General features: G+C 34.5%; 3 protein-coding genes and 1 long non-coding RNA gene across 4 annotated transcripts; 3 read left to right on the top strand and 1 right to left on the bottom strand.

Moving 5' to 3' along the window:
* Positions 1 to 4,287: 4,287 nt before the first annotated feature.
* LOC120087638 (Thioredoxin superfamily protein) lies at positions 4,288 to 7,144 on the top strand. The gene is made up of 8 exons (XM_039044482.2): positions 4,288 to 4,417; positions 4,843 to 5,013; positions 5,689 to 5,808; positions 5,900 to 5,943; positions 6,015 to 6,140; positions 6,243 to 6,327; positions 6,734 to 6,790; positions 6,887 to 7,144. The coding sequence occupies exons 1-8, from the start codon at positions 4,349 to 4,351 to the stop codon at positions 6,962 to 6,964; spliced, it is 750 nt and encodes a 249-aa protein (XP_038900410.1). The 5' UTR covers positions 4,288 to 4,348; the 3' UTR covers positions 6,965 to 7,144.
* Positions 7,145 to 28,186: 21,042 nt separating this feature from the next.
* On the top strand, positions 28,187 to 42,523 carry AUG5 (HAUS augmin-like complex subunit). The gene is made up of 10 exons (XM_039040069.2): positions 28,187 to 29,277; positions 34,651 to 35,193; positions 36,992 to 37,133; positions 37,340 to 37,516; positions 37,755 to 37,964; positions 38,106 to 38,291; positions 38,408 to 38,567; positions 39,690 to 39,885; positions 40,840 to 40,972; positions 41,824 to 42,523. Exons 1-10 carry the CDS (start codon positions 28,754 to 28,756, stop codon positions 41,950 to 41,952), a joined length of 2,400 nt encoding a protein of 799 aa, XP_038895997.2. The 5' UTR covers positions 28,187 to 28,753; the 3' UTR covers positions 41,953 to 42,523.
* A 1,476-nt stretch (positions 42,524 to 43,999) lies between these two features.
* On the bottom strand, positions 44,000 to 45,295 carry LOC150038559 (uncharacterized). Its single transcript, XR_016525384.1, has 2 exons — positions 44,716 to 45,295; positions 44,000 to 44,515 (listed from the first exon to the last, which is right to left on the bottom strand). It is a non-coding gene; the product is annotated as an uncharacterized LOC150038559 (long non-coding RNA).
* Positions 45,296 to 66,816: 21,521 nt separating this feature from the next.
* LOC120078457 (Pollen Ole e 1 allergen and extensin family protein) lies at positions 66,817 to 68,106 on the top strand. Its single transcript, XM_039032759.2, has 2 exons — positions 66,817 to 67,094; positions 67,178 to 68,106. Exons 1-2 carry the CDS (start codon positions 66,929 to 66,931, stop codon positions 67,897 to 67,899), a joined length of 888 nt encoding a protein of 295 aa, XP_038888687.1. The 5' UTR covers positions 66,817 to 66,928; the 3' UTR covers positions 67,900 to 68,106.
* Positions 68,107 to 72,089: the final 3,983 nt, after the last annotated feature.

Here is a 72,089-nt window from a genome sequence, read left to right as displayed (position 1 = left end):
ATTTCTTGCTACCAGGTGTTTACACTGTTTCTACTCGTGCTCTAAAGATATTCTTACTCTCGCAAGAGTTGGTCCGCTCCCTGCTCTTACACCCCAAGGTTCTCTCTCGAGCTGCCCTGGGCGATCGGCGGCGTTACCACTCTTCTCTTGCTCTGCCGTAAAATGGAAAAGAAAACTATGAACAGAGCACTGATGAATTCGTTAACTGATCATCCCCTTTTCTGAAGATTGAACTTGGTATTTATAGGGCATCAAAGGTAAAAGGCGGCTTCTCTCTCCTGGTTGTACAGATGGGACAACTTTAATTCCTGATTGACGCGTCGGATGATTGTTACCGATAAAGCTGAATGTACTTTGTGACCGTTATCAGCTGTCAACTTAATTTAGATCCAACTGTCATCAGCTTTCTATCCCATCGCTCTTAATTATCCTATCACCCGGATGTGCCCACCATATTGCGCTAACCAAGTTGCGGTGATTCTTCTTGGACGAATGTTTGCGAGCACGATCAACGTAAAGTCTTACGGTGAAGTTGTGCTCGACCACTGTATTCTTATAATCGCAATCTTTGCATTGCGTTAATGTATATTCTGTACAAAAATGTAAACATCAACTGCTCTAATGTGTTGAACGCATGCGACCGCAATATTATAGAATTTATGTTTAAGAAATTAACACTATGATAACGTGCTTTTCTGCCCGTTATCAGCGACTGAACTTAAATTTCTCTAAGTTGACTATGTACCCTTTATAATGACAGGGATCAAGTCATAACGTAGTTCGTACAAAATTTTTTTTTTTTTTTTTTTTGGGGGGGGGGGGGGGCGTTCACATTTTAAGCTTATGTGGACCAGGAGCATCATGCAGTTTAGGCTCTTGCGATGAGAAGCTTCTTCATTTAAACTTTAGAAGCTCTTATTTCATCATGGTTTTGATCATCCTCTTCATTTATAGGATTCGTCAATATGATGAGTTTTAGCTTCACTATCAAGGAACCTTCTGTACTTATGTCAACAGAAAATTTCCTCTTCATGTGTGAAGGGACACGACTGTGAATCTTTTCGTCGTTGTTTTCTTCATGGAATGAGGTCGCCTTCAAGACTTTCATCCTTCCTTTATGTTGATCGCTTGTTGTCTTGAGACAATCAAAAGGGTCGATCTTTCTTTGATGTGGATATACTTAGCCTTTTGAAGGCCGAAGTTCGAGTAAAAGTAGTTTTGGACATTGGTCTTCTCCTACCGTGGCCATACTTAATCCTTGAAAGACTGAAGATCGAGCACTTGAAGGCTTAATACGATCGAAGACAGAAGTTCTTTGCTTCATTTCAGGCTTATTATGATTAAAGACAGAAGTTCTTTGCTTCATTTCTTCTGAGTCGTTGACTTCTTCGATAGTTATATGATTGTTGTCGACTTCCACTATGCCGACAATATGACATGCAGTAACTTCTGATACTTTCTTTAGATGATTATTGAGAAAGCTTCTTGGGAGAAATTTTGTCAAAGTTATCGGCTGTCGGAATTAAGGGAAGTCCTTGTCTTCTTTCTTAGCAGGCTTAGGCTTCCATGTCATCTTTTTGCCTTTCTTTTTATGAGTCTTGTTCCTTCTTCTATAGCTTCGATAAGAACGCGACTCTTTTTGGATGGAGTTTGGTTGTCTTCTTTTTCGATGAGTCACAACTATCCACCCTTCATTGTTATCTTCAATGATCTCATCTTTCTTTTTGGAATTTGTTGTTTGAATCAAACAACTATAGGCTCGAAGGCTCCGAATATGATCAGGCTTTGTCTTTGAGAATGGGACACAGATAGTGTTGGAACACTTGAAGTCATCGCTACTGTAGCGTGATTTTTCTGAGCTACTTCATCCAAATCTAGCTCAATCTTCTTTTCACGAGCCAACTTCAGAATTCATTCCTTCAGTACGAAGCACCTTTCAACTGGGTGACTAACGACTTGATGATACTTGCAGTAATTAGAATCATCTACTTTTCCTGCTTGTTCCGGCCGCTTGCATTCCGGCAGCTGAATAAGTTTCTTCTCTAGCAGTTGCTCCAACATATTTGCCACATCAGAGTCAGGGAATGGATAAATTTTCTCTTGTCTTTCTCTAAGAATTGGACGGCGCTTCTTGTCCTCATTTTGCCTTCTTTCAAACTTTGTTTGTTTTCCTTTGGAGGAAAATTTCAGTAAGGTCACATGAACGACCATAGATTCTTTTGTGGTATTATCCACGATCTTTTCAGTGCCCTTGGCTTCATTCTTGTATTTTCTCCCTTCAGGGACTAGGAAAACTTTAGTTCTCTTGTTGACGATGCTCAACTCTATATCATGAGTGCATGTTGTCAGCTCCTCAAATGTACGAGGTTTTATCCCTTGTAGGATGTAGATAAGCTCCCAGTGCATGCCTTGAGTGCACATCTCCACTGCAGATAATTCAGTGAGTCTATCTTTGCAATCCAGACTTAAAGCTTTCCATCGGTTGATGTAATCGATGACTGTCTCTCCCTTCCACTGTTTGGTATTCGTCAGCTCCATCATGCTAACAGTGCATCTTGTACTGTAAAAGCGATTCAGGAACTCCCTTTCTAGTTGTTCCCAACTATCAATCACTTCTGGCTCCAAATTAGTATACCAACCAAAAGAATTTCCTTTCAAGGTACGGACCAATTGCTTGACAAGCTGGTCTCCTCTGGTTCCTGCATTTTCGATGGTTTCAATAAAGTGTACAACATGTTGTTTTGGATTGTCCTTTCCATCGAACTGTTGGAACTTTGGAGGTTGATACCCAGCTGACATTCTCAGGTTGTCGATTCTCTTGGTGTATGGCTTAGAGTACATAAAGGATTGCAACGGTCCTCCGTACTGAGCTCTTATGGAGTTTGTGATCATATCCTTGAGCTGTTGAACTGACAAGGAGGCAACAGATGGATTGTGGTGGCTGACTTTCCTGCAAGACAGTCTTTCCTTTGTCATTGGCTTTTGTAGGTGGAGATTGACTTGACTCAGCAGTATCTTGAGCCTGTATCTAAACTCTTAAAGCAACGATTTCATGATCTCGCTCCTCTACAGCCTTCATTGGGAGATTTATCTTTACCTCTATCTCTGCCATGGTCGACTCATTGTTACATCAGTCATCATGACAGACACTACATCAAAATGTGATTCTTTCTCAGATAGATCAGTAGCAGAAGCATAATTTTCAAACAAGGGATTTTCTCTGATGACGATTCCGCCTTTAGGAAATTCCATCAGTTGGTCCCAGATTTCCCCCGTGATGATAGAGCTATGTAAGTGTTGCTTTCGACAGTAGCTTTAGATGCAACTTTCTTTGGTTCCATTTGTAGGTTTATTGACTTGGATGACAAGAGAGAGATGAGAGGTAGAGATGTCCCATTGGGCGTGCCAATTTGTTCGCACGAGATTTCAAGAGAAATTTATTTCGTGGAACTTGAAACTTTGTATTTGTATTAATTTTGTGGAAAGTGAGTACAATCTCTAATACATAATATTTTGATGTTTTCAAAATAAATTATAATCTTTAAGCTGGTTGATCTTCTTGGATGATCGGCCTTTGGGCTTGTTGATCTTCTTGGACGATCGACTTTTGGGCTTGTTGATCTTCTTGGACAATTGGCCTTTGGGCTCGTTGATCTTCTTGAAAATTGGCCTTTGGCCTTGTTGATTTTCTGGACGATCGACTTTGGGCCCAAATTTGGTCAAATTCAACCTATTTTTGGGCTTAGTTGGACTTTGACCCAAATAATAATATTACATTGGGCCAAATTAATCTTATCTGATTCAACGACGTGGCGTCATCGAAATTCGTTGAATCATGGCGTCATCGAAATTTGTCTTCAACTTCAATTTAGGACATATGTTAACTCCTAACTAGGCCAAACTTAATGATTTGGAATTTCGTAAATGACATGGTAACTTGTGATTGATCTAAAATTTCTCATTTAACAGACATAGAAAACAAAACAAACGTAGAAGAAGGAAAGAGATATAAAACTAAAAAATATTAAAAAGAACAAAAAAAATGGTTTCCTATCTTTGGTAACTCTTTAAATTTGATTCAATTTTTAGATATATTTCTTAAATTTCAAAATAAAAAAATAGAAATAATTCTTAAACGAGTTAATTTTTTATAAATTAAAATACCGAAAACAAGAAACGGAAACATTATGCGATGGAGCTTAACTACTACTTTTTTTTTCCTTCTATTTTTTTCATTTTTTAATTTTTTATTATTATTATTATTATTATTTGGTATTTTTGGCAGATGTAAAAGAGAAGTCATAGGTGTTAGGTAGACGTTGAAAATGGAGAAGCTAAAAATATCGCCATGCCGCCCCGTATTCAACTGCCACTGCGGTTGGTTTCTCTCCCAATTCCATCCTCTCAATTTTTCCAGGTAAATTCCTTTTTCTTTCTCCCCAAACCCCCAAATTTATTTTTAATTCTTTAATACTTTCCTCTTCCTTTGATTCATCATACCAATTCATTTTCCATATTCCAACGATTAACCCTCCTCAAACAACTTACTGAAATTTTGAGGCGCTATTAGTTTGATTTTGACTCGTCTAATGTAGGAAAACCCTTCAATGTCGTGTAATTTCAATTGGGTTGAATTTAAAACAACGTGAATCTAAGATTTTCATTACAAATTTTGTCTCATTTACCATTTCTGTTTGACCTTTTGATGATAGGTTTAACATTATTATGTTAAAGGTGATAATTTGTAGAGGGGTTTCAATCTTCAATATACATAATGCTTGAGAAGGGATAAAATAAGTGTTTTCCTTGCGTTTGAACCCAATTGACTGGTTTTGTTTTCAGGGAGAGTGCAAATATATTAGGATCATGGCTGAGTCAGTTGGGAGTAGGAACATGGATAAAAAGCTTATACAAATCGATATAAGCTCCGATACGGTTTGCCCGTGGTGCTTTGTTGGCAAAAAAAACCTTGACAAGGCAATATCTGCTTCTCAGGATCAATATGAGTTTGAGGTCGATTCTTACTCTGTCTAGTATTTGGTGCCCTCTTATCTAGTCTATTGTCATCATATGTATCACATTTTTGTATATTTGAAGAACATTCATAGGAGCAACCAATTGAAAAAAAGTGTACTAAGATATGAGTGATGGATTGCATCAATTAAAAGTCCTCTAATCTACTTGTTTCTTTATGGTATAGAGAAAAATGTGTATTCTTATATATATAAGGAGTGAGAACTGCCCTATTTCTTAGTTGTATTTTGTTTGGAAATATCTTGAAAATGTTAAATTTCCTTTTGTGCATTTTATCAAGTTTGGACTATTAGTGTGAAAAGGAGTGACATAATGTTGCAGTGATCTGAACTCAAAGTTGTACTATTACGTTATTATGTTGAATATCACTGAATGTAAAAGCTTTGAGCTAATGAGCTAAGGTAATTTAATATTTTCAATATATATCTCACTATAAATGTAGAAACTTATATTGCCCTCCTACTACAATGAGTAAAATTCATGAAAGATGCAATGACTGTAATCCTGATGTGCATTGATTACTCTAACTTTCAACGTATATTGGTTCATAGAGTAAGAACAAGAACCAATCCTCATCCACCATATGATGAGAACTCTAATTCTCTCACAGTTTAAAGGTTGTATTCATATTAACTGTTTAACATAAATTTGCAGTTGAAGTGGCATCCCTTCCAGCTCAACCCTTCTGCTCCCAAAGAAGGCATTGTTAAGAGGGAATATTACAGGAGTAAGTTTGGAATTCAGTCTCAACAGATGGAAGCTCGGATGGCAGAGGTTTTCCTAGCATTCTTGTTGTTGGTGCTCTTTTCAAATCAGTTTGTCACCCTTGAATACTAAGTTTCTATGAAATTTGGGAATCTTTCAGGTGTTTAGGGGTCTTGGATTGGATTATGACATGTCTGGACTGACGTAAGTGTGAAGTATCTAAGATTAGACTTGAGAAAGTATGATTTTGGCCAACACTTACGTTGTATTTGCAGGGGAAATACTCTAGACAGCCACAAGCTTATATATTTGGCAGGTCAACAAGGTTTAGGCAAACAACATGATCTTGTGGAGGAGTTGTGCCTTGGATACTTCACTCAGGGAAAATACATTGGTGACCGGTATGTGGTGGGAATTTTGTCGACATATGTAGGTTGTTGGCCTGAAATTCCTTATAGTATTAAAGGCGTAACAGAGCTGATCACATTATCTAATTGCTGTAGGAACTTTCTTTTGGAATGTGCTAGAAAGGCGGGGGTTGAAGGAGCAGCAGAGTTTCTCGAGTCACCTGATAATGGAGTTAAGGAGGTATTGATACTAAACTTTATTCAGTTTCCCCACTTTCACCTAAGCCAAAGCGAAGACTTCTTCACTGCAAAATGAGGTTCTGTAGTGATTTTTTTGGGCAATGACCAAGGAGTGACAATCCTGTGATGATTATTGTTTTACCTAGTTCTTCTCTTATTTTCTGGAATTTAGTGGCAATTAAGTCTTAGTGGGAAGATGAAGAAGATACTAGGGAGTATAGTAGATGGGGAATACAAAATAAACTATTTTGATTATGTAATGAGCAATATTTCAAGCCAAGTTGAGTTTTCTAACTAAAAGCTTGTTCGATGAACTTGTCTTAAGTCCATTTAACCGCAAGAGCCAGGTCTCGAGTTTTCTGACATTCTTGTGTTAACACCAATACTACTACTATGGTTCACTGTAGATCAAGGAGGAGCTTCAGAAGTACTCGGGAAAAATTTCAGGAGTTCCCTTTTATGTTGTAAGTGAAATGAAATCAACTTTATCCAACTGGTGTAAAGCCAGACCAATTCTTTTCAGTTCTCATTTTTATTTTCTCAACACAATCTTATGGCAGATCAATGGGAAGCACAAATTGAGTGGTGCTCAACCCCCTGAGGTTTTTCTAAGAGCTTTTCAAGTGGCAGGGAAGTGATTGAAACTGAAATACAGCTTTTGAATTTGACCACCAATAATAATGTAACTTGCTTGCTAAAATCAGAATATATACTCTTATTCTTGTATTTACTACCATAATGGGATGCATTTCATGTCAAACTGCTAACTACAGTTAGAAATTTGTTTGCCAAGTAATAAAATGCTTGGTTGTACTCTATTAGTATTAGCACATATTTGGGATTAAATAGTTTGATGACTCATTGGCAATTCTAATATGGTTTTCAATTTTTGGTCCAAGCTAAAATAGATTTGACTGCTGAAATCTCCTTTTAACTGCAATTTATCTATCTGAAAAGTAGGACCGAACTTTGAATGTTACCAAAAAAATTACAAAACAATGATACTATTGGTTCAGATCATCTTGTGAGTTTGCCAAAGGGTTGGCCGTTTCTGAGTTCTTGGCCAAGAGATTAAGATTTTTCAAATGTTTTCTTTTTCCTCCAAATGCAAGCATTTAAGTATGTAATTTTTGCCATTACCAATTAATTTGTCTTACCATTGATTTTATAGGCTATGGGAAAAATATTGTGTATCTATTTCTAAGGAAATAAGTTTGCCTCATACCATACCTTTTTTTACCTCACATGAAATAAGTTTGCCAAATCAATATATTCTCTTCTTCTTTGTTATCCTGTAGTCTTTAACGGGCTCTTCAGCTTAACATCAATTATTGTATCTATTTTCACGTTAGATACCATGTGTAAATGGTATTGTTATTCTTCTTGGAATTTAACCTTCCAATCATGCAATCTTGCCATTTTTTTGGGGTTAGATGCCATGTGTAAATGGTATTGTATTATCTCTCTCTCTCTATATATATATATTTGGTTCAATAATGGTCAAAAGTGGGATCAAACCATCAACCATCAATGAAAATTTATTGACAAGTAATTTTTGTCATTGTGTTTATTAGGAAAAATAGTTGAATAATAACGAGGAAAATTACAACATATGGCAATTTGAATATGTTACATATGGCAATTTGAATATGTTATTTTATAGGTGTATGATTCAAATTTGATATTTTGCATATATGACAAAAACTTCAAATCTTGGTTTATAATTATTTTTTATTTCATATTTGCCCTAAAAATCAATTGATAGAGAGAGAATTGTGGTAACTAGTGACCGAACATGCGGTGGTCGATGGAGGTAAGCCGTAGAGAGGTGGAGCAGTGGGCGATAATAAATGGCGTGAAGTAGTGTTGTTGGTGAAAGAGAAATGTTGGGGGAAAGAAAAATAGAGAGAGAAATGACAACTAGGCGTGTGGCGGTCAACGGAGGTAAGCAGTAGGGAGGTAGGGCAGTGAGCGGCGTCAGATGGTGTGAAGGAGTGTTGGTTGGTGAAAGAGAAATGTGAAGGGGGTCTGTCGGTGCGAAGAAGAAAAAGTTCAATTTTTTTCTTTGTTCTTAAATCTAAGTGTATCATTACAAAGTATATCAATCTAGTCAAGTGATCATTATCAAGTTTATTAACTGTATATCAATAAAATGTATCAGCTGTTGAGATTTATGTCCTACAATCTCATAGTTAATTAGTTACATATATAATAATTGACTATTTTAAATATGCAATAATTAGTTATATATTATGGGAAAATCCAAGCTTATTTCATGAGACTTGAACTGTATGTGGTAGACTGTGTTCTAAAGGGTCTATAATGTAGGATCATAAACAAATTGTTCATTAGGGAAATCAATGGTACTTAAGAAGTAAGAGGTAATTACAGGGTAAAACGGTAATTTGATCAATGGTTAAATTTATGGACGCAACATGTTCTACAGTGCAAAAAGTGCAGTTGTGCGTCTTTAGTGGAGTAATCCATAGTTAATGAATGTTGGTTAATTTAATTAAGAATTTAATTAATTAACCTCGAAGTATTGGAACTTCTAATCTATAGGCCCATTAGATCCCTTGCTAGCTCATAACTAGTGAACAAGGACAATTAATTTTGAAAGAATTTGAAATCTTCAAATTTATTAAGGGAATATTCATTAATTGTATAGATACCAATAATATAATGTATATAGATACATTATAATATAAAGTTAACTTTGAATAAGGTTCAAAATTAAACTATACAAGAAAAGGAGATTTATTATATTTGAATAAGATTCAAATAATAATTAATATGAATTAGATTCATATCAAAATAATATGAATTTGATACATATTAAAACTATAGGTTAAAATTAATATGATGAGATTCATATTGAAAACTATAGATTATGAGAGAGATATATATTTGAATGAGATTTAAATATTTAAATTAAATATTAGATATTTATTTTATAAATTAATTAATTTAATTTTATAAACTATTCTAATTAATAATTAATTAAAACACAATAAATTAGTTTAATTTAATTAATATGGAGAAAATGTGAAATGGGTAGTTTTCTTGTTATGAATAAAGGTAGGGAATTTTTTTTTTTTTTTTCGGTGTTGGTTGTTGTAGAGAAAATTCCTCCCATCTCCTTCTCCTCTCTCAATGATGTTTACAGACAAATGAGTTCTTTATGAAATCTCTCCAGAATCAATTTCCTTCTCTCCTTCAAAAGGAGATTCCCACAAACTAGAATAGCAAGAAAGACCCTATAGAGGCATCTTGATGTTGTACATAGAGATCGGTTCGTTGAAGAAGGAGAAGTTTTTGGAATTTTTAAAATGGTCTTCAAAGGTAAGTTTCCACTTTTTCTCTATAACTTAATTTACATGCCTAGCTTGTTGACTATATAATATGATTATTGTATTTTTTTTTCGTTATGTGTTCTAAATTTCTAAAACAAAATTGAAAGCAAAACGATTACTTACTTTCACTAGGGATTCAACCCCTTCATCAGCAATATATCAGTCAAGTGTATCAGTATTATAAAAGAGTGCATCATTATCAAGTTTATCGATAGTATATCAATCAAATATATATTTGTTAAGTACATTAGTCAAGTGTATCAATTTATCAACAATATAAACGAGTGAATGATTGACAAATTTATCAACAGTTTATTAGTCAAGTTTATCAAGTATATCAAGTTTATCAAGTTTATCAACAGTATAAACGAGTGCATGATTTATAAGTATATCAAGTATATTAATTAAGCGCATCATTATCAAGTGTATCAGGTGTATCAAGTGTATCAGGTGTATATCAATAGTGAGAACAACGACAATTTAATCTTTTATATGTGGGTCGGACTTCGCTTTTGTCATTTTTGTAAACAACAAACATTTGAGCTATGGGCTTAAATAATATATTTTGTTTTGTCCTTTTTGCAAGTGCCCCTAATAAGAACATAGTTCTACCGAAATTTTGATTGCAATATGTATGATTTCAAGTTTTAAACGGCTTATTCCACTCCAAAAGAAGATCACAAGTTACAAACTTACAACTCACATAGCAAAATTTCGGTAGGGCTATTATCTCGATAAGATGGAAAATGTTGCAAAAACTTAGGCTTTGTTTGGTAACCATTTTGATTTTGATTTTTGGTTTTGAAAAATTAAGCCTATGGACACTACTTCCACCTCCAATTTCTTTCTTTATTATCTACATTTTACTCATGGTTTAAAAAACCAAGGAAAATTTTGAGAACTAAAAAATGTAGTTTTCAAAATGTTGTTTTTGTTTTTGGAGTTTGGTCAAGAATTTAACCATTGTACTTAATAAAAATGCAAATTATTGTAAGAAATGTTGATGGAATAGGCTTAATTTTCAAAAAAAAATAAAAATAAAACCTCAATTATCTTTATTAGTACTTGCTAGCTAAGAAAGATTAAAGATGGAAGACAATAATATATATTAAAAAAAACACTCTTTTTTGGACTAACTAAATTGTTTAGGTTATGAGTTTCTTCAACCCAAACAACTCTTATGAAGTAATGAACCCATTGAATTGGTTGGTTCGAGTTACTTAGTCACTTATTTAAATATTTTTTAAAAAAAGAAGTAACATGTTAACATCTGGAAAAAATATATATTATTTGATCATTTCTAGATAATGAATTAAGATTAACAGCTCAGTTTTCAATTTATATTTTAAATCTTTTCTTTCTAAAGTGTTAGATTTTATTTTTAAGAGTTTTCGGAAAATAAATAATCCAAGAAATCATACAATAAAGTAAAACTAAAATCAATACATGTATATGAAGGTATTGAATCCCGTGTGTAAGCAATTGATTGCCTATGCTTTCAATTATTGTTTTGAAAAATACAGAAAATATAGAGAAAATTAAACATCTAAACTAAGCATGCTTTTACTGTGAAGAACTTCAAGGGGAAAAAATAACACCTTTGAGGATAACTCTTCAATCTTCTCCAATTCTTCATTGTGTTCACGTCCTCTTCAATCACAAACTTAGACACCACCATTAAGTCTTCCCCGCTACTTTTCAGTAAGGACTTGGTTTGTGGGAACCTATTTTGGAATACAAAGGGAAGAAGTAAAAACTACATAGAGAAACTCTTTATATGTTTTTTTTTTTTTTTTTTTTTTTTTGTGAAAGTGATGAGAGATTGAGAGAGAATTGATAGAGTGATTGTGTGAATGAGAATTCTACCAATTCCAAGAAAAATGTCGAAGTTAGTCTCTGCACAATGAGTGATAGGAGTTAATTCCCGTCAACCTACTCCCTGCAACTCCCCTGTGGAGTTATTATTTAATTTATTAAATTAAATGAAATTTAATTTAATTTAATAATTATAATTAATCCAATTAATAATTTTAATTACATATCATATATTTAATTATATATTATATTTGAATCATATTTAAATATATTTTTCTCACATAACTATAGATTTAATGTGTATCCCATTCACATTAAATTTAACCTATAGCTTTAATATGAATTTCATTCATATCATTTAATATTTAAATCTTATACAAATACAGTTTAATTTGGAATCTCACTCATAATTTTATAATATAATGTATCTATATACATTATATTAATTGTAGCACATACAATTAAAATATGTTTTCCTATAATTTGAACAATTCAAATTCTTCCAAAACTAAATAATCCTTGTGTTTATCCTTAGTGAGCTAGTAATGGGCCTAATGAAACTACAGATTAGAAGCTTCAATGATTCAAAATTAATTAATTGAACTCTTTAATTAAATTAATCAACATTTATTAACTATGGGTCAATAGTTGCACTCTTCGCACTGTAGAATATTTTCGTGTCCATGGATATAACCATTATAGTAAATCAATCATTCACAAGTAGTTCATAACTATATTTACGTCAAATTGTCGTTTTACTCCTATAATTACCTTTTTCTCCTTAAGCCTTATAGACCCTATAATGAACAACTTGTTTATAGTCTAATTATAAACAAAATCCCTCTCGGGTAAATGAGAGGTAGGGGCCCCATTATTTAAGACCGAGAGTCGACACTTACGAAAACAACTCATCTACTTACCCTAAAGTTGGGAATAAATGAATTTACATTTTTGTGTAACTATGCTTTCAGCTACACACTCGGTTTTATCCCCAAAGTGGTAGGCTTATTGAGTAGGTAACTCGGGTCACTCCCACCCATACCAATCAAAGGACAAGCCTCAAAGGTAGGAATTCATAACTCACTCAAGATTGAGATCGAGTTACATATGGTCATCCTATGAAATAATAATCTCTTCAATCAATGATGTTACAAATAGAGATTAATTATTTCGCAGTTTGATCTTATACAAATTCTTTATATAGAATACCTCTACTCGCATGTCTATACATGAATGAATTGGATGAAATCGTTTGTAATACTTATAAAGTGGGTCGTATTCATAGTGTTACAAGGATAAGGCACCTAATCTTATCCCTATACTTTAAACCTTTTAGGTTATTACTTGAACATGATTCACCTATATGTCAACCACATACTATACAAGTTACATTAAATTACCTTGGATCTTAGTTTACTAAATTGAGTACACAAGTCTAAATATAAAATAAAATAATTCCTTATTTTTATTAAATAAATGAATTTTATTTATACATTACAAGTCATGAGATTTAGGGCATAAACCCCAACAATATATGTATTTAACAAACCCAAATTTTTAACCTAAATCTAGGGTTGTTATATTCAACTTTTAAAATCTTGAATTTATTAATAAAGAAAATATGGCCACATGGAAACTCGATTTAAATTAAATAAAACATAATCTTTTATTGATAAGTAGTCTTTAAAAGAAATACTAACTATAATTATATATAAGCCTTTTAAAACAAGTGTCAAGAATCTAAGATAAAATAAAATAGCAATTCCAGTTTAAAATCTCCCAGCTACCAATGGTTCTTCTCAAGCATTCCCCTTGACATTATCACGATTCACTTTCTCATCAATGGTACCTACACAATCTGTGCGGTGATTAATACACTGATGGTACTAGTGAATAGCTCATACCTAATGAGCTATCAAACAATAATACACATCATGCTTTGAAGTTAAACAACAAAAAAGCATAACATTTGATCACATGGAAACATATTTATCATGCAAAACAATAAAAGTTATAATCTTAAAGAAAACTATAACAAACAATCATACAACGATATGCAAATAACAAGCCCACGGAGCCCTAGAGTCAATATCAATTGACCAACGACCACAAATTGCGTCAACAGGGACAAGCATCAACCAAATCCCAACACTAGAGCTTATCATCATTTACTAAGGTGGTATCAACTCTCATTCACATATCATCTCATGCATGCAACAAACAATACACACATGACCTTACACAGAAATTAAAAGAATTGATATCCATTGACCAACGACCACAAATCACAACCTAGTTACTCCAACAGCTTCGATAATACCCAACCATACTCAAACAAGAATTCTTAAGCCGCTGTTGGGGTTAATGCTCTAAATCTCGTAGGGTCCTATAATTTGTAAACCTTTTATGAAAAAACTTATATGTGATTAATAATATTTGATATTTTATTCACTTTGTCTATGAAATATGTGATATTTTAGTTGCATTAACCACAAACCAATAAACTAACATACAAGGTTATCGATGTAACTTAAACATGTTTGTGGTGGAGACATACAGGTGGATCATGTTTAAGTGATAACCTAAATGGTCTATAGTATATGGATAAGGCTGGGTACCTTATCCTGGTGACACTACAAGTATGGCTCGCTTTGTAGATGTTACAAATGTTGTAAAGTGCTATAAAGGAACTGATCTTGATCATTCATGTATTAGACATGTGAGCGGGGATATTCTATATAAAGGAGTTTGTATAAGACCGAACCACGAATGCTTAGTCTCATTATATAAGGTCGTTCATAATAGAGACTTTCATTTCACTAGGATGACCATAGGTAACATGACCCTAATCCTGAGTGAGTCATGGATTTCTACCTATGAGGGTGGTCCTTTTATTTGTATGGGTGAGAGTGGGTAGATCGTCGACTCAACAAGCCTACCATTTTGGGGATTCATCTGATTGGGGAGTTGGGAACCTACACAAGATAGAATTCACTCCTTCTCCAAAGCAGGGGTAAGTAGATAAATTGCTCCCGAGACTTGATTTCGAGTCTTGAACAATGTGGCGCTACCTCTCTCTTGGCCCGAGAGGGGTTTAGTCATAATGGGACTATGATCTATTGTTCCTTAGAGGAATCAATGGTACTTAAGGAGTTAGATGTAACTACAGATGCAAAATGGTAATTTGGTCCGTTCTACTTACGAGAAATTTTGAAGGGTCATTGTACTGTTGATTGGTTATATCTAATGGACACATAAATATATATGTAGTGGGAAGAGTGCAGCTGTCAAGCTTTAGTGGAGTGCCCGACAGTTAATGGATGGTGAATAATGTAATTAAAGAGTTTAATTAATTATTCACGTACTATTAGAGCTTCAAGCTACAGGTCTATAAGGCCCCCTTGTAGCTCAAAAGAATTTTTGTTGAGAATCAGTTTTTAGGTTAATTTGAATTGTTCAAATTAATAAGAGGAAATTCAATTATATATGATATAATTGACATAATGCATTTGATACATTATAGTTTAATTGGAGGAACAAATATCTGAATGTGATTCAAATATATTTTCTATGAATGAGATTCATAGTTGTTAAATTTAATATAAATGTGATTTATATTAAATGCCATAAAATAGAGAAAAATAGCTGTAGTTTATATTGTATGTGATGCAATATTAAAACTATAGGTAATAAATATAATATGATAAGTTGGTTATCATATTTATATATATTTATTATTTTGAATAATAATCCTATTTTCTATCCAACCATTTTAGTGGGTAGTTAGTTGGTTTTTTTATGGCAAAATGGAATAAAAAAATTTATGATTCTTTTCTTCCCTAACGAGACTACACGACATACAGAGACACTAAATGATTGAAGTAGAAACTATACGATAGTGCTTCTTCCTCAATCGTCTTCATCCTCCAAACTCTCAAACTCCTTTCTAACCAAAATAGTCAAAGCCCACCACTCCTGGGTTCTCATCCTGAGAATACCGAGGATTCCAAGTGGTAGTGTCTTCAACCTTTTGGTTCATGACATTCTTGAAGAGGGTCTTCAAGTTCTTGTTACTGTTTGAAGAGTTCATGACCGTTCGAGGGTTGTACAAGAAGAAGTGTTCTTCAAAGGTATAATCACTTGATCTCTGTATCTTGTTTAAAAAGTATGTTGTAATTTACTTAGAATGTATAATCTATTTGTTTTACTATAAATTCGTGTTTTCAATCTAAATGGAATTTGGACGATCCACTTCTGCTCATGGATATCCTTTTAAACAGAGTTCTTCAATTGGTATCAGACCTAGGTTGTAGTTCTGATTCCAAATTCCATTTTTGTATTGAAGTCATTTATAGTTTTTGTGGGCTTTTGTTTTTGCATTGCGTTTAATTGTTAAATGTATGTGGATAGTTGTTGATAGATGTTTCGAGGTAGTAATCTCTGTTTATGGTTTTATGTTTACTATTACAAAGTTAATTTGTAATGGCCCTTGCGGTTTTGGGCATTAGAACTTGTGATCAAGTCTGTATTCTTTTTAGATTTGAGTCGTTCGTGAAGCTTTAAAAGAAAGTTTGAAGTGCGTTTCGATGGAGAAAACGAAATGGTGGTCGCATCGTGTAGCTAGAGGTAAACGTTTGTTTAGATTTTGCTATGCATTCGTGTAGAGTTTTCTGCACGATCATGTAGCATCTGCTAAATGATCACATAGCTAATGCTACACGATTGTGTAGAGCTTGCTACACGATCGTGTTGTGTTGGTTACATGATCGCGTAAGCGCTCGATAGGTAGATGATCACGCAGTATATGATACTCGACACAAGGCATGCGTGCTAAATGATCGTGTAGACTATCATGCTCATCACATAGTCAGTAGCTATATGATCACATAGTATACGATACTCGACATTCGCTACACGACCGTGTGGACTATCATGCTCATCGCATAGTCAGTAGCTACACGATCGCATGTTATGCGATACTTGATGCACGTTGTACGATCGCGTGGACTTTCATGCTCATTGCATAGTCAAAAGATATACGATCACTTTTATACGATTGTGTATACTCGACGCACGTTACTCGATGATCAGAAGTTTGCTACACGATCAAGCTACAAGGGTTCTTGGTGGAGCAGTCCAAGGCAAGCGGTTCAAGACCCGGTTCACTTGTTTCGAACTGGTGGAATCAACTTTTGTAATAGTTTAGCCTTTTAATTTTCGATTTTGAGATTAACTATCTTGGTCCATCAACTTTAATTAAATATGCATGTGATGTATGTTTATTTTATATGTCATAATGTATGTCATATAGTTTTAAAACCCACTATAGGTTATGCATTTATTTTCATGCATCATCTTATATTATAAGTGTTATAATATAATAATATGCATGATTAAATTACATAAAGTATGCTCATGCATCATATAATATAAGAGTTATAATATATGTATACATGCATTATAGCATATCCATACATTATTTATATTATAAATGTTATAATATAAGGTTGAATGTTTGTACGGAATATATGCTATAGCTTAATTCATTACTTGTTTATATAAAAGTTATATATTAGTAATGAATGAACATTGCATGAAGCATGACGCTACCTTAGGTTAATTTATAAATGTTATAAATAACTTATGTATAGCTTGCAATGTTAGTTGGTTTTAATTGTTTCTTTTCTTATAAGTGTTATAATTAATGAATTTAGAATTAAAATCAATAATAAAGAGTTGCATGCAAACCTTAGGCTTTAATCTTTTTTAAAAGTGTTTCAAAACTTGATTGAGATAGGCCTAAGATCACGTTTCTAATAAGATTAGAAATCTAAGTTTAATATTTTAAATTGAATTAATAGGATTAAATTGATTCCTAATAAAAGATTAAATATGTAACAAATGTATCTATAAGGGATCTTTTGTCTAAGGCTGATTCTGGCTAGGCTAGGGTACTTAAGTTGATGGAAACATCACACCTCTACCTGGGAACCTACCTGGAAAGGTGAATTAGATAGATTTATTGCATGCATGCAAATTTGATGAAAGTCTGTTAAAGAGTTTAATAAGATTTGAATCAAAGTTGTTTAATCATCAAAAGCAAATGTTGTTTTTGAGCAAATTAAACACATCACTTAGATAAAATCAGTAGCCGGATTTTCTAAGTTAATGAACCCTAGGTAGAACATTCAGTGGGAGAAAAATGGAGTATATGATACTTCACTTTAACCTTTACACGTTTCTCCCTAAAAGTTCACACCGTGAGATCTATCCTCAGCCTCGAGGCATCATAGGTGTCTCTCTACGGGTGGAATTTGGGTAGGTAAATACTAAGGTGAATGGAGAGAGTGTTCATAGTAAGTGGGAGCAGGACGTGTAACAACATATCCCTCGATCTCTCTCATTAGGTTGGGTAAAGTTTTATGCATCGCCTCGTGGCATCGTGGATGTCCCCCTAAAGGATGGCAGTTTTGCATAACTCTTTATTTGATCTTCAGAAATGGATAGGGTTGCTTTAGTCTCTTGTCTAAATGGGCTTTTTCCTAAGGTTGGCTCATTAGGGCGGGACTCTAGGACCTAAAATGAGGGGTTACACTTATACAGAATTATTAAGGATGTTAACAAATTCTGGACTGAACAATGGTGACTATTAGATTCAGTTACAAGGAGTTGTTTCTGTCTAATGGTTGAGAATGTATTATTTCAGTGAAGGGGCACTTGATCACCCTATGGGACTTTTGCCTTGCCTCACTGAAACATCATTGCAAAATAGATGTAACTTAGGGTACACTAGACTATTTTGCTAAAACGTGATTGGTTTTATAAAACTGGTTATGCAAGTAGACTTAATTAAGTTTGTTCTTTTTTTAACAATTTAATTATGGCCATTGTAACCTTAAGTTTGCTTGTCGTCGATAAACTAATTGACGAGAACTACTCTAGTTGGAAAAATACAATAAACACGATTTTAATCATTAATGATTTTAGATTCATCTTCATGGAGGAATGTTCTCCTATTCCAACTCCTAGTGCTCCTCGAAATGTTCGAGAGGCATACGAGTGATGGACAAGGGCAAATGAGAAGGCCCGAGCGTACATCTTGGTCAGCCTTAACGAAGTTTTGGCCAATAAACATGAACCCATGGTCATTGCACACGAGATCATGGAGTCCCTGTGGGGAATGTTCAGATAACCGTCCACACAGCTCAGGCACGACTTTCTGAAGTACATCTTCAACTCACGAATGCAAGAGGGGTCATCTGTTTGGGAACATGTTCTCAATATGATGATCCACTTCAACGTGGCTGAGATGAACGGGTCGAACATTGATGAGGCTAGCTAGGTTAGCATAATTCTGGAATTCTTGCTAGATAGCTTCCTTCACTTTCGTAGCAATACTGTTCTGAACAAAATTGACTACAACCTTATAGCTCTACTCATTGAGTTACAAACTTTCTAGTCCTTGTTGAAAAGCAAGGAGAAGAAGGATGAAGTAAATGTTGCTTCATCATCTAAAAAGTTCCACAAAGGTTCAACCTTTGGAACTAAGTCTGCACCTTCTTCCTCTGGCACCAGAAAGTGGAAGAAAAAGAAGGGTGGTAAGGGAAAGGCACCTGCTAACCCACAAACTGCTGCTCCACGGGGTAGACAACCAGTGAGGGTTGAGAAGGGAAAATGTTTCTATTGCAACTATGGGCATTAGAAGAGGAACTGGCCCAGATATTTGGTAGAGAAGAAGAAGACCAAACACGATAAATGTGATTTGCTTATTTTGGAGACTTGTTTAGTAGAGAATAATGATTTTGCTTGGATTATTGACTCTGGGGCCACTAACCATGTTTGTTCTTCATTATAGGGAATTAGTTCCTGACGGCAGCTTGGTGCTAGTGAGATGAAGATGCAAGTTGGAACCGGGCACATCGTCTCAACTGTGGTAGTGGGAGGTCTCTGGTTAACTTTACAGAACAAATTTCTCATTTTGAATGATGTATTTGTAGTTCCTGGTTTAAAGAGGTACTTAATGTCTATAAAATATTTGTTAGAATGTAAATATCAACTTCATTTTTCTTATAATAAAGTGTTTATTACTAAGAATGGTGTTGATATATGTTCTTCTCAACTGAAAAATAATTTGTATGTGCTAAGGCTGTTAGTAACAAATGCCCTCCATAACATAAAGACATTTAAAACTGCAGTAACTCAAAATAAGCGACTTAGAATTTCTCTCAAGGAAAATGCCCAACTTTGGCACCTAAGAGTAAGACATATTAATCTCAATAGGATTGAGAGATTGGTGAAGAATGGACTTCTAAGCGAGTTAGAAGAAAATTCTTTACATGTATGTGAGTCATGCCTTGAAGGCAAAATGACTAAAAGGCCTTTTACTGGAAAAGGTCATAGGGCCAAAGAACCTTTAGAGCTAGTGCATTCAAACTTTTGTGGTCCGATGAATGTAAGAGCCAGGGGAGGTTATGAATTCATCACTTTCACTGATGATTATTCTAGATATGGGTACATTTATTTAATGTAACATAAGTCTGAATCCTTTGAAAATAGCAAAGAATTCAAGGCTGAAGTTGAAAATGTATTAAATAGAACGATTAAAACACTTTGATCTGGTCGAGGTGGAGAGTTTTTGGATTCATCTTTCCAGAATTATTTGATAGAATATGGAATAGTTTCCCAACTATCAACACCTGGTACACCTCAACAGAATGGTGTATTAGAGAGGAGAAATAGAACTCTGTTGGACATGGTTCGGTTTATGATGAGTTACACATCCTTACCTGACTCGTTTTGGGGTTATGCAGTGGAGACTACAGCTTATATCCTGAACTATGTTTCCTCCAAGAGTGTTGCCAGAACACCTTTGGAGTTATGGAATGGTTGTAAAGCTAGTTTACGTCATTTCATAATCTGGGGTTGCCCAGCACATGTGCTTGAGGCTAATCCTAAGAAATTAGAACCGTGTTCAAGGTTATGCCTATTTATAGGCTACCCCAAGGAAATGAGAGGTGGTTATTTCTATGATCCTCAAGAAAACAAAGTATTTGTATCTTCAAATGCTACTTTTCTTGAGGGGGATCATATAAGGAAACACAGACCTAGAAGCAAAATCGTGTTGACTAAACTTTCCAAAGAAACTACTGAATCTTCAACAACAATGGTTGAAAAGTCTACTACTCAACAATAGTTGTTCAAGTAGGTTCATCTAGTAGGTCAAATCCACCTCAAGTTTTGAGGGAACCTCGACATAGTGGGAGGGTTGCGAACTCACCTATTCGCTATATAGGTTTAACTAAAATCCTAGCCATAGTAGCTGATGGCGAGGTTGAGGATCCATTGTCTTACAATAACACAATGAAAGATGTTGACAGAGATGAATGGATCAAAGCCATGGATCTCGAAATGGAGTCTATATACTTCCATTCAGTTTGGGATCTTGAAGATCAATCTGTTGGGGTTAAACCTATAGGTTCTAAATGGATCTACAAGAAAAGGGGTGCTGATGGGAAGGTGCAAACCTTCAGGGCTAGATTGGTGGCAAAAGGTTATACCTAGGTAAAGGAAGTCGACTATGAGGAAACTTTCTCGCTTGTTGCCATGGTGAAGTCTATCTGAATCCTCATATCCATTGTCTCATATTATGACTATGAGATATGTCAAATGGATATCAAGACTGCTTTTCTGAATGGCAATCTTGAGGAGACCATTTATATGGTGCAACCCGAGGGATTCATAGTCCAAGGTCAAGAGAAAAAGGTTTGCAAGCTTAATCGGTTCATTTATGGATTGAAAGAGGCATCTCGATCTTGGAATATAAAGTTTGATACTACGATCAAATGTTATGGCTTTGATCAGAACGTTGATGAGACTTGTGTCTAAAAAAAGATCATCAATAGTTCAGTAGTTTTCCTAGTGTTGTATGTAGATGATATCCTACTCATTGGGAATGATGTATGTTTACTGACTACCGTTAAGAACTGGCTAGCGACCCAATTCCAAATGAAAGATTTGAGAGAGGCTCAGTTTGTTCTTGGTATTCAGATCTTTCGAGATCGTATGAACAAAATGCTAGTACTGTCTTAGGCATCATATATTGACAAGATATTGATCAAGTATTCGATGCAGAACTCTAAGAGGGGCTTGTTTCCTTTCAAGCACGTAGTTACTTTGTCTAAGGATCAGTGTCCTAACACACCTCAAGAGGTTAAGGATATGAGACAGGTCCCCTATGCATCTGCTATGGGTAGTTTGATATATGTGATGTTATGTACCAGACCTGACATCTGCTATGTAGTGGAGATGGTTAGTAGATATCAATTTAATCTAGGATATGATCACTGGACAACCGTTAAAAACATCCTCAAGTATCCATGGAGAACGAGGGACTACATGCTTGTATATGGTTCTAAGGATTTGATCCTTACTGAATACACGGACTCTGATTTTCAGATTGATAGGGATTCTGGGAAATCCACATCAAGATCAATGTTCACTCTTAGTGGAGGGGCTATAGTATGGCGAAGCACCAAGCAGGGGTGCATCGCGGACTCCACCATGGAGGCTGAGTATGCAGCAACTTATGAAGCTGCTAAGGAGGCCGTTCGGCTCAGAAAATTTCTGACTGATCTGAAAATTATTCCAGACATGTCAAATTCCATCATATTGAAGGAACTCTTATTCAAAAGATCCAGTGAGCGGAAGCAAGATCTTTCCAAGCCCATTGTAAAAGAATTAAATGCATTCACAAACATATAGAATAATTATGCATCTTTAACAAAATTATAGCATGCTTAAGTAATTAAATACAAAAGGAATGAGAGACATACCATTTAAGAACACTACTTCTATACTTCTCTCGCTCTCGTGAAGAATTGGATAGCAACCTCTCACTATCATTCAGATGGCCTACCCAATCGTCCAGTAATCACGAATAGTCTTCTCCTTGAACAACCACCCTCCGACACAACCAATCGGCAACCTTGATATTCTTAGAGTGAGAATCAAGAGTTGTGGGCTCTATGTGAATTTGGTAGAGGGATAGAGGAAGGAAACGATCAAACTACACGATCAAACAAGTGGGAGAAGGTTCTATCTCCTTTATTTAATATAAACCTATAATTTTAATATCATATCATATGTAATATTTAAACCATAGTTCTTTTCTCCTTTATTTAATATAAATCATATTTATATCAAATTCCTCCAATTAATGTATCTCATACATCATATCAACTATATCATATATAATTGACCCAATATCATATATAATCAAATTTCTTCTTGTTAATTTGAAAACTTCAAACTAACCTAAAAACTGATTCTCAACTTGAATCTATTAAGCTATCAAGGGGACCTTATAGACCTGTAGCTTGAAGCTCTAACATGAATAACTGACTAAACTCTTTAATCACAAAATCCATCATCTGTTAACTACCGGGCACTCTACTAAAGACTGACAGCTGCACTCTTCTCACTACAGATATATTTCTGTGTCCATTGGATATAACCAATCAATAGTATGATAACCCTTCACAGATCGCTCGTAACTACAGATGGGCCAATTTATCATTTTGCCCCTGTAGTTACATCTAACTCCTTAAGTACCACTGATTCCTCTAATGAACATTACATCATAGTCCTACTATGAGTGAACACCTCTCGGGCCATGAGAAAGTGTGTAGCACCACATCGTTCAAATCCCGGAATCAGCCCTTAAGGGAGTAATCTATCTACTTACCCCTGCTTCGGGGAAAGAGTGAATTCCATCTTGTGTAGCTAAGTTTCTAGCTCTCTAATCAGACGAATCCCCAAAGTGGTAGGTTTAAGTCAGTAATCTGGCCACTCACACCCATGTAAATCAAAGAACCGCACTTATAGGCAGGAGTTCCCAACTCACTCAGGATTAAGGTCATGTTACCTATGGTCATCTTAGTGAAATGAAAGTCTCTGTCATGAATGACGTTATATAACAAGACTAAAAATTTCGTGGTTCGGTCATATACAAACTTCTTTGTATAGGACACCCGCACTCGCATGTCTCCACATGAATGATCAGGATTAGACCATCTGTAGCACTTTCCAACACTTGTAACATCTACAAAACGAGTCGTATCCGTAGTGTCACCAGGATAAGGTTTTCCTCTTTTATCCATATACTACAGACCATTTAGGTTATCACTTAAGGCATGATCCACTTGTATGTCTCCACATACATGTTTATGTTACAACGATAACCAAGGATCTTAGTTTATTTGTTTGTGGTTAATGCAACTAAATTATCTCATATTTCATAGACAACAGTGATGAAAATATCTCATATTATTACATCACAAGCGTTTATTCATACAGGTGTTTACAAACTATAGGACCCTACGAGATTTAGGACATCAACCCCAACAATCTCCCACTTGTCCTAAAGCGACTGGGTGCACAAGATAAAAACAAGCACAAAACAATAAACTAGGGCACTAACGCCCAGTACAAAATCTCCCACTTGTCCTAGTCCAGCCGCGGACGGTCCCGTAGACCCATGCTTTGTAGGTGACCTTAAAAAACTATAGTTGTGAGAGCCTTCGTAAACAGGTTAGCAACGTTGTGCTTCGAAGCGATTTTCGTGACTATCACGTCCATTCGATGCACAATCTCGTGTATAAGATTATACTTTCGCTCTATATGTTTGTCGCGTTTGTGACTCCTAGGCTCCCTGGAGTTCACCACAACACCACTATTATCGCACTAAAGGGTGATGAGCCTAGACATGTCTGGAACAACTTCCAGATCAATCAGAAACTTCCTGAGTCAAACGACATCTTTAATAGCTTCACAAGCCGCTAATACTTGGCCTTCATCGTAGAGTCAGCGATGCACCCCTACTTGGTGCTTTGCGATACTACAAAACCTCCATTAAGAGTGAACATTGAGCATGAAGTGGATTTTTAAGAATCCTTATTAGTCTTAAAGTCGGAGTCCATTTATCCAGTAAGAATCAAATCCTTAGATCCATACACGAGCATGTAGTCCCTCATTCTCTGAAGATACTTAAGGATGTTCTTGACGGCGGTCCAGTGACCCTGTCTTGGATTAGACTGATATCTACTGACTATTCCTACAGCGTAGCAAATGTCAGGTCTAATACATAACATCACATATATTAAACTACAATAAAAGATGCATAGGGGACCCGTCTCATTTCCTCAACCTCTTGAGGTGTCTTAGGACACTATTCTTTAGACAATGTAACTCCATGCCGAAAAGGCAGTAGGTATATTTACTACATAGTAAATATGAAACCTTTAACGTTTTTAAAACAAATAACGTAGAAGTTGAAAATCCACTTGAGAAGAAAATAAAGGTGCTTTGATCAAATAGAGATGGTGAATATAAATCATCATCGCTTTATGAATTTTGTGAATTTAATGGTATAATCCATCAAATTACAGCATCTTATACACCAAACAAAATGATATAGCTGAAAGAAAGAATCAGACTTTAAAGGATATGGTTAATTGCATGTTAAATAATTCAGGTTTACCTCATAATTTATGGAGAGAAGCTTTGTTGTCAGCAAATTTTATTCTAAATAGAATTCTACATAAGAGGACTAATAAGTTGTCTTATGAAGTGTGAAATGGAAAGTTACCTTCTTATAATGGAATCTATTGAAGCTAAATTCTTTAAGGTTATTTTTCATGAAGGACACAAAGTTATTAGTGCGAAAAAAATTAATGAGACTAGCTCTTTGAAAGGTCAAGACGATCAAAATTCTATATTTGAACCTAGAAGAAGCAAAAGAGCTAAGAAAGCTATTTCTTTGGACCTGATTTCATAACTTATATGATAGAAAGTGAGCCTTCGACTTTTTAAGAAGCTATGTTATCTCTTGATGCACCTTATTGGAAAGAAGCTATCAATAGTGAGTTAGAATTCACTTTACAGAAAAATACTCGAGTATTGGTTGATTTACCTCTTGGAAGTAAACCAATTAGGAGCAAATGGATTTTTAAGATAAAGCTAAAGGCTGACGACACTGTTAATAAGTATAAAGTACGTTTGGTAGTTAAAGGCTTTTGCCAAAAAGAAGAGCTAGATTTCTTTTATACATATTCTCTAGTGATGAGGATTACATCTATAAGGATGTTAATTGCAATAACAACTTTACAAAATTAGGAAATACACCATATGGATGTAAAAATTGCATTTTTAAATGTATATTTAGATGAATAAATTTATATAGAACAACCTGACGAGTTTTTTTATTAAAGGACTTGAAGACAAAGTTTGTAAACTTGTCAAGTCTTTTTATGGGTTGAAACAAGCACTTAAACAATGACATGAAAAGTTTGATCACACTATGTTATCAAATGGTTTAAGATAAATGAGTGTGATAAATGTATCTATGTTAAATCCATAGATCAAAAGTCTGACATTATTTACTTATATGTGGATGATATGTTAATAATAGACACAAATATAAGTGTTATTGATTCTACTAAAGGGATGCTAAAATCAAACTTTGATATGAAAGACCTTGGTTTTGTTGATGTTATCCTTGGAATTCAAATAACAAGAAATCTCTCAATCTCATTATATAGAGAATGTGCTGAGAAACTTTGATCATTTTGAGAGAAAGTCAGTTGTTACTCCATTTGATCCAAATTGTAAGTTGAATATTTTAGAGCTATTGGTAGCTTAATGTACATAATGAATTGTACAAGACATGATATTGGCTATTCAGTATGAATGTTAGCAAGATACATTAGCAATCTTGGGCATGATCACTGGAATGCATTAGTTAGAGTTCTAAGACACTTGAAGTACACTCTAGACTATGGATTGCATTATATGAGGTATTCATATGTACTGGACGTATTTAGTGATGTTGATTGTATTTTTGGTATAAAGACTAAATCAACCAATAGGTATATTTTTACCTTAGGTGGAGTAACTCTATCATGGAAATCTTCAAAATAGACGTATATAGCACGTTCTACTATAAAATCAAAGTTTATAGTTCTTGATAAAGCAAGAGAAGAAGCTGAATGGCTTTCAAAGTTTTCTTGAAGATATTCCATTGTGGCCAAAGCCTATAAGTGCTATATGTATTTATTGTGACAATTTAGCGGCTTCTATGAGAGCCAAGAACAATGTCTATAATGGCAAGTCATAACATATTAGATGCATGCATAATTCAATAAGGCAATTGCTCTCTAATGGAATAATTTTCATTGATTATGAGAAATCAAAAGAAAATATTGCAAATTCTTTGACGAAAGGATTTTCAAGAGAGCAAGTCACATATACTTTGAGGGAAATGGGCTAAAGCCTACGAAGTGAGTTATCTGGTGGTAGTCTGATCTAGTTGACTAGAGATCCCAAGATCTAAATTCAATAGGCAAACTAGCTGGATAATTCATAGTGGACACACTAAGAAACTTATAGTTTCTTCCCATTTCTGTGATGTTCTAAAGTGTGTGATTTGTTGATGTTCAGGTTATGTTGATATCTTGTTTTACAAGAAGAGTAATGACAGAATACTCTTAATCAATATTACCTATATGAGAGTAGAAGTAGGATCGCTTCTATGAGAACTTTTCAAAATGGCTTATGTTCTCTAAAAATCTCTTGAATTCGGGATTTGTCTAAGACAAAAAATGGATACAAACATATAGAATTCAAAGATACAAGATCAATTGTGTGTGATTTCTATTTTTTCAATTCACCAATGAGAAAGACAGTTCTGGAGCCCGATCTCACTATTTCTTTAGTAAATTCGATGATATTCACTAATGAAGGTTCAAGTTTAGAAGACACCTCTCCTGATGCATAACTTGTTTGTTTGCTCTCAACGAATTTTCTTGATTTTTCTCACTTTCTTTCATGTAGAGGATTGTTGGAATTCTATAGTGAAAGAAAGTGCAACATTTGAATATTGAAACATAAACAAATGAATTTAATTATGTAGATTAAATTCAAAGTTAGAAACTTTCAAATTTGATTGAAAATCAAATTAAGATGAAGTTTCATGTACAAAATTAATATGTATGAAAGTTAAATTTGTAGTTTCTTCAATTTGAATGAGTTATGTTTGATTATTGTCAAGTAACAACACAATTGAGTTAAATTTGACAAATATTTTGATTTTTGTATTTATTTCATTTATCTTGTATTTTGGAGAGTAACTTGAGTTGTTAGCCTATAAATAACAACTTGTTTCTTCATCTATAGCATCCCATTCCAAATTGAAGAGTTCTATCATTCTTTATTTCTTTCTCTTGTTCTTGAGTTGAGTTGAGAACAAGTGTCCAAGAGTTCTACCAAATCTGAGTAGTTCGAGGATGTCCGAGTAGTTCGAGGTTGTAGTTCTACCGGAATTAGTCGTTGTATCCCGCTGAGACAACTGCTATAGTATGCTTGTAGCTCGTGCAGAGCCAATAATTGTCTTTAGGACAATGCTTACCAGAAACGTGACTCGACTACATTTTGAGGTTCTTTCAAGTTTTTGATTATTTCCATATTTCTTGTTACATCATCTAGCATAAGTTTACGTTTGATTACTATACATTGAATATACTGTTTTTAGTTAAGTTATAATCAATTTACTAGTATATTCAGTCCTATACTCAATTTTTCCAACCCTCTTTTCTTTAAGAATTTAAAACTATATATATTTATATTTCATTACATTGCTTCTATCTATCTTCCATAACCAATTTCATGTATGATGTGAGCGGGACCTTTGCTTTGAACCCTTCAACCGAAAAACTGAGGCATTATTTTCTTCAAAAAGGAAGGTTAAAATTCGGCTTCACCAGACTCCCCCAGTTCGCACTATATTTGAAATTTGTTCTGTTTTTTCTTTATTTGTTAATTTCATTGGTAATTGCTTGAAAAACCACTATCAGTTTTTGAGACTGAGTTTCACTGGAAAGGGAATTCGTGGGGATTTTCCGCCATTGGATGTACCTTCTTCTCAGAATTGTCGAGTTGTTGGTTCAGACTAAAGGGTCGATCTGGTTTAGATATTTCTCCTTAATCCCCCAAAAGAGCTTGGGAAATCAATGTGCTTTACAAGGCTCAGTTTCTGTTACTTGTTTCTCATATAGTCTGTTCCGGTTGAATGCTAGGGGGTTTGCCTTACAGAATTAATCATTCTCCATTTCTGCATATGGGGTCAGCACAATTAGAATTCTGAAGGCCGAGTGAATGGGGATTTAGTTTGCATAATCGATTTGGAACCCTAGAAAGTTCCGTAATATGCAGGGTTCATCTAGCTCAATGGCCCAGCCGGAGGTCATTCTTGACTGGCTTCAGAAGGAAATGGGGTATCGGCCATTAGGTTCATATAGCGCATCAAGTAAATCGCAGTTGCCATCGGTCGATGCCTTTCGCAAGGTTTGTCGAGGAAATATGATACCCATTTGGAATTTTTTGATAACTCGTGTTAAATCGGAGAAGACGGTGGAGAACATTAGGAGGAACATAATGGTGCATGGTGGTGGTGGTGGAGCAGGCGAGAGCAGTAGTGGAGGGTCGGCTACTTCGGGGAAAGAAGAGGGCAGGGTGAAAGGTAGGAGGAAGGATAAAGTGGTTACAGAGAGCCCAAGTGTGGTTGAGACTCGAGAAGTGGCATTGCAGGAGAGGGAATTGGCGGCCAAGGAGGTGGAGAGACTGAGGAATGCTGTTAAAAGGCAAAGGAAGGATCTAAAGGCCAGAATGTTGGAAGTATCTAGAGAGGAGGCTGAGCGCAAAAGGATGCTTGATGAGCGAGCAAATTACAGGTTTGGTTACTGCTTTTCTTTCTCTCTGCTTAAGGAACTATGGGGCATTTCTTTGTTCTCCTTTGTTGACATGCATGTTTTAATTTCAAGAGCTAACAGATGGCCTTGGTCTCATATCTCTGAGGGTGGGCATGGAGACTTCCTTTGTCCGTTTCTTAGTATTTGGTCATGTCCACTTTGAATTCAGTGTAGTTCTACTCAAAGCAACTGATATTTCCTACCTTTATTATCTATTCGATGCAGACTGTGGTACTTACTTTAGTTAATGTATGATTTACTACTGCATGAATTTGGATGAATGGAATCCTTCTCTTCATCTCAAGTTATCGTTATTACGTGTGGTTTGGTGGCCACAGTATAGTTTTTGGTCGTCTTTTATTGGTAAATTGAACAAACGTGCAACTCTTTAAGCTGTCTATTTGGATTGGCTTCGTCATGTTATGGCTTGTTGAATCATTAGAAATTTATGTCTGGATTGGTCAATGGGGATCTCTTGGAAGTCTAAGTTATGGAAGTTCTGGTCCATCTTTTGCTTCGGCTTCATGAAGGGTTTGTTGAGATACTCATCCTTGTGACTGAAAATGTGTTGGTCATGTACAACTGTCGCTCACCTTTTCGCTCCTGGACTTTGTATCTCAAACTCTTTGGCCAAATGATGGCACATTATTAGAATATGCTCATAGTTTTAGTAAATCAAGTATGATAGATTTCTAAACAGTGTTTGGATCGGAACTTTATGGATAAGGTCCTCGAGATGGAAAGCTTTGTATACAAATGGAGGTTGTGGATTCGAAGTTGCATAGGAATGGTCAAGTATTCTGTACACATCAATGGAAGACCTAGGGAAAGGATGTAAGTTACGAGAGGCCTTAGGTAGGGTGATTCTCTTTCTCCTTTTCTCTTCTTGCTAGTGTTAGATATTCTTAGCAAGAATTTCTCCAGAATCATCATAGCAATGAAATGTTCCTAATTAAAAAAAATATATATATATATATATAATAATAATAAAAATAAATAAATAAATAAATAAAAAAAGAAAGGAAGAAAGAAGAATGTCTTGAGAAGGGTGGAGGGCAGTATTATTGAGGGCTTTGAAGTGGGGAAGGATAGAGTGTCTCTCTCATCTTCAATTTGCTGATGATACTACTTTCTTTTGCTTTGGCAAGGAGAAGTCCTTCCTTATTTAAGCCATATCTTAGGCTTTTTCAAGACCATGTCGGGGATTAAGATCAATAATGAAAAGTGCCAAATTTTGGATTTAAATTGTGATTTCGGTAAGGTGGGTAGATGGCACGATGAGATCGAGTCTTTCTTTTCATCCTATCTTGGTCTCTCTCTTAGCCATAATTCGAAAACTCTTCCTTTTTGAGTTCTTGTTGTGGAGAAGTTGTATAAGAGACTTGCTACCTGGAAGAGGGTTTTTTTCCCCTCCTCTTCAGGGGTGGTAAAATGATTCTCATTTGTTGAGCGGTTATCTCTATTTATTTCTTCTCCCTCTTTATAGCCCCTTCTTTTGTTTATGAAATCTTAGAGAAGCTTATGAAGGACTTTTGGTGGGAAAGGGTTGAAGAGGGGAGGAACGTGCATCTAGTGAGTTGGGAGATGGTGGGAAGACGACGAACCTTGGGGGCTTGAATTAGCGGATGTAAGGACTCACAACAAAGTTCAGCTGAATTGCTTTAACAATTCCCTCTTGAGTCTAATGCCCTTTGACATAGGATTACAGTGAGTAAATAAAGTCAATCCATTTGAATCGATGTCGGGTAAGGTCAAAGACACTTATAGAAATCCTTGGAGTGACATTTCCAATGAGCTTTCTTCCTTTTTTGATATGGTCTTGTGTTTTGTGGCGATGGGAAGGAACTATTCTTTTGGGAGGATAAGTGAATGAGGGATGGACCTTGCTTGCTGCTCTACCTTTCCCTGTTTATATTATTTATCCTCTATGAAAAATTGTTCGATGGCTAAATTTATAAACCCCTCTTGGAATTCTTCCTCTTTTTGGCCTAGATTTTGTCATGGGTTATCTGATAGGGAAACGATAGACGTCTTGACTCTCTTATCTTTGAATGAGGAGTTTGAGCCAAGACTAAAAAGAGATGGAATATTCGTTATTGGAGTCCTAACCCCATTAAGGGTTTTCCTTGTGATTCGTTCTTTCAGCGTTTGTTGTATCCCTCTTCAACTGGTGAGTTTTTTTAGCCCCCCTCTCTCTGGTAGGTTAAATTTCAAATAATGTTCAATTCTTCATTTGGTAGGTCATACATGGAATAACACTTTAAACCAATCTCTAGAAAAATCTGTTAGATACTTTAGCACCTTGGAGAATGACACCCCAAAAGCTAGCAATTGGGGTGAGAGAGCCAAGCCACTTAAGTATCATATTGGTCATCCCATTCTAACCAATGTGGGATGAAGGCATCCCATACTACCTTGGTTCCTAACAAAATCTCAACTTTGATTGGGTCATTTTGTAGCATTCTCCGTCGAAAGGCTGAATAAGATCTTAATAATAATTTTTGGAGCTGTAACTTTGCTCGGATTGTTTGGAGTCTCTTTTTTGACGTGTTAGGCTTTTATAGTTTGCTAGACACAGAAGCTATAAAGAGACGATCGAGGAGTTCCTTCTCCAGGAGGTTTATGTGACAAGTGGGAATTTGTGCTGTGTTGTGGAGTTTATGAAGTGGGAGGAATAATAGGACCTCTAGAGGGATGAAGATGGATCTTAGTGATGTTTGGTTCCTTATTAGATTCTGTGTTTCTTTTGAGCGTTGACAAAGTTTTTTTTTTGTAATCATTATTTAGGTCTTATTTTTTTCTTGATTGGAGCCGCTTTCTTCGGTTGGCTTTTCTTTTATAGGCTTGGTTTTTTGGATGCTTATATATTCTTTCATTTTTTTTTCCAATGAAAGTTCTGTTTATTATAAAAGGAAAAACAATGTATTCATTGTTTCCTTAAATGAATTTCACCCCCTTATATTCCCCTCTTGTTTATGCTAGGACATTTTGCAGAACTAGTACCCTATCTCGATAGGGATAAAGAAAGGTTAAAGGCTTCCTCACACTAGTGGAGACTAGAAGATAGTTTTTAGCTTTGGAAACATTAATGTCTGGGATCCTGACAGTTTCACATTGGCGTTGTTTCAAGAAAATTGGGACTTGACGAAGGGTGGTTTACATAATGTGTTTCAATGATTCTATGAGGCATTATTCATCCAATCATATGAACAAGACTGCTATTTTTCTTATCATGAGAAGGAGAGCACTGAGAGAATGTAGGCCTTCAGACCTGTTAGCCTTGTTGTTGTCCTAAATAATATCATTTCTAAGGGTCTAGCAAAAAGATTTAGGAAATTCTTCCATAGCACTATGTCAGAGTACTAGGTACCCTTCTTGAGTGAGACAAATTCTATATGATGTTTCTATTGCAAATGAGGCAATCAGAGATTATAAACTTTGCAAGTTGGAGGGTTTTGTATTTAAGATTAATTTTGAATTTTTGAGCAAGCTTATGAACATATCGATCAGGGGGTTCATGGATAAAGTTGTGGAATGAAAGGTGCAAGGCAGGGAAATCCCTCATCCCTTCTCTTCCTTGTGGTTGTTGATGTCTTTTGTTGGCTGGTGGCATTCGGGGTGGATAAGGATTTGATTGAGGGTTTTCATGTTGGTTGCTAGGTAGCTTTTTGTCTCCCAAAATGTCTGATGATACAACATTCTTTTGTTTGGACAAGAAAGATTCTTTTGGTAATCTAACTTCGACTATGACAGTGATGGAGATCATCTCAGGGGTTAACATTAATGGGGACAGGATTCTCTTTGTGATATTAATTGAGTTCTCTAAGCTTGAGAGTTGAGCTTTCCTAGGAGGTGCTGAGATTGGTTCTTTTCGTTTGAATTATTTGGGTCTTTCTTTGAGAAACTGTCCTAGCTATTTGTCATTTCAGAACCTAGTAAAAGAGAAGGTTAAAAATATCTTTCATTGAGGAAGAATACTTTCTTTCCAAATGGTGGGAGTTTAACACTTATCTAGTCAATTTTGAATGGATACGAGTTCCAACTTGTTTCATGTCTTTATCTATAATTTCTTCCTCCATGTGTTCTTGGAGAAAAAATGATAAAGGCTTTCTGATGTGGTAGGACTAGAGTAAATTAAGATATCTTGGTTAAATCCTTAATTGGTTAAGATTAAGATTAGTTTTCTTGATTGATTAGGATTATGATTAGTTTCCTTAATTTATTAGGATTAGGATTTGGTTTCTCTCCTTTTATCTTTTAGGCTACATCACTTTCTTATGGGGAGGCATCGAGGAGGGTGGAAGACTTGACTTGGTCAATTGAGAGACTATCCCAATCGTTTATTCGGAGAGTTGAACATAGGTAATTTGAAACTTCAGAATGACACCTTTCCTGCAAAATGGTCCTCTTGCTAATGAGTGAGTCTATAAGTCATAGGATCAGAGGCACTTTCTAGATACTTTGAAATTTTCTAGCTTTGTGAGGTTCATTTTTGGGGATGCTTTGATGATTTGATTACAGGAGGATTGTTAGCTGGGGAATAATCTCCTTGACTTTGTTCCATCGCCTTTACCATTTGTCCTCTTGCTCTAGGTTTGCTTTGGTGGCTTTTTCCTTATGCTTTTAGAGGCTTTCCCCTCGTGTAATTTTGGTATGGGGTGCCTTTTATCCGGTTGAACCTTCAAATGTTTTTCTTTTTCTTTTTTTTTTTGGTGCACTCTTAGCTGGTTGATTGTACCTTGCCTAGGGATCACGGATATTCGTTTTGGGTCCCTTTATTTGTCTGAAGCTTTCCTATCACATGTTTTTCCCTTTTTCTATATAAGTCGTACCGTTTACTCCTTTGCTAGTCTCATCACTTTTGAAAGGTGTTTTTAACTGCATATGGCTGTTTACAAGTTGTGTTGGGTTGTGATGGAAGAGGTGTTATTTCATTCCTATTTTGTGATAGGGGGTTGCTCTTTGGCATGCAACTTTCCTTTCAATCGTATGAAATATTTGGCTTGACATACATATTGGCATTTTAAGAGGTGGGGAGAGGTCTTGGCCAGGCCTTGGCTAGGTTCAACTTCTTCCTTTGGGTCTCTACCACCAAGGATTTTAGTAATTATCCTTTACCGTTTATTCTTTTGAACTGAACTCCTGATAATTTTTTAATGTAAATTTTTCTTTTGCTCCTTTCGTCTCAAGCTTTCTTTTCTGTAGCACCACTGTGTGTTCTTTCATTTTCTTTCACTGAAAGCTGTTTTTTCTGATGAAAGTTAGTTTATTTGAGTGTATCTGACAAAAAAAAAAGGGATTTTTTTTTTATGTTAGGTCAATTGTATTCCTTGATGTAACCTACTGATTGTGCAGGCATAAACAAGTGATGTTGGAAGCTTATGACCAACAGTGTGATGAAGCAGAAAAAATATTTGAAGAGTACCATAAACGTCTACGGTTTTATGTGAATCAAGCAAGAGAGGCTCAAAGGTCAAGTGTGGATTCTTCCATTGAAATGATTAATAACTTTAGTGCAAATATTGAGAGAGAAGCTGTTTATTCAACTGTTAAAGGAAGTAAGTCAGCAGATGATGTGATTCTTATTGAGACTACTCGAGAGAGAAATATCAGAAAGGCATGCGAATCTCTTGCATCCCTTATGATTGAAAAGATACGATCTTCTTTTCCTGCCTATGAAGGCAATGGTATTCATTTTAATTCACAATTAGAAGCATCCAAATTGGGTATTGATTTTGACGGGGAAGTACCTGATGAGGTTAGAACTGTCATTGTTAATTGTCTGAAGTATCCTCCCCAACTGCTTCAGGCAATTACATCATACACACTACGGCTTAAAACTCTAGTATCTAGAGAGGTCGAGAAATTTGATGTCAGAGCTGATGCCGAAACCTTAAGGTAACCATTTTCTTATTGGATTACTCTTCTTTATTTTAGGTTGACAGGTTGATTACTTTTGTATTCCAGTCTCTCTCTTTCTCTATTTTTTTGGTTGTTATTTTAGTTAGATGTAACTGTCAAGTGTGTGCGTGCTTTTAATTTCAAATTTACACAATAAAATGTGATTATCTTTAAAGATTGGACTAGGCTCTGTTTTTCTTTAAATCAAAATATTAGGCCAGGGCAATTTTACTTTTTGGTAACTTTACAGACATTATCAGTAAACAGAGTATGATCTAAACAACTGGATTATTCATAGATTGCTACTTTTTTTTTTTTTTTCCCTTGGAAAGGAAAAGCAATTTTCATTGAATTAATGAAAAGAGACAAAGTCTCGAAGTACTCCTAAGGAACAGGAGGTGCATCTGGACATCTCAACTAGGTTGACACCCCTCTAGCGCCCTCATCACATCCAAACAATAATCAATCTTTATGGAACAAAAGAAAAGAAAGGAAAATATAAGAAAGCAAAACAGGACAATACAACTCAAACTCTAAACTTAACATAATACATAGATTGCTACTTATTCAAAGTTGGGTGCGGAGAAAGAATCAGATTCTAGGGTTACCAGGAATTAAAATCGGTGTTTTTATTAAAATGAAGAAAGATTATAATAGATGAGAAAAGAATTCGAGACTTTTCCTGCTCTCCTAATTCCAATCTACTCAGCTTTGTTTTGCTGCAGTGTTTCTAGAATAACAGTAAAGAAGCCACTTTCATACTTCTTTCTGGTCTTTTAGCATCAAAGATGTATTCAAGGTCTTGTTGTCTGATGTGGTTGAAGCCCTGCTTTGAGAGATTGGGGTAGATATAAATCTAAGAATTATGTAAAAGAAGTGTGTAGGAAAGAAAAAAGTTCGGCTCTTAGCTAGATTTTTGGCCTTTAAGTCTAGATTGTTTTGTTGTTACAGTGCCTTTGTGATTTTAGTCAATTTTTATGTAAACTGATGTCCTTAAGTAGATAACATATCTACCATCTTCTGTAATATTCTCTTCTTATGATATGCTATTTCTTATCTAAAAAATAACTGTAATCATAAAGTTGAGGTGGTTCTGGCATACTTGACTTAACCTGGAAGGCTAGCTTCAATATCTCTTGGGCTCATCTATTTAGGATAAAAATATTTCACACCTTCGCCAACTATCTGGTGCTGAGAAGTGATAAGTGAAGTACACTTTCATTTTTGTGACCAAAAAATTGGATGATTTCTGAGTATGATAAATAAACCTAGGTTTAATTTTATCTTTTGTCGCCATATTTTCAAGTTTGGTTCGATTTTGTCACTAAGAGTTTAAATCTACTGATCTGGGTAGTCCTGGCTAAGTGGCCATTAATGGATTTAAAAATATTGTTGATTACATCATTATCACATTATTCTTACTTTTGTTTATTTATTTACCGTTAGATTACCCCACTCATGAACTGCATGGATAAGGATAATCAAGATTAATAAATGAAAATACTTAAAAAAAAATGGAAGTACAAAGAAGAAATTGAAACTCCATTGGATTGGGGGTCCCGCTTTCCACTTCTTTCATAATTTTATACATCAATAAAATTGTTTCTAATTAAAAAAAAAAATTGAATTTTTTAACATTACAAAGATGAAATATGTGCAAATAGGATATTATAGAGACCAAAAATACGGGTTAACCATAAACTTAACGGTTTAACATATGCATGTGTGACATTATGTATGAGGTACCTGTTTCTTTGTAGTTTCAAATTAATAACTCTGTTTGAATAATTATCAGATACAAGTATGAGAACAATAGAGTTACGGATGTCTCATCTTCTGATGTCAACTCACCGCTTCACTATGAACTGTATGGTAATGGCAAGATAGGGGTTGACGTACCTTCTAAAGGAACACAGAATCAACTTCTTGAAAGACAGGTTCTATTCTTTTTCAGTTAGAGCTTCCATACCGCACTACTATAGTTTGTAAAACTATCTGGTTTACGATTGTTCAACAATTTCTCTGCCTACTTTTATTTGGACTTTGGTTTTCTCTTATTGAATATGATTTCATATTATAGTTTGTAGTCTCTTTTTTATGTGTCTCTGAGGTTTATTGATATCTACGAACAAATTTTCCATAGAAAGCCCACGTGCAACAATTTTTGGCCACTGAAGATGCATTGAACAAAGCTGCAGAAGCTAGGGACATGTGTCAAAAGCTATTAAATCGGTTACATGGTAGTAGTGATGTAATTTCTTCTCATTCCCTTGGTGTTGGAGGGACGTCACAAAATGTTGGAGGTCTTAGACAATTTGAGGTAATTCTACAATCTGCTTGTCGGAAAAAAATAGCCTGTGAACCACGAATAGAAATTTGATCATAATACTTCCTAACTTTTACATGGTCTGGCAATTGAAGCTTTGGATTCTCTATATTTTTCTATTCTGAATAATATTTGGTCGAGAGCTATTTCTAAATTTTTTTAAAACTTTGAAATATTTGTTCTTGAAAAAGAAAAAACCAACTATTCTCAAGGCTGGTTTTTCTTGATGCAGTTGGAAGTTTGGGCTAAAGAGAGAGAACTTGCTGGTTTGAGGGCTAGCTTGAATACACTAATGTCAGAAATACAACGCTTGAATAAGTTCTGTGCGGAAAGAAAAGAAGCTGAAGATTCTTTGAGAAAGAAGTGGAAGAAGATAGAGGAGTTTGATGCACGCAGATCTGAACTTGAAACTATATATACTGCTCTTCTAAAGGCTAATACAGTAAGGAGTCTTATATTCTCTGTAAAGTTGCATATCATTCGATCTTTTTTTTTTTTTTTTTTTCCTTCTTTTCTCCAATTTCCATTGTATAGGCCATGTTGGTAACACCACTTGGCTGTATTGTATATCTCAATCTTGTAGGATGCTGCAATATTCTGGAATCAGCAGCCTTTAGCTGCAAGAGAGTATGCTTCAAGCACCATCATCCCTGCATGCGTCATTGTCTCTGATATTTCAAATAGTGCAAAAGAGCTTATTGATAATGAAGTTTCAGCCTTTTATAGAAGTCCTGATAATACCATTTTCATGCTTCCATCAACTCCACAGGTTCATCAACTAATTTAATAGACTTTATGATATGCTCTGATTTTGCTAATAATTAATAGCATATTATTTTTATGAAATTCTATCATGCATCAACCACTTTGATTATTTCATAACAGGCACTGTTAGAATCCATGGGTGTAAATGTAACTTTAGGACCTGATGCCGTTGCTGCTGCAGAGAAGAATGCTGCCATATTGACTGCAAAAGCCGGTGCCAGGGACCCATCAGCAATACCTTCTATATGTCGTGTTTCTGCCGCCCTTCAATATCCAGCTGGTGAGGGTCCTTCTAAGAAATAGAGCAGTATAATCACCTTAAGGGTTATGAATTCTCATTTGACATGTCGACATTTTCATCGATATTTCTACATCTCTATTGGTTTGACATCAACAACATTTCCTATATATTGCAAAAAGATCAATGATACATAAAAACAAAGCAACAAAATATTACTAAAGTGAATTTAATGTAAAGAAGCATTTTAGTTTATTGAGAACATGTAAATATTTATTTATTGATTTAATTATAGAGTTTTTTTTAAGAATTTTTTCTGAAATATCTATTGGCATCGACATTTTATCAATATTTCCATCAACATTTTCATAAGATTGAGATCTGACATTTCCATGTCAAACCTTCTCATGAAAGTGCTACTTTTCCTCGTGCTTAGTATTGGTATTTGACATTTGAAAAACTTGCCAAAAGTATTTGGTTTATGTTTCTGATGATGCTTGCCAATGGTGAACAACTTAATCCATGAATATTGAATTAACAATAACTCGGGGAACAGATAAAGGGGAACACCACACCCCAAAATGTATTGACATGTGGGCATTGCTTGTAAGGCACCTGAAAAGTTGCTGAGTTTTCCTTTGGGGGTTACATTTTTGTGAGATTTTGAAACTGATTGTTTCAAAGTGGCAACTTTATATGTTGAATACTTTCTGTAGGTTTACCTTTGTTAGTATCATTTTAGCCCATCATTAAAGATGATGTTTATGGGGGCGTTTGGCCCATTAAGTGGAGTTAATACATAGGAGTTAGTAAGTTTTTGTTTAGGATGTAGAGTTGTAAGATTGAGTTTCTCGATAATTGCAAAAAGTAGATTAAGAGGGAAAGTTGAGTTACTAGATAAATGTGAAAAGTAGAGATAGATAAGAAGATGGAGTTCCTCGATAAATGTGAAAAGTAAAAAAACGATGGGAAGATGGAGTTGAGTTACTCGATAAATGTGCAAATTTCAATAGTGTTTACTATTGAAGTCAAGTTGTTTATGGGCCAAACGACCCCATTACTTGCAGCATTTGTAGTGTATGCTTTCTAACTGCTTGGATGGTGCGATGTATTTGGTGTCTGTTCATCTTTTCTTTACTTGAACTGAACTTAATGTGTACTTAGGTTTGGAGGGCTCAGATGCTAGTTTAGCATCAGTTTTGGAATCTCTGAAATTCTGCTTGAAACTTCGAGGTTCTGAGGCTAGTGTGTTGGAAGAGTTGGCTAAATCAATCAATTTGGTTCATATAAGGCAGGATCTAGTTGAAAGTGGCCATGCACTGCTAAAACATGCTCATCGAGCTCAGACGGAATATGAAAGGTAACGAAAATATGCTACCATGAGAAAATTTACACAACTGCAAGCATCCATTGTTGGGGCTTTTCTTCCTTTAAGATTCTTATGTCTGTCAAGATTTCAAGTTCCCCCATCTTTCCAGATGGTCTACTTTTGCTGCGGGATCTGCATTCAATATCTTCACAAATTAATTTCTGATCAGCTTGTTTCCTTTTTTCTTTCTTCTAAAAAATGTATTATATCTTCCTTCATAGCTTTGTCTTTCACCAGAATCACTTCCTTTTTCTCCTTTGAAATAGACTCTTTTTCTCACTTGATTAAGAAACAGGGAACTAATCCTGAATTCTTGTCACCTTCAACCATGAGACCTGGTTCTTTTTTTATTTTTTTATTATTTTTTCTGGCAATAATTCTCTCCATGCAGTAAAACGTCACTAATTCCTGCTTCAATTATTTTCTGGATTCTATTTCCGCTCTTTCCAGTTTTCCTCCTTTTTCATCTAGAACTGCTAAAATCTTTTCAGTCTCCTCTGATCAACTTTTTGAACTCCTGGTTTCCATCCATTAGTTGTTGAACCAAAATGTGGAAAGTCTCTAAACTATACTGCCAGATTGGTCAGAAAGTGATTCTAGACGCTCCCCTCCCAAGATCATGAATTCTGACAGCAGTCAAACCATTCCATAGAAACCAAGGAGCCCGAACGTTTTTCATCAGCAAGAGGAATTTCGTGGGGACCCAAATTTATCGGACAAGTAATTAAACATCATGCCCCAATCACTTCCTCCTACACATTGAACCCTCACACTATCAAAATCATTTTCCATACCAAGAATCCTTGCAAGTTAATTTAACATTTAACATTTGATTCATCAGTAAACTTTGTCAATTCATTTAGTTTTCATTCTTTTTGGAAAGGATATGGAACTTCATTTAGTTTTAATTTAGTTAACATTTTTTTTTTAAATTTTGTATGCTAGGACGACAAAATATTGCCTAAATTTGGCCACGGAGCAAGAGAAATCTATCACAGAGAAGTGGTTGCCTGAACTTAGAACTGCAGTGTTGAGTGCTCAGAAGAGTCTGGAAGATTGCAAATATGTCAGAGGATTGGTAAGTGACTCGATTGGTTATTTAAATCTGCAGTCTCTGTTTACTTGTTCTTACCTGTTTGTGCTGTACAGTATTCCTCATTCTTTATTTTCAGCTTGAATTTCATAACTTTCTCTATTTAGTATATGCACGTAGTCGTGTTGAGTTAGTTTCATTAGATGTGATTATTTTGGCCTTTAGAATTTGTTTCTGTTCAAATTTGCTTTGAAGCAACTTGCTATCAAATCACTTGACTTTACCTTTACCCAAGTTTATAGGGTCTGAACTCTCTGACCTGTGTTCATGAGCTGACTCATGGTGTTTGGCTATTTGTTTTTATTGTATGTCAGTCCCTTTGTTTTACGGAAAATAGCTACCATGAAGCTGGAGTCTTCCCCCTATGAAATTAGAATAGCTGCACTCTCTAAGTTTAACGTCAAATTGAAACTTGAAATTAACTATGTTTTAGTCCTTTTTTCTCATTTCACTCATCAATGAAATTCAATATATTTCTTCCTCAAATTTTCTTTGGTCAAATTGGAAATTGGTTTATTTGATATTTCACTGTTTGAAATACCAGCTTTTGGAATTCTTGCATTCTTATCTATTATTTGTTCACCTAATCTGAAGGGATTTATTAGTTTGAATTGTGGACGCACCCTAGTTTGCTAGTGAAGGTTTCTCACAATTTCTATCCACTGGATTTTCATAACGGCACATGATTTTCGATTTTAATGATTGACTAGTAGTATGTTGACGTCATTGTAATGGATATTGGACCATGGAAGTCTTTATCACTGTCGCCTTGTAAGTTTTTGTTTTAACCTATTCATATTTTCAAATCTTGAAACATGACCTGGTTGGTGATGCAGCTTGATGAGTGGTGGGAACAACCCGCATCCACTGTTGTTGATTGGGTCACTGTTGACGGGCAAAATGTTGCTGCTTGGCATAATCATGTCAAACAACTTCTTGCCTTTTATGACAAGGAGCTCTTGTAGTAGAAAAAGCATTGAATTATTGATTCAATTGAAGCTGAATTGGTCAGATCGTCCCGTTTGCTTGTAAATCTGTGTACCACTCAAGTTAAAATTTATAACCACGTAAACTGCAAGCAGGGTGTCTGGGAATGGTGGTGGGAAATCTTGTGTGATCTTAGCGTATACCACCAGGGTGAAGAGTGAAATGGTCAACATCTCGACGCTCAGCTAGAAGCCTAGAACGCCCTTCCTTCATTATAGAATCTCAATGTCATGTTTCTTCCAATATTGTGTTACAAGAGACGTGCAGTCAATGTATGGCTTGAGTTTTTGCTGCTCGTTTTGCCTGCTGCTTATTTTGTATGTAAGGTAGTGTGATTCTTTTCCATAGCATTTGTAATTCTACTCTGTGTGATTAATGGTCGTATTTTAGAGTTGGTTGGCTGTAGAAAGTAGAAACCTCCGTCTTTGGGGACTCATTCCAGTTTTTAACATGTTTACTCTTTGGAGTTTAACCACTGTTTAACACCGACTTCAAGGACGAACTCTTCCAAAACACCCTCTTTAGCAAATATATCTGATTACTTGTGAAGTTCTGTTGTGTTTTTGGATGTGATTTCATGATGCAGGTTAGCAGCTTTGCATTTTGGGCTAGCTTTATGAAGTGTGACGTCAAACCCGAATTATGTTGCAACTGTAAAATAGATCCGAATCACAAAGGCTAACTTTAGGGGTAGATGCAAGGTAACAATGGTTGTTGAAGCACGTGATGCTGAATTTGGCACTGAATTATCTATTTCTCACTTAACATTTGTGATTGACATGACAAATATGCAGACTTTTAAGTCTTAAAAGAAAGAACTCTTGTTATAGCTCTCAAATGGAATGTCAAATCTTTTGAATATTTTGCAAGGAGACGCTAACATGATTTTATTTATCAGAAATTTGGCAATTGACTGTTTGTTTATTAGCTTGCTCAACCTTGCAGCTACATTTGGAATGTTCTTGTAACTGGGTGTCCAGGTTCTAATGCTTATAGGTGTCTATTATTTGGTTCCAAGAAATGATAATTTCAACCCCTTGTTCATATTTAAAGTTCAATTGGATCAACTCAACATTGATTCCAAACAATTTTAACTGTGATTTTGATATTATTTTCATCTCTGTATTTTTCACTTCAGTTTTTGTATTTGAAACGCTCAACTTCAACTTAAAATCCAATAATTTTGGTTCTTCATCTTCAAATTCTTTTATTATTATTTCTTTTGATTAAAATCTTAGAATCGCACTTAATTCACCAGATTTCTTAAAATGTAGCCATCAATTTGTAATAGGAGTTTTTCGTGTATTAAATTTGTGTCAAAATTTTACAAATAGATATGACATAGCACTTTTAAAAGTACATTGATTAAAGTCAACGCCTTACAAATATAGGGATTGGTAGTTGAGACTTGTCGAGGTTCTGAACAATAATAATAATAAAAAAGTTATATAATATCAATCAAGTTTAAAGTTCAATCAGATTAACTCAACATTGATTCCAAAGCATTTTAATTGTGATTTAAATATTATTTTCATTTCTGTACTTTTTACTTCAGTTTCTGTATTTAAAAATGCTCAACTTTAACTTAAAATCTGATACAAATTGTCGGTTACATTCGATGAAAGACAAGTGCTTAGCCTAGTTGTCTGAAGCCATCATCACAAGCGCTCGAATCATTAGTTAAGAATTTAATTAAATTAGATACTCGATTGATTGGACAAGATAGTGTTACACGAAAATCTCACATCCACAACAAAACAAGAGGTACCTTAGAATGATTAGCCACTTGGATAGCCTAAGTTTACCAGACGATTTCGTTTTTAATCCAATCATTCATGCAATGTGAATTAGATTCTAATCATCTAAGATAAGCATGCTTTGATTCATGCTACTTGGCAATTAAATCTATAGTTAACTGTCACCGATTATGGGTTAATCTTTAGTCTAATAAAGCGATTATATAAGGATGATCAAACCTAACATACCATAGAGCATAGAAATTAAAATAAGACAAGAACTATTCAATAAGAAATTAAAAGTTATTGCAAATGCTCACGAATGAACAAATGAGTTATGTTTTTCATACCCCTAAGTTAGCAAAACGTACCTAAGCCGCTTAATGAATGTCCAAGGTAGATAATACAATTCAAATGCCCAAAAAAAAAAAAAAGAGGAAATGAAGAGGAAAAGGAAAAAAATCGAGAGAGTTTAAGAAAACAGGAACTTGGATGATCTAAATGAGGAAAGAACAGTTATTTACTAGGTCAATAGCGTCGTAATGCTCTTGGTTTAAAATCTCTAACGCTCTACAGTATTGAACAAATGGTGGCTAATGTTTCATCTCGACAACGTTGCAATGCTAGGCAGTGTTTTGGCTTCTAACGTCGTGTAGCATCGGGCCTTGACATTTCAACGCTTGTTTCAAGGGCATTTTGGACATTTTCCTCTTTTTTGATCTAGTTGCTGAATTAGGGTTACAGACAGTCTCTTTAAGCTCGATTTTCGTCTTGACGCTCGATTCTACCTCTTGATGCTTGAAATCTACAAAATCATAGAATATGTACACTAAACATTAGAACTAACTCGAATTAAGCCAGGCAATATGTGACATTTTAGGTACTATATGAAGAATTAAAATGTGTAAAAAATTAAAAGTATAGTAACTAAAATGAACTTCTTAAAAGTATGAGAAGCATAATAAATCAGAATTAAAAATATATTTTAACCTTTGAGCTATTCACCTCAAAATTTTGGAGAGTTCAAGGCATATTGACAAGAGATCTTTAGAAGAAAAAAGAAGCATAACCAGAAACACATTGACAAGTTATGACAAAATAAAAAAGGTAAAAGAAACTTGAAAATGTGAATACAAATCTATCTTACACAACAAAAATTAGAAAAAACCATAAGAGATAGAATCAAAGGGTGTGAAGTGATATGGTGGGTTTTGGTAGAAGTAAGCAAAAGCCATCTGTCATTCTAATTTCCAATGAAAATCCAAAAACAAACCACAGAATGGACAAAGTGTCATTAAATGAAACGAAATAGAGTTCAACAAAACGACACAGAAAAACAAAAGGGTTTGTATTAATCACATAGATAGATGTGAGGAGACCCGTGATGATATGAGACAGTAACAACCATATTTTGTGTTTTTGTATTGTTATTGGAACCCGTGAACACTGATGAATATGATTTCGTTGTTTTCTTATACCTCTTTTTATTTTCTTTGTTTTTAATATGCCTTTAAATGATATGCTAAAATATTCCCTTTCCCTTTTTTCTCTCTCACTCACTCACTCATTTATGTGAACTTGTAATGTAAATGCTTCTCTACTTTGGAATCCTCTCCATTCTTCTCTTCTACCATTATGGTTTTTATTTGTTTTACATTTGTCTTACTTTTTTTTATTTTTTTTCTTAAAAAAAAAAATTTCATAAAAATTAATCAATGCCAACATCAGAATAATTCCAATCCTCTTTTAATGCAGAAGACACCAATCAAAGAACTCATCAACTCAAGAGAATCTAAATCTACCACCATAATTACATTAGCCCTCTTCGAAAAAAGAGCATAGTATAACCTTTTTGGCTGGTCATGATGAAGGAACTCTATTGAAGAGATACTTGAGCGAAAGTGGATCGTCCAAATATCATTAATTATTGAAAACATAATTTACAGTAAACATACAAGATATGCATTCAAAATAAATTACAGCATGCTTGATACAAAAAATAAAGGGTTCAAGATACATTACCATTGAAGAACCTTTCTTCTCGTAAAACTCCCTCGAATAGTCACGAGCCTCGAACAGAAACAACAACTCTTGAAGACCTTCTTCAAGATATTCTCGAACCAAACAAAGAGGACACTACTACAGTGACCCTTTGGTATTCTCGGGGTGAGAACCCAGAAGTGTTGGACTCTGACTACTTTGGTTAGGAGGGAAAGTTTGGGTGGATGAAGAAGATTGAAAGAATACAAAGAACTTTTCTGCAAACTCAATCGTTCAACAATCTCAATGTTAGCCGTTCGAGGAAGAAGAAGAAAACCACTTTTCTTTTATTCCTCTTGCCACAAAAGACAATAACCACCCACTAAGGTGGTTGGAGAGAAAAGAGGGAAGTTATTATTCAAAATAATAAAATGACATTAATAAATATGATAACTAACTTATCATATTATATTTATATTAAACAATATATTATATCAAATATAACATGTAACCTATAGTTTCAATTTATGAATCATATTCATAGATATATTTGAATCTCATTCAAATATTTATTTTCTCCCATTAAACTATAATGTATCAAATACATTATGACAATTATATCATATATAATTGAAACAATTTAATTATATTATAACTAAATCCCTCTAATTAACTTGAACAATTCAAATTAACCCAAAAACGGATTCTCAACTAAATCCTTTTGAGCAACTAAAGAGACCTTATGGACCTGTAGCTTGAAGCTTCAACGGTACATGAATAATTAATTAAACTCTTTAATTACATTATCCACCATCTGTGAACTGTCGGGAACTCCACTAAAGACCGACAACTGCACTCTTTGAACTACAGATATATTTCTGTGTCCATTAGATATAACCAATCAACAGTACGATGACCTTTCACAAATGGCTTGTATGTACACATGGGCCAAATTACCCTTTTGCCCCTGTAGTTACATCTAACTTCTTATGTACCATTGATCTCTTTAATGAACAATAGATCATAGTCCCACTGACCAAAACCCCTCTAGGGCCAGGAGGGGGTGTGACATTATATTGTTCAAAACCCGGAATCAGCCCTTAAGGGAGCAATTTATCTACCTACCCCTGCTTCCGAGAAGGAGTGAATTCCATATTGTGTAGCTGTGTTCCCAGCTCCCCAATAAGACGAATCTCTAAAATGGTAAGCTTGTTGAGTCGGCGATCTGGCCACTCTCACCCATACAAATTAAAAGACCGCCCTCATAGGCAGGAGTTCACAACTCACTTAGGATTTAGGTCATGTTACCTATAGTCATCCTGGTGAAATGTAAGTCTCTATTATGAACGGTGTTATATAATGAGACTAAACATTTTGTGGTTCGGTCTTATACAAACTTCTTTGTATAGAATATCCTCACTCGCATGTCTAATACATGAATGATCACGATTAGATCATTTGTAGCACTTTACAACAATCGTAACGCCTACAAAGCGGGCCATACTCGTAATGTCACCAGAATAAGGTACCCCACCTTATCCATATACTACAGACCATTTAGGTTATCATTTAAACATGATCCATCTGTATGTCTCCACATACATGTTTAAGTTACAATGATAACCTTGGATGTTAGTTTATTGGTTTATGGTTAATGCAACTAAAATATCACATATTTTATAGACAAAGTGTATAAAATATCATATATTATTAATCACATAAGATTTTGTTCTTACAAAGTTTACAAACTATAAGATCCTACGAGATTTAGGGCATCAACCCCAACAATCTCCCCCTTGTCTTAAAGCTAGTTGGGTGCGCAATATAATAAAATACAAAGTACATAAAACAATAAACTAGGGCATAAAACGTCCTGTACAATATCTCCCATTTGTCCTAGTTCAGCCGTAGTTTGTTCTATAGACCCATACTCTGCAGGTGACCCTCAAACTGTAGTCGTGAGAGCCTTTGTAAACTGATCAACAACATTGTGCTCTGAAGCTATCTTCGTGACAATTACATCCCCTCGAAACACAATCTCTTGGATGAGATGATACTTCCGCTCTATGTGCTTTCTACACTTATGACTCCTGGGCTCTCGGGAATTAGACACAACACCACTATTATCACAATAAAGTGTGATGGGCTTTGACATGTTTGAAACAACTTCTAGATCAGTTAAGAACCAAACGACTTCCTTAGAAGCTTCACAAGCCGCAACATACTCAACCTCCATGGTGGAGTCCACGATGCACCTCTGCTTGATGCTTCGCCATACTACTGCCCCTCTGTTAATAGTGAACACTGATCCTGATGTGGATTTCTTAGATCCTCATTGGTCTGAAAATCAAAGTCCGTATATCCCGTAAGGATCAAATCCTTAGAACCATACACAAGCATGTAGTCCTTCGTTCTCCATAGATTCTTGAGGATTTCTTAATGGCTATCCAGTGATCTAATCCTAGATTAGATTGATATCTACTGACTATCCCCACTGCATAGCAGATATCAGGTATAGTACATAACATCGCATACATCAAACTGCCACGAAAGATGCATAGAGGATCTGTCTCATATCCTCAACCTCTCAAGGTATCTTAGGACACTGTTCCTTAGACAAAGTAACTCCGTACCTGAAAGGAAATAAACCCCTTTTAGAGTTCTGCATTGAATATTTGACAAGCATCTTGTTAATATACGACGCCTGAGACAGTGCTAGCATTTTATTCTTTCGATCTCGAAAGATCTGAATACTCAGAAAAAATTGAGTCTCTCCCAAATCTTTCATTTAGAATTAGGTCGCTAGCCAGTTCTTAATTGTAGTCAGTAAACCTACATTATTCCCAATGAGTAGGATATCATCAACATACAACACTAGAAAAACTACTGAATTATTGATGATCTTCTTGTAAACACAAGACTCATCAACGTTTTGATCAAAGCCATAAGATTTAATCGCAGTATCAAATCTTATGTTCCAAGATCGAGATGCTTGTTTCAGTCCACAAATGAACCGATTAAGCTTGCAAACATTTTTCTTTTGACCTTGGATTATGAATCCCTCGGACTGCACCATATAAATGGTCTTCTCAAGATTGCCATTTAGAAAAGCAGTCTTGATATCCATTTGCCATATTTCATAGTCATAATATGAGGCAATGGATAGGAGGATCCATATAGACTTCAGCATGGCAACAGGCGAGTAAGTCTCTTCATAGTCGATTCCCTCTACCTAGGTATAACCCTTTGCGACCAGTCTAGCCTTGAAGGTTTGCACCTTCCCATCAACACCTCGTTTCCTCTTGTAGACCCATTTACAACCTATAGGTTTAACCCCATTAGGTTGTTCTACAAGATCCCTTACTGAATTGAAGTACATAGACTCCATTTCGAGATCCATGGCTTTGATCCATTCATCTCTGTCAACATCCTCCATTGCCTTCTTATAAGACAATGGATCCTCAACCTCGCCATCAACTACCATAGCTAGGATTTTAGTTAAACCCATATAGCGAATAGGTGGGTTTGCATGAAGGAATTCTAAAAAGAGATCCTTTGAGCAGCAGAAGTGGATCGTTCCAAATTCCATTGAGAATGAACACAACAATTACAGTCTTAAATGGAAACTAACAGATTATGCATAATTATAACATTACAAGCATGCTACTTAAACAAACTGACCAGGGATAGAGTATGCATACCTTTAAAGAACTCTTCTTCAAGTATCCCTCGATCGTTTAGCAACTCGTTCAATCAACATGAACTCGAACACAACGATCAAAACACGATCTCAACGAACGTTTGAATGAACCTCTAACTCAACCGAGTCCAACTCGATCCACGAACGGATTTAGAACACCACCACAAGTGTTACCTTGGTATTCTCGGTGTGAGAATCTAAGTGTTGTGGGCTCTGTATGATCTTGGATTGAGGAAAGAAGGAGGTAGATGATAGTATAAGTTGGAGATAAAGACTGTCTATCGATTATTCAGAAGATGAAGCCTATTGTATAGACTTTGCTACTCGATCATGTAGCAACGATCAAGCGAGTAACTATCGTATAGTCAACTCGTAGCTCAATCGTGTATGCTCTCAATGCTATCGCTTAGTAAAAACACTTTTTACTTGATAGTCTTTTCTGTGAGATTTTTCGAATGAATGATAGCCCTCACGAGAGACTGAACGATCGAGCAAGAGACTAAACGATCGAGCGAGAGATTACTAGACGATTGGCTAGATGATTCTCACGAGAGCGAGAGATTACTAAACGATCAAGTACCCACTGTCTATATGATAGACAAAACCTTTCCCCACTCACTTGATCTTGTAGTTCGGTCGTATACTTCCTCATTCCCTCTACTAAATTCACTCAGAGCCCACACCTTCTGGATTCTCACTCCGAGAATACCAAGGTTGCCGAGTGGTAGTGTCAAGGGTTGCTGTTCGAGGATCAGACTGTTCGTGATTGTGACGAAGTAAGGGGTTGCTAGACGATTGTTCACGAGAGCGAGAGATTTCCAGTAGAAGAGTTCTTTAAAGGTACATCTCTCAATTCCTTTTGTATTTGATTAAGAAAGCATGCTGTAATTTTCTTTAAGATGCATAACTGTTCTTGTATGTTTGTGAATGCGTTTATTCTTTCACAATGGGCTTAGAAAGACTTACTTCCGCTTATTGGTTCTCTTGAATAAGAGTTCTTACAATTGGTATCAGAGCTAGGTTATTTTGATATTCCAAATCCATTGCTGTAATGAATTGCATTTACATTCTTGGTGGGTTTTAAGCATGTCTACATTATGTTTAAATGTTAAATGTGTTGGGGTTTGTGCCCTAAAGTCTCGTGTTCTGTAGTTTGTAAACAACTTTGTAAGAACATTTGTGATGTATAATATATATGATATTTACTTCACTTCTTGACTTTACACATTTAGATATTTTTATTTTACCACAAACCAATAAACTTAATATTCTTGATTGTCTTTATGTAACTTAAGCATGTATGTAGTGATATATAAGTGGATCATGTTTTAAGTGACAACTAAAATAGTCTGTAGCATGAACACAATCCTGAGTGAGTTGGGAACTCCTGCCATTGAACGCGGTCCTTTGATTTGCATGGGTGCGAGTGGCCAGAGTGCCGACTCAAACCTACCACTTTGGGGACTCGTTTGATTTAGGAGTTGGGAACTCAACTTTACAAGATGGAGTTCACTCCTTCCCCAAAACAGCGGCAAGTAGATAGATTGCTCTCTTAAGGGTTGATCTTGAGGCTTGAACGATGTGGTGCCACACACCTTCTCATGGCCCGAGAGGTGTTCACACATAGTAGGACTATGTTGTATTGTTCATTAGAGAATCAGTGGTACTTAAGGAGGAAGATGTAATTACAGGGGCAAAATGGTAAATTGGCCTATTGTAATTACGAGCATCTGTGAAGGGTCATCGTATTGATGATTAGTTATATCTAATGGACATAGAAATATATCTATGGCAAGAAGAGTTCAACTATCGATTTTTAGTGGAATGCCTAGCAGTTAACGGATAGTGGATATCGTGACTAAAGAGTTTAGTCAGCTATTCACGTACCGTTGGAGCTTCGAGCCATAGGTTCATAAGGTCCTCTTGGTAGCTTGGATACAAGTTGAAAGTCAGTTTTTGGGTTAGTTTGAAATGTTCAAATTGACAAGAGGGAGTTCGATTATATATGATATAATTGAACTAGTTAATTATATATATTAATTAACTTTATGTATGAGATACATTAATTTGGAGGAAATTGGATATAAATATGATTTATATCTAGTGGAGAAAAATACTATAATTAATATATGATATTAATTTATATGTTATGAATATGATGAGATCGTATAGATGATCGCTTAGTTTTTTTCTACACAATCGTTTAGACGATTGCTTACCTTTTTCCTACACGATCGTATACTTCACCTAAACGATCAAGCATCTTGTCTATACGATAGACGAGATCATCTCCCACTTGCTTGATCGTTGTATACGATCCTTCTTCCTCCTCCCCTCTACCAAATCCGAATAAAGCCCACACTTTGGATTCTCACTCCAAGAATACTAAGAGCTCTAAGTGGTGGTGTCATCTTCGTTTCCTTCTGTTCGTGTGGTGACTGTTTGAGGTAGATGATTGGGTTTTAGATTTGCTGTGAAGAAGAAGTCTTTAACCGGTATGATCTCTCAATCTCTTTAGCATTATGAATGCATTTTAGTATGTTTAAATGTACATGTGGTAATTCTGTCACAATGAATTGGAAAGATCCGCTTCCACTCGTGGGTACTCTGGAATAAAAATTCCTTCAAAATGTATCTGTGGATGTGGATTAATGGAGTTTCTGGGATGATTGCCTCCGGTTAATGATTTCTTTTACATTTCAAAGTTAATTGTAAGGGCCCTTGTGTTTTTGGACATATTAACTTGCTATTGAGTCTGTAATTCAAAGAGTTTGAGTCTGTTCGAGTTGCTCGTGATGAAGCTTCAAGGCATGGAGATGCATTACTTCGAGGAAGAAGAAGACCAAGAGTTGGTCAGATCGTGTAGCTAGGCTAAACGATCGTTTAGATTTGGCTAAACGATCGGGTAGAAAAGTTCTAACTCGATAATATAGCATCTACTAAATGATCGTCTGGATGATGCTAAACGAACGAGTAAAGTGTTTACTCAATCGGTTTGCGTTGGCTACTAAATCATGTAAACGATGGGGGTAAACGATCGTTGAGTATGGGATACTCGTTGCATGGTGTACGATCGTGTAGTCCAGCATGCTTCATCGCATAGTCACTAGCTACACGATCACTCGGTAAATGTCTATCGTATAGACGATGTACTCGATCATTTAGAAGATGAAGGCTATTGTATAGACTTTGCTACTCGATCGTGTAGCAACGATCAAGCGAGTAACTATCGTAAAGTCAACTCATAGCTCGATCGTGTATGCTCTCTGTAACGGTGAAATTACTTCCTTATTAATGATGCATGCGTTAATGGACTCAATTCATGCAATACTACTTCTAGATATGCGTTATTAATGGATGCTCTTGTAGTATGTTGTGCGTTGTCACAAGTTTCCTTACGTTGGTACCAAGTATAATTCCACCACAAGTTTCTCGGTGTGATCCAAGGTCGAACACAGGGACTGTTTGAGGTTATTGCGTTATGTTTATGATACATGCGATCAGGTTTTTCAATTTAATAAAAGTATTTGTGTACAAGAATATAAAGTTGTGATAAAGTAAAGGAAAGCAGTAAAAATGCGATAATAAAATAAAATGCAGTAAACCTAAGCTAAGATGATACAAGATACAGGCGGCATGATACAAAATACTGAGGGTAAGGCTGGCTGTGAAGATTATACACGGATCATGTAATGCGATGACAAGTCTTATGTACGAAGCAGAAAGAGAAAGATAACTAATATAAACATCGCAAGTTCCTTAATTGCGTTAAAGTCATAAGTACGATCCTGATTTTCCCTTAGCGTACACCTGTCAGTGATCAGCCGCATTCCCACATGTTTGTGGTGAAATAGAGATGAACGTAATGAATGCAAGGTTGCTTCCATTCCTGGAAGTACTACTTGCTCTAGTTAACGCATTCTTTTGACCTTCTCTCGATAGATCAGAATGACATCTTCACTTCTACTCTCACAGGTGAAGATGCCGTCTAGCATGCCTTAGCTAAACACAATTATCTCTTTAACACAGATTAAGTACTTGTTTAATTCATATTGACTACTCGGGGAGTAAGAACACTTCATGAAGAAAATGATAAACGGAGGAACAGAAATAGACAGAGAAGTGGTAATGAAAATGATCGAGACATTCAACATATCTATTTAACATCTGATACATGGTGTGTGAATGAAGAGATAAAGAAAATGAGATACAATGATGAAAAGAGATAGAAACAAATACAAACAAGCGCCAACGTCTCGACACCAATTTGGATGGAGATTTGCTTACCGGAATGGATGGATCATGTGGAAGGATGAACTTCCCTCTCAGGCTTGCTCAACCGGTAGCAGGGATCTGAGTATAGAGCTTCGTGGCGGGGATCTGGAAGATTAACACTGCGACTCACCTTTCGGACTTGTCTCTTTTTCTTCCCGGATTTCTTCAGTTTAACACTCAGCTTAACCTTTTTCTCAATATAATAGCAGCAATTAGCCCCGTATCAAGTATCCTTTTTTTTTTTTTCTTTGAATTCTATGGGGTATTTATAAGTGAAGATCTTTGACTCCGGCCTTGTGGTCCCCACTTATTGTTATGAAAATTTTGAAGATGGAGGGATATTATTCCTTCTGTTATGCAATCAGACCATCAAATCTGCATAACCGTTAGACATACACGTGGCACAATCCTCCGCAGTTGCATTACTCAGCTGTATCTTTTGATCGAGTGTTCGCATGCGGTGTTGTTTTTATTACTGCAAGCGGTTGAAAGTCAGCTCTGGATCGACTGTCGCTTTGTGCCGTCATTGTGTTAATTGTCTTTTCATTGTTGATTAACAGGCGCAATGTGTCAGAGATGCGTTGGTCAGTTTGTCTTGAGCCTTAATCGCAAGCGGTGACTTGGTTTCTTGCAAAACAGAGTAGAAATCTCCCCTTCTTCCATCTTAATGATGTTAGTAGGTGTAATTGTGATAATTCAGAATTATTGTATTTCTAAGCTAATTTTCATACAATTGGTGCATATATATTCTCTTTTGGTCGCAATATTTAGATAAGGCAGTATAAATAACTTGTATTTCTACAAGTTATTACTCTCAACCTATCGCTTAGTAAAAACATTTTTACTTGATAGTCTTTTCCGTGAGATTTTTCGAATGAATTAACTACTAATTTTGGAAAACAATTTTGTTTTTTTATCTCATAGTTACCATAAAACTTACAATAATCTCCCACTCAAATCGGTTATAAGAGAAAAAGAATTAATTATCATAAAATTAATATGTTATAAATAAATATAATAACCAACTTATCATATTATATTTATAACCTATAGTTTTAATATTTCATCATATGAAACATATAAACCATAGTTATTTTTCTATTTTATGGTATTTAATATAAATCATATTTATATTAATTCCTCCAATTAATGTATCTAATACATCATATCAATTATATCACATATAATTGAATTTCCTCTCGTTAATTTGAACATTTCAAACTAACCCAAAATCTGATTCTCAACTTGAACCCATTGAGCTATCAAAGGGACCTTATGGACCTGTAGTTTGAAGCTCCAACAGTACGTGAATAACTGACTAAACTCTTTAGTCACGAGATCCACCATCCGTTAACTGTTGGTCACTCTAATAAAGACCGGCAGTTGCACTCTTTACACTACAGATATATTTCTGTGTCCATATAATCAATCAACAGTGCGATGATCCTTCACAAATCGCTCGTAAGTACAGCTGGGCCAAATTACCATTTTGCCCCTGTAGTTACATCTAACTCCTTAAGTACCATTGATTCCTCTAATGAACAATAAGTCACAGTTCTACTATGACTGAGTTCTCTCTTCCAAAGATAGGGTGTAACCACTATGTTCGAGACCTAGAATCAGCCCTTAAGGGAGCAATTTATCTACTTACTCCTGCTTCGGGAAAGGAGTGAATTTCTTCTTGTGTAGCTAAGTTCCTAGCTCCCCAACCAGATGAATCTCCAAAAAAGTAAGCTTGTTGAGTTAACAATCTGGAAACTCTCACCCATACTAATCAAATGACCACCTTCATAGGCAGGAGTTTCCAACTCACCCAAGATTAAGGTCATGTCAACTATGTTCATTTTAATGAAATGTAAGTTTCAATTATGAATGGTGTTATATAAAGAGACTAATCATCTCGTGATCTGGTCTTATACAAACTCTTTATATAGGATACCCCTACTCGCATGTCTCTACATGAATGGTTAGGATCAGACCATTTGTAGCACTTTACAACACTTGTAACATCTACAAAGCGGGTCGTATTCGTAATGTCACCAGGATAAGGTATCCCTCTTTTATCCATCTACTACAGACCATTTAGATTATTACTTAAGGCATGATCCACTTCTATATCTCACATACATGTTTAAGTTACATGAAATAATCAAGGATCTTAGTTTATTGGATTTGAATAAATGCATATAAAATAACATTTATTTTGTTAATAACAATGTGTGTACATAATGTTTACAAACTACGAGACCACCGGGAAAATTAGGATACCAATCCCAACATCACAACCCTCCCAATACATCGAAGTTCCCTCAACACTTGAGGTGGATTTGACCTACTAGATGATCCTACTTCAACAACTCTTGTTGAAGTACTAGGCTCTTCAACAACTCTTGTTGAAGATTCAGTAGTTTCTTTGGAAATCTCATTCAACACGATTTTACTTTTGGGTTTGTGCTCCCTTATGTTGTCCTCCTCAAGAAAAGTAGCATTTGTCGATACAAATACTATGTTTTCTTTAGGATCAAAGAAATAACTACCTCTCGTTCCCTTGGGGTAGCCTACAAATAGGCACAACCTCGAACGTGGTTCCAATTTCTTAGGATTAGCCTCAAGCACATGTGCTGGGCAACCCTAGATTCTGAAATGACATAAACTAGCTTTACAACCATTCCATAACTCCAAAGGTATTCTAGCATGCGCAACGGAATTGAGGATTAATTTTACTCTAATTGCATAAATTAAACATACAACCCTAAATTAGTTAATTAGGGTTTTTTTAGAAACATTACTTTTGAAGCTCCCGAAACTCGTCTATCTCCACTCGAACACGAATTGGAAAACCACTAGAGCTGACCTACTATCCTCTGGACTCAGAACCGGGTTGTAGGACCCGATGTATGAAGAACCCGAGAGAGAGAACGAGATGGAAATAGTAGAGTGAAAATTGGGTCGGATTTGGACTTTTTCAACCCAATTTTTAAAAACTAATTTTGTAAAATGTCTAAAAAAATAATCTTTAATCCAAAATGACAAGCCCATATTTATAGAAAAGGACCATGCAAAATTGCATGAAATAACTTCATAAAAACCCAACACCTAGAATCCACTATCTAAGTGGGCTTAATGTCTCCACTATAAGCCAACACCTAGTCCACTATTTTGTTAGTAGAATTATCCAACAAAAGTTTGGATTTTCCCACTAAGTCAAAGGGCAAAATAGTCATTTGGGCAAAGTCAAACTTTGACCGAAAAGTCTACATTTTGACTTTTTATGATTTTTTTCGTGTTGACTAATTTTGACCTCCCGAGCATGAATCCTCATTCATTTTCTCGAAATTCAAATCACATTTGAATATAAGGTCGGTCAAGGTTTGACTTTTCAAAGTCAAAAGTCAACTCTTTAACTTTTTATGTCTTTGACCATTTCCATTATTTCCGAGCTTCCGAATATGAACGTATTCATATTCTTGATATTTAAATAACATTTAAATATTAAAGCTGTATCTTTAAACTGAAAAATCGACCACTATATCACATATACTTATCGGTTTCTCTCTCTTCACCTAATTCGAACAATTCGAATTATTCTATCATACTATTCTAAGTTTATTCCATATGAGCTAGTAAGGGAACCTAATGGACTTATAGATCATGGGCTCCAACGACCCGAGATTAGCTGGCTAAACTCTTTAGATAGAGCTAATCAACATTTGTTAACTCACGGGTCATTCCACGATAGTCTCGTAGTTGCACTCTCCTCACTATAGATATATTTGTGTCCATATGATATAACCATAATTAGTAAGCTAATCCTTCACAGGTTGTTCGTAATCTTGGCTGGGTCATAAAAACCGTTTTACCCCCTAGACTGTATCTTATTCCTTAAGTTCCATTGATCCTCTAATGAACAATTGGTTTAAGGTCCAACCTATAAACCGAACCCCTCTCGGGCCAATGAGAGGGTGGGGCCCCTTGTTCAAGACCTAGATTCAGTACTAAAGGGAACAACCTATCTACTATCCCTATAATGGATAGGACTGAATTCTGTCTTGCACCATATGTTTCCAGCTATCCACCTGATCTTACCCTTGAAATGGGAGGCTTATTGGGCCAGCGATAATGAGCTGCCTTCACCTATACAGATCTAAGGATAATTTCCGAGTGAACAGGAGTTCATAATTAGCTCAGGATTAAGATTAAGTTACCTAGGTTACCAATTAACAAAATAGTCAGTTTTATACATTAAACGATATTTTAAACGTAAAAAGTGACTATTTCATGGTTCAGTCTTATGTAAACTCTTTACATAGGATGCCCCCATTTTCATGTCTCCACATGAATGGTTTAGGATCACATCGTTTGTACTAACTACAAAATGGGCCGCATCCATAGTGTCCCCAGAATAAGGCGCCCAACCTTATTCATATACTATAGACCATTTTGGCTATATATATTTGAACTTGATCCACATTTATATCACTACATAAAGTTCAAACTTAAACTTAATAGCCTCGAAACCTTACTTTATTGGATTCATGAATATAGAATTTAAATTTACTAAAGATTTTCAATAACAACTTTATTGAACAAGAATATGATATTACAAACTACGAGTTTTAGAACATAAAATCCAACAAATGGCCCCAGAGTCAATAATGCAAGCAGAATCATCATTCTCCACTAAAAAAGTTTCTAAGACAAGTAAATCACATTTATCTTTTTTGGCGTTCTTCTTTTCTGCTAAATATCTAGGGCAGTTTCTTTTCTAGTGTCCATCATGTTTGCAATGGAAACACTTTCCCTTGTCAACCCCCACTGGTTGTCTACCCCTTGGAGTAGCAACTCATGGGTTAATAGCAACCTTCCCCTTTCCACCCTTCTTCTTCTTTCACTTTTTGGTGCCGGAGGAAGAAGATATAGACTTAGTTCCAGAGGTCGAACCTTTGTGGAACGTTTTAGAAGATGAAACAACATTTGCTTCACCCTTCTTCTCCTTGCTTTTCAACAAGAATGGGAAGGTTTGTAGCTCATTAAGCAAGGTAGTTAGATTGTAGTTAATTCTGTTCAAAACAACATTACTATGGAAGTGCAAGAAACTTTCTGGTAAAGATTCCAGAATGATGCTAACTTGGCTGGTCTCATCGATACTTGACCCGTTCATCTCTGCCACGTTGAAGTGGACCATCATGTTGAGAACGTGTTCTCTAACAGATGCCCCTCCTTGCATACGGGCATTGAAGATGTATTTGAGAGTGTCGTGCCTGAGCTATGCAGACAGTTGTCCGAACATTCCCTTCAAGGACTTCATGATCTCATGAGCGGTGAGCATGGGCTCATGCTACTTGGCCAAAATTTTGTTAAGACTTGCCAAGATATATGTTTGGGCCTTCTCGTTCACCCTTGTCCATCGCTTATATGCTTCCCAAACATTTCGAGGAGCAGTAGGAGGTGGAATGGGAGGACACTCCTCTATTAGGATGAAATGTAGGTCATCGATGATCATAATCGTGTTGATCGTGTTTTTCCAACTAGTATAATTTTTGCCAGTTAATTTGTCGGTGGCAAGTAGACTAAGTGTAGCGGTAGCCATTTAAATTGCTGAAAAAGAACAAAATTAATTTAGTCTACTTGCATTAAACCACTTTTAAAAAATCAATCAAGTTTTAGGGTGATAAAGTACCCCTTCACTGAAATGAGATATTCTCAACCATTAGACAGAAATAACTCCTTGTCCTCGTAACTGTCACTATTGTTCGGTCCAGAATTTGTTAACATCCTTAACAATTCTATGTAAGTGTAACCCTTCATTTTAGGTTCTAGAGTCTCGCCCTAATGAGCCAACCTTAGGGAAAAGCCAATTGGACCAAAAGACTAAAGAAAACCTATCCATTTCTGGAGATCAAATAAAGCGTCATGCAAAACTGTCATCCTTTAGGGGGACACCCACGAAGCCTCGAGGCAATGTATGAAACTTTACCCAACCTAATGAGAGAGACCGAGGGATATGTTGTCACATGTCCCACTCCCACTTACTATAAACACTCTCTCCATTCACCTTGGTATTGACCTACCTAAATGCCACCCGTAGGGGGACACCCATGGTGCCTCGAGGCCGAGAGTAGATCTCACGATGTGAACTTTTAGGAAGAAACGTGTAGAGGTTAAAGTAAACTATCATATACCCTATTTTCCTCCCATTGAGTGTTCTACCTAGGGTTAATTAACTTAGGAAAATCCAACTACTGATTTTATTTAAGTGTTTGTTTAATTTTCTAAAAAACAACTATTGTCTTTGATGATTAAACAACTTTAATTCAAGTCTTATTAAATTCTTTAACAGACTTTCATTAAATTTGCATGCATATAACAAATCTATCTAATTCACCTTTCCAGGTAGGTTCCTAGGTAGGGGTGTGACGTTTCCATTGACTTAAGTATCTCAGCCTAGCCAGAACCAGCCTTAAACAAAAGGTCCCTTATATTATATACATTTGTTATATAGTTAATCTTTTATTAGGAATTAATTTAATCCTATTAAACCAATTTAAAAGATTAAAATTAGATTTCTAATCTCATTAGAAACATGATCTTAGGTCTATCTCAATCAAATTTTGAAACAATTTTAAAAAATGATTATAGCCTAAGGTTTGCATGCAACTCTTTATTATTGATTTTAATTCTAATTTCATTTATTATAACACTTATAAGAAATGAAAAAACCAATCATTACATGATTGACATACATAAGTTAATTATAACATTTATAATTTAACCTAAGGTAGTATCATACTTCATGCAATATTCATTCATTACTAACATATAACATTTATCTAACTAAGTAATGAACTATGCTATAGCATACATTCCATACAACCATTCAACCTTATATTATGACATTTAGAATATAAATGATGCATAGATATGCTATAATGCATGCATACATATACTACAAAACCAAGAAATAACCCCTCACGTGCGAAATTATAGAAGATCTCCTTTAAGATCAAACAATTCCATCGAATTGAGTATGATTGTATATGTGATAACATCTACTATACTAGGAATATCAATGAACATACATATACTATCATTCTTATATTATATGATGTATGAGCATGCTTAATGTAATTTAAATAATGCATACTAGTATATTATAACACTTATAATATAGAATGATGCATGAAAATAAATGCATAACTTATGGTGGGTTTTAAAGCTATATGACATACATTTTGACATATAAAATAAACATACATCACATTTATATTTAAACTAAAGTTGATAGACTGGGATAGAACATCTTTAAAAGAGAAATTAAACGGCTAACTATTACAAAAGTGAGTCCACCGGTTTGGAACAAGTGAACTGGGTCGTGAACCACTTGCCTTGAATCGCTCCACCAAGAACCCTTGCAACTGATGGTGTAGCAAACGCCTGATCGTTGAGTAGTGAGGCGTCGAGTATAGATGATCGTTTATATTTGATCATGTAGCTTTTGACTATGGGATGAGCATGAAAGTCTACGCGATCGTGTAGTAAACATCCATGCGTCGAGTATCATATACTGCACGATCGTGTAGCTAATGACTATGCGATGAGCATGATAGTCTACACGATCGTTTAGCACGCAAGGATGTGTCGAGTATCATATATCGCGTGATTGTCCACCAATCGAGCACCTACACGATCATGCAGCTAACACAACACGATCGTGTAGCAAACTCTACATGATCACGTAGCATTAGCTATGCGATCGTTTAGCAAATGCTACACGATCGTGTAGTAAACTCTACACGATCTCATAACAAAATCTAAACGATCGTTTAGCTCTAGCTATACGATGCAGCAACCTCAGGTTCATCTTCTCCATCGAAACACACTACAACCCTTCTTCTGAAGCCTCACGAGCGACTCAAAAACTTGAACAAATATAGACTCGAATGCAATTTATTGTCCAAAAACGCAGGGGCCCTTACAATACAACTTTGTAAATTAAACAGAAAACCATAAAAACAAGATTTCTATCCCAAAACATCCATTAACAAACCATCCACAAACATTTATTATATAAATGCAATGCAGATTGTAAAACCTATAAGTACTATAAACAAATTCAATACAAGAATGAAATTTGGAATCAGAAACCAACAACCTAGCTCTGATACCAATGGAAGGAACTCGTATTGAAGAGATCCTTGAGCAGAAGCGGATCGTCCAAATTTCATTAATGATTGCAAACATAATTTACAGTAAACATACAAGATATGCATTCAAAATAAATTACAGTATGCTTGATACAAGAAATAAAGGGTTCAAGATACATTACCCTTGAAGAACCTTTCTTCTCGTAAAACTCCCTCGAACAGTCACGAGCCTCGAATAGAAACAACAACTCTTGAAGACTTTCTTCAAGATATTCTCGAACCAAATAAAAGGGACACTACCATAGTGAGCCTTATTCTCAGGGTGAGAACTCAGGAGTAGTGGACTCTGACTATTTTGGTTAGGAGGGAAAGTTTGGGTGGAGGAAGAAGATTGAAAGAATACACAGAACTTTTCTGCAAACTCAATCGTTCAACAATCTCAATGTTAGCCGTTCGAGGAAGAAGAAGAAAACCACTTTTTTTTTTTATTCCTCTTGCCACAAAAAAAAATAATAACCACCCACTAAGGTGGTTGGAGAGAAAAGAGGGAAGTTATTATTCAAAATAATAAAATGACATAAATAAATGTGATAACTAACTTATCATATTATATTTATATTAAATTATGTTATATCAAATATAACATATAATCTATAGTTTGAATATTGTATCATATACAATATGAACTATAGTTTCTTTTCTCTATTTTATGGCATTTAATATAAATCATATTTATATTAAATTTAACAATTATGAATCATATTCATAGATAATATATTTGAATCTCATTCAAATATTTATTTCCTCCCATTAAACTATAATGTATCAAATACATTATGACAATTATGTCATATATAATTAAAACAATTTAATTATATCATATATACTTAGGGAAGTTATTATTCAATTATTAATTTGAACAATTCAAATTAACCTAAAAACTGATTCGCAATTAGATCCTTTTGAGCTACTAAGGGGACCTTATGGACCTATAGCTTGAAGCTCCAACGGTACATGAATAATTAATTAAACTCTTTAATTACATTATCCACCATCCGTTAACTGTCAGACACTCCACTAAAGATCAACAGTTGCACTCTTCGTACTACAGATATATTTCTGTGTCCATTGGATATAACCAATCAACAATATGATGACCCTTCACAAATTGCTCGTAAGTACACTTGGACCAAATTACCGTTTTGCTCTTGTAGTTACATCTAACTTCTTAAGTACCATTGATCCCTCTAATGAACAATAGATCATAGTCCCACTGACTAAACCACTCTCAGGCCAGGAGAGGGTGTGGTGCCACATTGTTCAAGACCCGGAATCAGCCCTTAAGGGAGAAATTTATCTATTTACCCCTGCTTCGAAGAAGGAGTGAATTCCATCTTGTGTAGCTGTATTCCCAGCTCCCCAATCAGACGAATCCCCAAAATGGTAGGCTTGTTGAGTCGACGATTTGGCCACTCTCACCCATACAAATCAAATGACCGCCCTCATAGGCAAGAGTTCACAACTCACTTAGAATTCAGGTTATGTTACCTATGGTCATCTTGGTGAAATGTAAGTCTCTTTTATGAATGGTGTTATATAATGAGACTAAACATTTCGTTGTCCGATTTTATACAAACTTCTTTGTATAGAATATCCCCGTTTGCATGTCTAATACATGGATGATCAAGATCAGATCATTTGTAGCACTTTACAATAATTGTAACACCTACAAAGCGGGTCATACTCGTAGCATCACCAGGATAAGGTACCCAACCTTATCCATATACTGCAGACCATTTAGATTATTACTTAAACATGATCCACCTGTATGTCTCCACATACATATTTAAGTTACCATGATAATTTTGGATGTTAGTTTATTAGTTTGTGGTTAATGCAACTAAAATATCACATATTTTATAGACAAAGTGAATAAAATATCAGATATTATTTTTTTTTTTTTACTATAGTATATATCAAAGGCCTACTAGCTAGAAAATTACAAAATGAATGACACTTATTTGATACTTTCTAAATTAAATAAAAATTAGATACAAAATTAAAATTCAAGAATGTATTAATACAGATGAAAGTTTATGAACTAAATTTGTAATTTAAACTTAAAATTACTAACATACTTGTTTTTTTATTTTGATTTGCTTTATAATATTCTTTGTTTCAATTTAGGTTGCGTTACAAGCACCACTAAAATGAACTTAGATAGCTTTCATTTTGTTATATAGTTCAAATAATAAATATCCATAAACATTTTTTTTTTTTTTTGTTAATGATAGAAATGGGTCATCATGAAACCAAATTATAGTGAAATAAGAGAAAATAATTACACAAATATGTTTAATTGAACTTTTGTTCTAATCTTTAAAATTACTTGTTCACTTTTACCATTTTTACACTTATGTATTAATTCTAGAAAAGGTTCTAATGAATCTATTAACTTGTAATTGTATGTCCTATAGGTCTCTAATTAAAATTTAAAAAATATGTTTAGTAAATTTATGGAATTTTACTTATGTTTATTTCTAAATTTTAATAAAAAGTGTTTGGTAATTTAGAACTCAGAACTTAATATAGTTAGTCAACTCATTAACACACGCATATACTTTAAACACAAAGGTCTATTTTTCTTTAAAAAAAAAAATAAATAAATAAATAAAAAGAAACACACTTTGGTCATGAATCATCATATTTACCTCATCACAACAAAACACAACCTTTCGTGTTAGAAAAAAAAAAAAGGAAAAAGTATATTTAATTTGTTAGGTTCAACCAAATTATGAAGGCTTATATAATGAAATTTTTTTAAAACTATAGGAATTAAATTAAAACTAAAGAATGTAAAACAATAAAAACTAGAATGATAATTCAACCAACACAATTATTAGATGTTAAGCAGATCCAAACATTCAGAGGCAATTGTGCATTATTGGAAGAATCATTGTGGTAAAGTAGTAGAACTTTATAATGTTAAAAATGATCATGGCATTTGTATAAATAGATTTTTTTTTTTCTTTTTGTTTAATGAGGTCTTGATGTTACATGGGTTAGGGTTTTAGTGTTGGCTATATTTTCTCGTGTAATAATTTTGAATGTCATTAAACATGTTTTTTTATCTTCTCTCCCGTGATGTTTTGTAGAATGTCTCATCCGGTGAATGAAAAGTATTTTTTTTTTTTTTTTTGTAAAAAAAAATCTGCGTGATTATCTTCAGAGATCTTTTCCTTCTTTGGGTGCTGGCTGGTTTTGATTATTGTCCGATTCTTTCCTATTATTGTGCATATATAAGAGTTTGTGTTCTTGGTTTTAGGGTTTCTGCTTTTTTTTTTTTTTAAGATGGTGCGATTTTGTGTTAGTGATTTTCGGTGTGAGGTGCGACAATGTCATTCCAAGCGATTGTGTAAAAAGTTCTATTGGCTTGAGTTGTTCACTCTTGAATGTATGTCAAACTTGTTACTTATACGTGAGAAGAGATTCTCATATTTAAAGAACCTAAATTTCTCAAATGAAGAGGTCTTCAATTACTTAAGTTATCAGTCACTAACATTAGGTTGTTCATGTTCTTTGTAGATGCATTTTTATTAACAGGTAAGTATAACAGTATAATTGTTGAACTGCTTATTAGTGAAATTATGTTTCTTAGGATACACTACTCCTAAACGTAGGTGACTTTGCATCGAATTAGGTTATTAATTTAAGTGTTTCTTTCTTGTTCTTTATAATAGATTTATATCTTTGTGTCATTAGAATTGTTGTAACATTATGTGTGATTTTGTTATGTTGTATGTTAGATAATATTTATTTTGATAGGATTTCCAAATGAGAATATCGTTGATTAATGAATTTTGTAAACAAAGAAAAAAACAGCAAACAAGTTTATCTTCTAGAAGGTGGGAATATTAAAAATGAAACCAGTATTATTACTCTTTGAATTTCTTGATATGTTCTTGAAATAATTTGTAAAAGGATGGGAGGAAAACCATCCATCCATTTCTAAACAATTATTTGCACCATGTGAAATAAGTGCCATTGGTTAACCATTAACTTATTTATAATCTTATAAGTCAACAATAATTTAAATCCAATTAATATAAAATAATATATATCATCTTTAAAACTTACTTTATTTCAATTTTTAGGCTTTTAAAAAGGTTTAAGTTTACTTCCTTGAGAATAAATTTTAAAGATAGTCACCATAGTATAAAAACTTGAAGCTTGGAGAAACATACTTTCTACATTGTGTGGCAGTTTTTAACTTAAAGTGTGTTATTTAGTCCACTCATATCAAAATTAACTTAAGAAATTGTTTTTTGAAATTTACACTAAATAATCATGGAATGCCCATCTTTTTGGTCAATTATACTCGAAAATGTCAAGAAGGTAAATATAAGAAATTAAAGAGAAAAAGAGTAATACTTGAGTACATCTTGAATTACACTCATCTCGAATACAACATTTTCAGTAATGAAGAGAAAAAGCATATAAAAAAAGAAATTTAAAGAGAGAAGTTCATCATCATTTAGTAGGCTGAGCCTGAGATGTACTTTTCGAGGGAAGAAAACGTTTTTAGATCTAACAAATTTATTAAATAAAATAAATATATTACACACCGATGAACACAAATTAAATAAGTATGTTTCTCTTTTCATTAAAAACTAGAAAAAAAAAAACAGATCAAATTTAAACTCCAAAATAAATACTAAAAACTCCCCTTTAATTAAAAAAAAAAAAACAAAAAATAATAAAAATGCAGGAAGAAAAAAGAAAAAGAGTTTTGAGGATGAGAAGTGAAGAAAGTTGTGTGGTTGGCGTAATTGTCTCGTGAAGGAACAAGCTTCCAATCTCAATTATGTGATCCTCTCCTTCCTTTCACACTTACTTCACTGACTTTTAAGCATGAAACTCATAAATCAATTCAATCCTTTTCCCTATTTTTTCCTTACCGTTTCTAATATTATTTATTTTTCACAGTTTCCATAGACTAAACAACACAGAGACACAAGGAGTTTAGATAAGGATACACAACAAAAATATTGGTATAAAAGGAGAACAGACCTCAACTTATTATTTGTACTTGTAAAGCATAAAGCATTATTATATTACTATGAACATGTCTTCCCTTTTGCTTCTCTTACTTCTGTTTCTTAACCTCACTTTCAATGCCTTCTCTGAGCCTCCTCTTCCACTTCAACCTGCTGTTGTTGTTGGCACTGTCTTTTGTGACACTTGCTTCCAACAACATCTCTCCAAATCTCCTCATTTCATCTCAGGTTCTTCAATGAATGTTGTTTATCATTCGATTTACCATTCATTTCATCTTGGCTTTCTTTTAATTTTTATTGTTTGATTGCAGGTGCTAGAGTTGAAGTGGAATGCAGAGATGAAAAGACCTCTAAGACTAGTTTTAAACACCAAGTGACGACTAACAAAAAGGGAAAATTTAAAGTTGTTTTGCCATTCTCTGTTGCTAAACATGTCAAGAAAATTGAAAGTTGTGGTGTTAGATTGATCAAAAGTAGTGAACCCTTTTGCTCTGTAGCTTCCTCTGCAACTTCGTCTTCTCTTAAGTTGAAAAGTTCGAAGAAAAATAAAAATGGGGTTCGGATTTTCTCAGCTGGGTTTTTCACTTTCAAGCCATTGGAACAGCCCGCTTTGTGTAATCAAAAGTCTGACCTTTTGAAATCCAAATTAATTAACCCACAGCTTCCGTTCCCGCCGATTGTTCCACCGGTCATTCAGCCGCCGTCGTTTTTGCCGCCCAATCCCCTGCAGCCGGCGCCACTAATCCCAAACCCATTTCAGCCGCCGGCGCCACTGATTCCGAACCCCTTTCAGCCGCCGGCGCCATTGATCCCGAACCCCTTTCAGCCACCGGCTCCGGTGATTCCGAACCCATTTCAGCCGACGCCAGGGTCGGGGTTACCTCTGCCACCGCTGCCGTTTATCTCTCCGTCGCCGCCTCCACCGACGTTGTTGCCGCCGTCGCTTGTGCCACCGTTTCTGCCGCCGATCCCTGGGATTCCGTCTGGTCCGCCTAGAGAGGAAACTACTTCACCGATCAAACAGAGCCCATGAAGGATGATTATTCATTATAATTATGGTTAAAGATTGTTTTTTCTTTTTTCTTTTTCTTTTCATTTTCTAATGGGTATAATTTGTAGTAATGTGTTATGATGGATTAGTATGTAGTATATCTTATAAGTTTAGCACAATATTGGGTTTTGTTTCTAATATATTATTTAAATTTGGATTATAAATAAAATTGGTGTTACTTTATCCTCATCAGCATGGTTATAACATAGGCCAAGTTGCACAATTAGCCTAAAACAATACAAATATTAGGTCCTTAATTCCACATTTTCAGCTTTGCAGATATGACAAAAAAAAAAAAAAAAAAAGTCCTTTAAAAAATCGTTTGAGAGAGAGATTTGAAAGTTGTTTGATATCTAATATATTTTTTATATGTTAATTATATGTGATATATTATTGATATATTATTAACATTGTATCTTTGAAAATTTGATACATATTGATATACACGTGATATCATTAAAAATTGATTAATATGTAATATATTATTGATATACTATCGACATTTTTAAAAGTTGTTTGATATATACTATTTGATATAATATTGATATACTATTGATATTATTGAAAGTTGATTAATATGTGACATATTGATGGTGTACTACTGAGATTTTTGAAAGTTGTTTGATATGTATTGATATATTGTTGGTATACTATTGATACACTTAAAAGTTAATTGATATGTGATATATTGCTAATATACTGTTGATAATTCTTGAAAGTTATTTGAAATGTATCAATATAATGCTGATATACTTAAATTTGAAAGTTATTTGATATCTAATATATTGTTGATATATTATTGATATACATGGACAGTTGATCATTATTAGATATATTGTTGATATATTCATGTTTGACTTCAAGTATTTACTGATTGGTTTCTGATACACTCATGGCTTATAACTAATATATTGTTGATACACTTGAAATATCATGCTTACAAAATGAAGCACACATACTTTACTTCAAAATAATTATTGGTTGAATGATGATTATTGTTATATAAGTTATTGATACACTTAGAATATTAATTGTTGTTAGATATACGGTTGATACACTCATGTCTTTCTTCAAGTATTTCTCGTATCTTATATATGACATACTTTTATTACACTTAGAATATCATGCTTATAAAATGAAACACACATGTTTTATTAATATATCTCTTATTTATGTTTTACTTTCACTTTCTTTCTTTTTTTTCCTTGTCTTTTGAAGTGTTTCACATATGTACTAACAAAATTAACATACCTGGCCAAATAGAAAAGAAATCAACCCATTACCTCACACAAATTATCTTAATAATGGTACTAAATTAAATTAACATTTCTCAAACCATCCAAATTAAATTGAAACTTTGTGCAAAATATAAATAAAATTAACTAAATTTGTAATTAAAAAAAGAGAAATGTATCTTCGAAAGGGGTAACTAGGTTAAGAAATTTTAATTCGTAAGTCAAATGTTAAAATTGTTTCATATATTGCCCACCCTGTGTATTTTCTTTCAAGGTTACTCTATAAAAAATAAAATATAATATAAAATGATAACATTTTAAATTTTAATTATAACAGTTAGTTATTATTAAATATTTTTTTTTTAAAGAAAAAACTTATTAGATTGTACTAGAAAACAATTTCAAATCATACAGAAAGAAGGAATACGGAAGGGTAAAGTGTAAATATAGAAAAATTGAGAATTAAAATTTAAAAATTCTGCTATATTATATGCAAAATCCAAAAAATTTTAGCTTTCGTTGCAATTTCTCTAATTGATTTTGCTATCCATTGTAATTTCCTCATAACATATTCTATTCAATTTTTTTAGGAAAAAGAAAAATATATTCAATACAATCTTTTCATATGAAATTTTCAAGTTGATAAATGTATCCATTCTTTCATTGTTTGAACACAAACAATTTAGGCTGATTAAGGTCTAGCTCAATTGATATAAGATCTGACTGATGTGATTTGAGATTTGAATCTCACTTGAATTAAAAAATATAATTAAATATATTAAGTCTAGGTTATCATTTGGTCCGTTCAATAATGTCGTTTTTAGTTTTCTTAAATTGTAATAGTCAAGATATGATTTGATAACCATTTATGCTCCGTTTGATAATCATTTGATTGTTGATTTTTTGTTATTGAAATTAAGTCTATAAACATTACTTCCAATTCCAAATATCTTCCTTTATTATCTACCTTTTATCGATAATTTAAAAAACTAAGTCAAATTTTGAAAATTTTTAAAAATATCTTTTAAAAAGTTAGTTTTGTTTATAGAATTTAGCTAAGAATTCAACTATTATATTTAATAAAGATGCAAATCATTATAAAATGGGGAGGAAATAGATTTAATTTTTAAAAACCAAAAACAAAAAACAAAATGGTTGTCAAACGAGAACTTAGTTTTTTGTTTTTGAAAATTGTGCTAGTTTTTCATCCTTTTCTTTTCATAGTTTCCTACCCGTTGAACTTGATTTACTTTGGTATTGGGTTGTTGAATAAAAATTATGATTTTTTAAAAATATGAGAAATTTCTTTTGGTCATTAAACTTCTATGAAAGTAACAATTTCGTTTTTGACTTATGAATTATAACAATTTAATGGTAGTACTTTAAAATTTATAACAATTTAGTTCTTGAACTTTATTATACAACAATATAGTCATTGCATTAAAAATTTATAACAATTTAACCGTTCCATCCATCAAAATTAAGTGTTAGTGTTTATTATTTAACAACTTAGTTTAAGTTTGTTATTTACGAACATAATTAGCCACTATTTAGTTTATAGATCTACATATCTAAGAAATTTTATTAAATCTTAATAACATAGAAACTTTGTTACGAAATCGAAAATTAAAGAATATAGAAAATATGAAAAAGAAATAGAGAATCGATACAGAGATTACGTGGCTCACTAACAGTGTGTTAGCTACGTTCACGGGGCAGAGGGAGAACAATTTTATTAGAGAGAATGTTACAAAATTATAGAATGGATGGTGCATCTAGGGTTAGAAAATTTAATATAGTGCACTTCTCTAAACCCTATGTCATAATCTTAAACAATCATAAATAATTAAATAATGTCATAGCAATACCCCGTACTAGGTCGTTCCAAACCCTAGATAACAGGTTCAAAATATTCTAACAAATCTCTTCGTTAACTTGAATTCTCTCACATATAACAAATGTACAGATGCAACATAAACAACATTGTCAGATGTATTTAGTCTACCTCATGCCTCAGAGTGTCCCAAAAGGGACTAACATCCTGAATTTCATGAAAATTTAAGTTAATTATCTAAATTTAATGAGTTTAAATTTCCCTTTCATTTGAAAAATTGAGATTAAATTGAAATAATTGAAAAACTTTTGTTAAATTGAATTTAATTGATTAGATATTCGAACTGATTATCTTGAAAATATTGAATTTTGCTTCCCTTTGATTTTGGATTTTAGGGTCAACTTAAAAAATAATAATAATAAAGAGATAATTAATTTCATATGATTTTGAATTGATTTAAATATTTGGAACGATTTAATTTGTATCAAATTGATGGATCTTATACCATTTAGTTTTTTTTTTTTTTTTTTTTTGAAGCCTAAATAAGATAATTTGAAAAGTTAATTGATTTTGAATTTAATAGAATCTTTGGAGATTTTGGAGATATTGTTATAAAATATTTTATTTATCTTTTCAAAATTTGAAAAAAAAAAAAAAGAATTGAGATTTTTTTGAAATTAAATGAGAGTGAAAAGAGGCCAAAAATTAAAAAAAAGCAATTCGATTTTTCAACGACAGCTTTCACAAAATTGTCGACTGCCGGGGTTTGAACCGTTGGATCGTGCTAAAATTTCGTCAGTTTGTTCAAGAGTTATAGAGTTCATTTTGAACGGTTGGATCGTTGTTTGAAGCTCTAGTTTTTTCGTAATCGCTGCTGAATAAAATCTGTAAAACTAGAAATTCCCCTATCTCTCACTCTACAAACCCTCCTCATGCAAGACCCTCACTACCAGCCGCTAGCCTAAACAATTTTTTCCATCTGATAGCAACACCCACTGCCTATCTATGGTAGCCACGAGCCGACGCGCCATTAGCCACCATTGCCCGATCTTTGCCGGAATCTTGAGAAAAACTTTGGATAAGACTTATTTTCCTTATAATTT

This window comes from Benincasa hispida, chromosome 1 (assembly GCF_027475165.1).
Source record: "Benincasa hispida cultivar pf3 chromosome 1, pf3_genome.v1.1, whole genome shotgun sequence".
In the NCBI taxonomy this organism is placed as follows: Eukaryota; Viridiplantae; Streptophyta; class Magnoliopsida; order Cucurbitales; family Cucurbitaceae; genus Benincasa; species Benincasa hispida.
This window is presented reverse-complemented; position numbering and strand designations above follow the sequence as displayed.

Coding starts and splice junctions, on each gene's coding strand:
- AUG5 (XM_039040069.2), top strand. CDS start 28,754: ATGCAGGGTTCATCTAGCTCAATGGCCCAGCCGGAGGTCATTCTTGAC. Junction 35,194..36,991: donor GCTGATGCCGAAACCTTAAG/GTAACCATTTTC, acceptor AATAATTATCAG/ATACAAGTATGAGAACAATA. Junction 37,134..37,339: donor ATCAACTTCTTGAAAGACAG/GTTCTATTCTTT, acceptor AATTTTCCATAG/AAAGCCCACGTGCAACAATT.
- LOC120087638 (XM_039044482.2), top strand. CDS start 4,349: ATGCCGCCCCGTATTCAACTGCCACTGCGGTTGGTTTCTCTCCCAATT. Junction 5,809..5,899: donor TGGAAGCTCGGATGGCAGAG/GTTTTCCTAGCA, acceptor GGAATCTTTCAG/GTGTTTAGGGGTCTTGGATT. Junction 6,141..6,242: donor GGAAAATACATTGGTGACCG/GTATGTGGTGGG, acceptor TAATTGCTGTAG/GAACTTTCTTTTGGAATGTG.
- LOC120078457 (XM_039032759.2), top strand. CDS start 66,929: ATGAACATGTCTTCCCTTTTGCTTCTCTTACTTCTGTTTCTTAACCTC. Junction 67,095..67,177: donor ATCTCCTCATTTCATCTCAG/GTTCTTCAATGA, acceptor GTTTGATTGCAG/GTGCTAGAGTTGAAGTGGAA.